The sequence below is a fragment of the Excalfactoria chinensis genome, chromosome Z, assembly GCF_039878825.1.
Source record: "Excalfactoria chinensis isolate bCotChi1 chromosome Z, bCotChi1.hap2, whole genome shotgun sequence".
In the NCBI taxonomy this organism is placed as follows: Eukaryota; Metazoa; Chordata; class Aves; order Galliformes; family Phasianidae; genus Excalfactoria; species Excalfactoria chinensis.
The window spans coordinates 45837141-45909229 of record NC_092857.1 but is presented as its reverse complement, the minus strand read 5'-3'; the positions used below and the strand labels follow the sequence as shown (position 1 = coordinate 45909229).

The window sequence follows — 72089 nt, the reverse complement described above, 5'->3', positions numbered from 1 at the left end:
AGTCTTACCTGAGGGACAGGAGAAAGCAGCTTGTTTTCACAGTAACAAGGAGCCCTAGAAACCTAGTTAAATGGATCAAGTTAAAGAATGAATGATTCCTGAGTAATAAACCTGTTCTAGACAGTGTTCTCTCCTTTACTTTTGTAGAAGTTTCTTAAAGATTTCCTGTGCTCTGCTCTATGTAAAAGTCTAGGATAATATTTATCTCTCCAGTTTGTTGTATGTAATTTAGTGTGAAAATGAGCATTCAATAAATAATAAACAAACATACAAACAAGAATAAATCTTTCCACACTAGGGATATTAGGCAGATGGTGTCTTACACAGAAATCAGTTCAGTTAAACAATGGGTAGATTAACAACAGCATTACAAAAACTTACAAAAATATTTAAAATTTAGCTTCAGTATGACACACAGGATTTTATCATCTTCCTTGATTTCTATTAATTCTTAAAATTTCAACTGTCAGAAAAAGCTGATCTTTCTTTCTTTCTTTCTTTCTTTCTTTCTTTCTTTCTTTCTTTCTTTCTTTCTTTCTTTCTTTCTTTCTTTCTTTCTTTCTTTCTTTCTTTCTTTCCTTCCTTCCTTCCTTCCTTCCTTCCTTCCTTCCTTCCTTCCTTCCTTCCTTCCTTCCTTCCTTCCTTCCTTCCTTCCTTCCTTCCTTCCTTCCTTCCTTCCTTCCTTCCTTCCTTCCTTCCTTCCTTCCTTCCTTCCTTCCTTCCTTCCTTCCTTCCTTCCTTTCTTCCTTCCTTCCTTCTTTCTTTCTTTCTTTCTTTCTCTCTCTCTCTCTATTTTTTTATTTTTTTATTTTTTTTTTTAACCTCAAGATCATCAGGGGCTCGTGAAAGGCAGATCCTGCTTGACCAATCTGATTGCTTTCTATTATTGAACTTCCTGGTGGATGAGGGAAAGCCTGTTGATGTTGCATACCTGGATTACAGCAAAGACTTTGACACTCTCTCCCATGGTATTCTCCTGAAGAAGCTGGCAGCTCATCACTTGGACAGGTACACACACTCTGTTGAGTAAAGAACTGGCTGGAGGGCTCAGCCAAGATTGCAGCAGGGAATGGAGTTTTAAATCCAGCTAGCAACTGGTCATGAATGGTGTACCCAGGGGTCAGTTTTGGGCCTGTTCTGTTCAGCTATCTTTACTTATGATCCCGGATAAGGGGTTTGAGGGCACCCTCAGTAAGACTGAAGGTGACACCAAGCTGCAAGAATGTGCTGATGTGCTGCCTAAGGTTGGGAAGGCCCTATGGCAGAAGCTGGATAAGCTGAATCACTTGACTGAGGCCAATTGTATGAAGTTCAATTAGACTATTAAGTTATTTAATGTCTTATAACACTATAAGACCTTCACCACATCTTTCTCTCTAAATTGTAGAGGTATGGATTTGAAGGATGGACTGTTTGATGTATTAGGAGTTGGCTGGCTGGATACAGTCAGAGGGTTGTGATCAATGGTTCAGTGTCACAGTGGAGGCCGGTCACAAACAATGTCCCTCAGGGGTCGGCCTTGGGACCAGTGCTCTTCAGCATCTTCACCAGTGAGACAGACAATGTTATCAAGTGCACCCTCAGCAAATTTGCAGATGACACCAAGCTGAGCGGTGCAGTCAATACACTGGAAGGAAGGGAAGCCAGCCAGAGGGACCTGGACAGGCTGGAAAAGTGGGCCCATGAGAACATAATGAGGTTCAACAAGGCCAAGTGCAGGGTGCGCTTGACTGCGGGAAGATCTTGATAGTAGCCCTGCAGAGAAGGACTTGGGGGTCCTGATGGACGAGAAGCTAGACATGAGCCAGCAGTGTGTGCTTGCAGCCAGGAAGGCCAACTGTGCTCTGGGCTGCATTAAAAAGGGGGTAGCCAGCAGGGAGAGGGAGGTGATTGTGCCCCTCTACTCAGCTCTTGTGAGACCCCATCTGGAGTATTGCATCCAGGCTGGGGGCCCAGTATAGGAAGGATGTGGAGCTCTTGGAACGGGTCCAGAGGAGGGCCACAAAGATGATCAGAGGGCTGGAGCACCCCTCCTGTGTGGAAAGGTTGAGGGAACTGGGAACTGGGCTTGTTTAGCTTGGAAAAGAGAAGGCTCCATGGAGACCTCATTGTGGCTTTCCAGTACTTGAAGGGAGCATATAAACAGGAAAGGGAACAGCTGTTTCCAAGGGTGGATAGTGATAGGACAAGGGAGAATGGCTTAAACTGAGACAGGGGAGGTTTAGGTTGGATATTAGGAGGAAGTTTCTCACACAGAGTGTGGTGACACACTGGAACAGGTTGCCCAAGGAGGTTGTAGATGCTCCATCCCTGGAGGCATTCAAGGCCAGGATGGATGTGGCACTGGGCAGCCTGGTCTGGTGGTTGGCAACCCTGCACACAGCTCTACTATTCTATGATTCTATGACTAAGGGCTGGGTCCTCCACTTGAGCCACACCAGCCCCAGACAACACTACAGGCTTGAGGCAGAGTAGCTGGAAGATGGTGCAGAGGAAACAGACCTCTGGGTGTTAGTCAACACTTGGCTGAACATGTGGCATCTGTGTGCCTAGGTGGCAAAGAAGGCCAAAGGCATCCTGCATTGTATCAGAAACAGCATTGTCAGCAGGAGCAGGGAGACGATCCTTGTACTCAGTTCTGTTGTGGCCGCATCTCAGTTACTGTGTTCAGTTTGGTGCTTCTCACTGTGAGAAAGACATTGAGGACCTGAAGCGTGTCCAGAAAAAAGCAACAAAGTTGATGAGGGGTTTGGAGTACAAGTCTGATGGGGATAGGCTGAGGGAGCTGGGATTGTTTAGTCTGGAGAAGAGAAGGCTCAGGGGAGACCTTGTTGCTGTCTACAACTGCCTGAAGGAATGTCCACCTGTTCTCTCGGGTAACTAGAAATAGGAGGAGAGGGGATGGCCTCAAGTTGTGTCAGGAGAGGTTCAGACTGGACATTAGGAAGAATTGCTGCTCCAAAAGAGTGGTCAGGCACTGAAATGGACTGTACAGGGAAACGATGGAGTCTCCATTCCTGAAGGTGTTTAAGGAAAGATGTGGCACTGAGGGACATGGTGTGGTGATGAGTGTATTATAATACTGTAATGTAAATACTGGTGATGGGTGGATGATTGGACTAAATTATTTTAGAGGTCTTCTCCAACCTTAGTTATTCTCTGATTCTGTGTACATAATAACTGCAGTGAATTCAAACTCACACTTGGATTTACTTTTCAGCTTTCATCTGTTGTTCTCTGCTATCAGCAGTTGTTATCTGCTGCTGAGGAGCAAGTAAGAATTGATAATCTTTTCAGGTATATTTTGAGTGGGCTATCTTATATCTCCTAGAGCATTTGTTTCCTTGTATTGAAATTATTCCTACCCATGCAGCTGGAAAACCTGGTACTGTCATTCTGTCTTATGGAAGACACAGCCAAGTTATCAAGTCTGTTCTTGCTCCTTTGCGTAAAAGGGTCAGCTTGTCATGAATGGCGTGTCTGTCACAGGTTTATCTAGATCAATCCATGTCCATGACAGGAGGCAGCAGAGGCAGCAATCTGAGGAGGAAAGTTAGTTTACTAAATATGATATTGAAATGCAAGGTTAAACAATATAATACAGTTGGCATTGAAGCTAATAGGCCAAATAAAGTGAGAGAGAGACAGAGACAAAGAGTCCAAAATCAAAGGCCTTAGTCTGAATTGAAGGTGAAATGGCTGGGGAGCATACCCACACACTGCCAGGCAATGAGGGAGAGAGTGAGTCCTGTGACTTGTGGGTCTTATCTTCCCCTCTGAACGCAAAGTCCTCTGGGTTATGTATTTCTTCTCCTCTGAGAGCCAGATATTCAGAAAGTAGCTCTAACCATAGGTAAACTGCAACATGAGCTCCTTTACCAATACATCAGTTTTCTTCTACCAACACATCAGTTTGTGGACAGTTTCCTAAAAAGTTGGAAATATTTTGGTAAGCTTGGGCTAAAATTTTTCTGTTTCACCCCCCCAAAAAAATCCTACTTAGACATTTTTTCTTGTAAATTTTTATGCCTGTTTGGTGCAGGAGAAGAGAAAACTTTCCTGGAAGCAGGTCCATGCACTGTGAAGTCAAACACATGTAGCATAGACAGGATGTCTTGTTGAGAGTTTCTTACTTTTTCCCCTTGACACGTGTTTATAAGGATGACACATAGACTAATTATGCAAGTAGCAATACAATTTTATTTTATTTTTTTTATTTTTGGCTCACTCTCCCTCCCTCCTGTGTTACAGCAGACACACTATTAACAACCTATAAAGTAATTGTCCTTTGCCTTGGCTTTTGAGAAGAGTTAAATAGAGTGTAACAGTTAATAAGAAAATAAGGCAATTGCATTCTTACACCCTCAACTCTGTTCACTTGCATAGGTACTCTTCAAAGTTGCAAAGACAATATGAAGCAGAGGGCTGTAAACTCATTATGGTGATGGAGGAATTAACAGTGTTTTTAAACCTTCCTATTACAAGTAACTAACAGCTAGAAACAAGCTGAGAAACACCATAATGCAATGTGAAGACTTGTTCCATGCTATTCTTGTCTTGAGAGGGACAAGAGTTTATTGTCACCATTTGTTCTCGTTTTGTTTTGGGAAAGGCTGGTACTGAGCAAAACTTCACATTTTATTCCAGCACTCACTTCCTTTTACTTTCCCCTTTTCAGTACTCAAGTGCTTGAACTCATGCTGATTTACTGGACTCTGACATATGTTTGTTAAAATGTAATTCAAGTTAAAGAGCGGTTTACCTGAATGATACACATAAATTCCTGTAAATTCACAATTTATGAAAAATCTGAGTGCTTACCCATAAAACAACTATATCCTTATCTTATTTAGCCACTGGAATTGATACATGCTTTAGGGTCAGCTTTCAGAAAAAATAGATACTAAGTTTATATTCTAACAGTAGGTATTCAAAGGAATACACAGACAAGCAATGGATTTTAGTTTTTCTTTCTTCCCTATTTCTATTCATTTTAAACTCCCTATTCCTGAGTAGTATGTTGGAAATGATATCAGATCACTGTGTTATCTATATATATATATAAAATCTGAGAAAAAATAACTGTGATAAAATATTCTGTTATTAAATTCCATGTGGGTTGGTGTAGGGGAGGAGAACGAAAAGTTGCAGAAAACTGGGATTGCCGTTTTACTGTTCTTTCCATCATGGAAAAATAAAAATAAATAAATAAAATAATAATAATAATAAAAAACACCTTGAAAATGGTGAAAAATAATAGTCTTCTTATGCACAGATGTGAACTCTAGCAAGGCAGGTCTCTTCTCACTGGTGACAGGTGACAAGATGAGGGGAAATGACCTCAAGTTGTGCCAGGGTAAGTTTAGGCTGGATATCAGGAAACACTTCTTTACAGAAAGGATTGTTAAGCTCTGGAATAGGCTCCCCAGGGAGGTGGTTGCGTCACCACCCCTGGATGTGTTTAAAAACTGTTTGGATGTGGTGCTCAGGGACATGATTGAGCAGAGGGTTGTTATTTAGGGTAGTATGGTTAGGTTGTGGTTAGACTTAGTGATCTTTATGGCCTTTTCCAACCTGAGCAATTTTTTTGATTCTATTATTCTGAAGGGATTTGAAAGGTTGTTATAGTCACCTTAAGTAATGAGTAATTTTTCTCTCTTTGGATGTGGTCTCTTTCAACATACCTTGATTTTTGCCCTTTGTTTTGTTATTCTTCTCTTAAAGAAGATAACATTTCAAACATTTGATTTCTAATTTCTCCTCAGGTGTTCCTCATTCTACCTAATTCTCCTTCTCCCCTTCTCTTCATTATTCTAATGAGTCCAGATGCTATAGTTAAAAAAAAAAAAAAAAAAAAAAAAACCTAGATGAAATACTGAACTGATGGTGTTGTGTAACAGACCTGGGTGCCACAACGCATTCTCGAAGCCTTTTCCGTTCCTCGACTCTGCACACACGAGCCCAACCTGCGGCTGACTGTTCAAGGCATTTCCCACCAGAGGGAGCCAACATCTGTATGCACGTAATTTTACCACTCAGCCCTGCTGAAGTTTTCTCTCCAGTCCTGCCTCAGTCGTCGCTACGATAAACGGGCTAATTCAGGAAAAATAAAATATGTTTCTGCAGGACAAAAGAGAAGAAATTATACTGTTATATTATATTATATTACCTTTAAAAAAAAAAAAAAAAAAAAATCTGAGAACTCCATGCACTAATTCATGCTCAGAACAGGAGTTTCTCACTTCCACTGTTTTCAGCAGCAAGTTAATTCAGAGCACAAACTAACTTTATCATGCACTACTAGTTTGTGTGCATAGAATCATAGAATCATGAATATCAGAAGAAATTGCTAAGATCATCTAGTCTAACCACAGATCACAGAATCGCAGGGGCTGGAGGGGGCCTCAAGAGATCAGTGAGTCTGCAAAGCCAGATATGACCCAGCAGTGTGCCCTTCCATCCCAGAAGGCCAACTGCATCCTAGGCTGCATCAAAAGATATGCAGACAGCAGATGAGGGAGGTGATCCTGCAGAAACTGACCTGGAGATATTAGTGAATATGAATCACAGAATCGCAGGGATTTGAAGGGACCTCAAGAGATCATAAAGTCCAATCCACTTGATAAAGCAGATACCCTACAGCAGGTCACAAAGTAGACATCCAGACAGGTCTTGAATATCTCCATAGAAGCAGATTTCACAACCTCTCTAGGCAATGTGTTCCAGTGCTCTGTCATCCTTACCATAAAGAGGTTCTTCCACATGTTTACATGGAAGTTTCTGTGTTCAAGAATTAGGCCATAACTCCTTGTCCTATGGGTCACACACTACCGAGAAGAGTCTGATCTCATCCATTTGCCTCCCTCCTCTCTTAAGATATTTATAAATATTTATCAGATCCCCTCTTGGTCTTCTTTTCTCCATGCTAAACAGACCCAGGTTACTCGGCCTTTCTTCATACATAAGACACTCACCTTATTTGGTAAGAGACTCACATTTTGCCTAGTCTTCCTTTTACTTTTGATCGTTTTTGTGTGTGTGTTTTTGCTTGTTTGTTTGTTGTTGTTTCATTCTTTTTTTTTTTTTTTTTATGACCTTTATTTTTATTCTCTACCTCTTTTGCAAGGTTTAATTCCAAAAGGACCTTAGCCTTCCTCATTGCATACCTATAAGACTTGACAACATTCCTGTATTCTTCACAGGTGGACACACCCTTTTCCCACCTTTCATGGACTATCTTCATTCCTTTTAGTTTAGCCATGAGTTACTTGCTCATCCACACAGGCTTCCTGCCACCTTTCCCCGATTTCTTACATTTAGGAATGCACCAATCTTGACCTCAGAAGTACTGTTTGATGTCAGCCAGCTCTCACTGTGGCCACGCTACAATGCTAGTGCAGCTTTTCTGAGCTGCACATTTTATTGAAACCTGAAGGCAGTATTTACCAACAGTACTTTACAAAGTTTGCTTAATAATATTCATAAGACTGGAAGTAGAGAACATAGCACTCATTCTGAGTGTAACAAGGAGAATGTTCAAATGCAATTTTAGGTTTTATAGCAGTTACCTTTTACATCATTTTTATAGCACAAAGAGATATGCGTTTTTGCATGTATGATGTTTCCATTAGTTTTGCAATACTTAGTTTGATTTCTTTGGCAAAATTTTTCACATGTAAAAATAAGGAAGTGAATTTGAGGGCTTTGGAGACTGAGGTTGTGGGACTTTCTTTCTCTTTTTTTTTTTATTTTTTTTTTTCTTTGTCATTTTCGTTAACTTTGGAATACTAAGATTTCTAAGTTAGTGAAAAATAAACACTATTGTCACCTACATAATCCTCTTCTTCTCTTTAAAGATATGTGACGTGAGAAATGTTTCATTTCTTACCCAGATTATTATGATTGGTTTCCTATTTGGTGTTGCCTGTTAGCTAAAAGGGCACCTGGAAGTAAGAAATGTTCAATTGCTCTGTCTTTAGATAACTTACCATCAGAAAAGAAAAATAAGGGACATAAGAAAAGAGGGGGAAAAAAAATATTTCTAAATTTGAGCACTGGTTGATCTTGAAAACAACATATTCTTTGTGGCTTCTAACAAGGAATGAAATTACCTTGCTGAGTTTCAGGGCATCAAGTTATAATTTAGGTGCTCCTTCCTAGTTAATTTTTTCCCAAAACCTGGTTTTCCTGCCATCCAACCACACTGTCTAGGAGAAAATAAATAAATAAATAAATAAATAAATAAGTGAAAAGAGGCAGAGAACAGGAAAAATGGGGGAAATATGCTCTTAAAGAGCAGCAAGTGTAACAAAGGTTGTTTAAGTTTAGCTGGTTAGATTTCCTTGAAACTGAAAGCAGGCTCTTATGCCAAGATTGCATGCTGCATGTGTGCTTTGAATTACAGTGACAAATCTGAAAAAGTTATTATACAATTTTCAACTGATACCAAGAAATGCTTTAAATAATTTGGATGTAAAAACACAAACTTTCTACAGAAAATTCAAGGTAGAAGCAGACCATGTTTCTTTAAAATTTTATAAAATCTTCTAATCATAGCACCAAATATATAAATAAGAAACTTTAAGAAAAATACATAATAATCACTTCAGTGTTCATCTTGCAAATCTAGCAACAACATCTCTCATAATAAGTAATTACTATTCCCGGCTTCAGTTCCTCTTCCGTAAGGTTTTGTGACAGACACGCTAGCCCTCTCACCGTAAAGTACTGCTAACTTATTTGTTTGTTTTTTCAAATTGTCTATAGTATCACTGAAACACACTCCTAAAAGCAGTGTCTCTTCCATCACTCACTCTTCTACTGCAAAAGTCTCAGTACAAACACAGGGCAGACAGAGATAATTTCAGAAGGAAGCTCTCTCAGTGGAGCATACAGAAACTGTAACTTATTTTGCATAACTGAACAGTGCTTAAATGCTCTGTGGAGTTCTAGTAAAACTCTGTATGTAAAGGAAATAGGAAGTAGCTACTAAGCAGTAAAGTAAGCTACTAAGAGTGCAGAACAGAACTGTCAGATCTTCAAGGAAGCTTTCCTTATAACTCGAGAGCTCTTCATCAACAGGAACAGCAAATCAGGAAAGGAAGGCAAGAGTCCATGAATGAACCAGAACCAGCTGGTCAAACTGAAGAGCAAGAAAAAAATGCACAGGTAGTGGAAACAGGTCATAATGAAGCTACAAAGCTGAGTAAGGATGGGATCAGGAAAGCCAAGGAACAGCTTGAACTAAATTTGGCAAAGGATGCCAAGAAGAACAAGAAAGGCCTCTACAAGTCTTAACATTTATCTCAAGGAGAAGGAGTTCAAGGATCAAATTTCTTAATACAATGAATAAATGCATAGTTCTCTTCTTTTAATATGTTCTGTCTTGACAGTATGGAATGTCAGCATATATTTTACATGATTAATCAAATTGCTCAGGGTGTCATATGAAATTAAACTGAAGGTAGTATTCATTCTGAACATTCATTTATAAGACATAATATGCCTAAATGCTATTGTGTTTGCTGTTTATAACCAAAAACAAAAGTTACCTCATTGTTCCAAAAATAATACCTCCTATTTATTTCCATGGAAACTACAACAGATACAAAGAGCACAAAAACACTGTTTAATAGAGAAAATTCTCTGCTACAAAACACTACTCTTCAACATAGTCACAACCATTGGGTATGCATTTTTGCTGGCAATGAATGTTCTGCAGACACACATAACTATCTGCATCAGGGGAGGTGACCCACTATCACTGTTACCACTGTTGAGGCAAGCTACCCACTGCCTCACTATGCTCATATCCATTGTTCATTATCCAGAAATGTTCAGCAAGTGTTGATGAATGTCTACAGGAATTCAATCCACACCTTTGCTACAAAGAGCAATGGCTTGAAGTTTGTACATAGGAAGTTCCATGCTAACATGTAGAAGAATGTCTTTACGGTAAGGGTGATGGAGCACTGGAACAGGTTGCCCAGAGAGGTTGTGGTGTGTCTCCACAACTCCATTTATGGAGATATTCAAGAACCATCTGGATGCCTACCTGTGTGATCTGCTGTAGGGTACCTGCTTTACCAGGGCAGTTGTGCTCAACGATCTCTTCCAACTCCTGTGATTCTGTGATTCATCTGCAATTCCATGTCAGATGCCATTTGATTAGCTTCTCTGCTGCCATCTGTCACACAGCAACAAAATGTAATAGGATATTGGTGGGAATGTTCAACACCTACCACCATACCACCAACATCCTCCTCTGACACTGTGGGCCAACATAATAAAGCAGGAGGCATTACTTTCAGAGCAGACATTCTAAAAGATCGTTTCCAGGACAAAATGACAAAAATGATCATTTTATTACTATCTCAGAGGGTTTTTCTCTTTTTTTAAATGAAACTTAGTGTTTCTGCTTTGCCTATTCCAAATTCAACAGTCCAATTCATTTTTTCAAGCAAACAACATATGGAAGGAAAGCAGAGCAGATTTTTCTGTGTTTGTAGTCTCTGTGTACATAAAGATATGATAGAATTTCTCATGTGTGAAAACATCTCGTATCACAGAAAAAGAAAAAAAAAAAAGACATTTAGAGCAGCCCTTTAAGTGAACAAGTAATGTGTGTCATTTAGTAAAGCTTTTATATCTGTAATAATGGTGACAAGTATCATGATACAATATACTGCAGCTAAAAATGAGGCTGATTAACTAATTCAGCACTAATGATTTAACATGAGAGAAGTGATTTTTTGAAGAAGGCAGGTAAATGGTAGAGTTCACAAATTTAATCTTATTAGTAAATTTCCTAAAACTTCAGTGAAAAAAAAAAAAATGTTACATCAGTTAGAATTAAATATTTTTGAAGTGGAATTTCTAAGATAAATATTTGCACATGCATTTCCTAACTATAAATTTGGATTAAGGATTCATATCTGGCATTTTCTAAATTTGTAATTAACAGTCTGTTTCACAGACTGCAGGCTCTTAGAGACATACTTATCCATTGAAATGACAAAATAATGCTGCTTTACCGACTATGGATAGGAATGTTTGTTATCTGCATTACTGAATGTTTTCCACTCAAAGATATGGAACAGCCAAATGCACTCCTGCCGTCAATATGAAGTTGTTTGTTTCCTCAGAAACTTTTCTTAATCATACCATATTATTGCATTTTCTTGTTTCACTGAAGTAATCTCTGAGTTATAGCAGTACTCCTACTTCCATTTTGTACCTGCAGAGCCATAATGCAGAAAAATTAGAGTTCCACAATTTTGCATGCTTAATTTGAAAAACCCAGGATCCGATCTGCATCCATCCCAGCACACAAGTTAAGTCATCTTGAATATCCTACAAAAATCAAGCAGGAGTATGACCTTACAAATACGTGTGTCAAACCTTGCTGAGTGCCCTGCTGCCTTCCCTGTTGGAAGAATGTTTTAAACTTTGAAAAGCAAGTATTATTTGGGTTTGAAACAGGCTGAACACCTTTTGTCAGCTCTCCCCAAACCTCACATGCCTAAACTAGGGACATGGAGTTATGTCAGTTGTTAAGTAATCAGCTGCTCCCAGACACCTCCTTTGGAATTACTTTCCATGCACAGGTTCACATACAGCTCCTTGATTCCTGGTTTTTGCTTCTACACAGGTTTTTACAGTTTACACATGCAAATGCAACAGCACAGCTTCCTGCTGCACTACACAGAGTTCTCATTTCTAGTTATCAAATCTCTCAAAGTCTTGCCACACCAACAGCAATTTACTAGGGCTTCCTCAGGAAATGGAAGAGCACCTCAGCAAATGCCTTTATTAGAGCCACCCAAAGAAAATTACTAAATATCTGTTGCATAACCCGTATCTTGGTGCACACATAGCACAGCCCTCCACTGGGGGCTGGTAAAATCAGCCCTGAGTAGCATCTCCCAAGCTGTGTGGGGAAAGACTACCCCAAACAAGAGCCATGATTTTCCTTGGAGGTGCAGGAGTGCAATTGTCACCTGGGTGCATATCTATGTCCTGTAAGATACCAGACAAAATTTCCCCAGAAGCTTGAGAACCTGAAGCAGGGGCACAACATGAAACAATTTTAGATTCTGGAATTCTAGTTGTTGTGTGAGATCCAGTATCTCAGTGTACTGGGTCTACACAACATAGCTCTTGCAGACACACAGTGTGAGGAGTCCAGGTCAACTTGTTCCAGGCAACTCCAGGTTCCCACAGCAGGGCACGACTGGGGCCAGCAGCAGGAGTGGCAGTGTCACACTGACACAGATTTAAGGAAGGGCAAAATGTTGCATACTAGTTTGGGAAATGAGGAGGGAGAGAATATGAATAACAGCCCTACATATAGAAAAGAGAAGAAGAGGGAAGAGGCACCAGAAATTCCCCTGCAGACTATGGAACAGGTATCCACTGTCACCCTTGGGGAGCCCACATGGGAGAAGTTTTATCTTAGAACTGGAGCACAGAAATGATCAGTTCCTGTGCTGGCCACAAAAGACTGTAACCCTCTACAGGGAGGCCCATAGCAAGGGGAATGGTATTGGCATATGCCCACTTAAGGTTGTGTTTTTTTTATTGTGAATTTATATTCCAATACTATGTGACACAACAGGTTTAACAATGACTATGTTGAAGAACTTCCTGCAGAAGTACACAATTTTCAGTTTGCTTTGTGGAGATGTGGGTAATCTTGTAACTTATTTGTGTGCCCCATAGTACATGTTTCAGGTTCCCAAGTGCAATTATTCTCCCTTGATATAAGGGCAAATATTCATCACTTAACTCCTTCTTTACAAAATGTATTGTAGGAGCTATGGCCTAGACTCAGTTGTTTTCCACATCCCACCCAAATGGAAAATAAGGGAAGTTCAGTATGTATTTGCAAAACATGACAACATGACTATGCTGTGTGGTACTCATCCTTCCGTTCAACCGGAGTGATAGCAAGCCACAGAAACGTGTAAATTCTCAGCCCTATGATCATAACTTCTGTTATCCTTTGATTAAAAATAAAATAAAATTATATATAATTATATATATATAATAGAACTTGTTACTGATAACTTCATAAGAATTTGGAACAGCCAAGCCTAAGACAATATATTATTGCAGTTGCCCTAGTGGGGAGAAAAAAAAAAAAAACAACACCAAAAAAGAAAGCATATTGTACAAAAGAGGTAAAAAATTACAAGGTTTTAGCCAATTATAGCAATTATGTTAGTGTAAAATACTGATTTGATAAAAACTGATCAATCATCTGCATTTGTAAATGTTTTTAGCGTAAATTGTGTCATGCTGGGATATTATTAGGGATGACTGAAATAACTATGGAAAAAAATGTTCCAAGAGTAAACACAGTGTTATGCACAGTGACATATACATATGTAGCAGCTTTACACCTCTTAGTTTTCAATGAATTGCAAAATCTAGGAGTACAGTGACAGGTTATAAAGAAAGGGCATTCTATGCATGAGGTCACATAACAACAGCATTTATCAAATGAGGAAAAAGTTCCCACTAATATATGGCTACAGCAGAGGGCCTGCCACACAGAAAACATCCTCTGGTGAGAGTTCATTAGCAATGCTGTATGTTAAAATCCTTCTGCTGTGGCACTCCATCTGCCACATTCATCTGGCCCATACTCTACCACGCAGGCTGGCTGTCCAGTCAACTGAAATTGGGAAGGAGATCACTAGAATTTCATGAAATACCAGCATGCAAATAGGAAAAGCAATAAAGGGACCAGGTGAAAAAAGTCCTATGTGATATGTTGTCTACTCTGAAGAAGGATATCTAACCTAGAAATAGTACAACAGTTCTCTGTAACTTGTGATAGTCTTCATGTGGAAGCTGACAGTTTGGGACTGTTCAATGAATGTTTTAAGTAATTTTAAACTTAGGTTTTCAAGTGTACTTTACAAGCAGACAGTAGGGAGAATCCTTGAAAGACTGAGTAGTTTCTTTCACACACATTACTGGCACTTCTCTTAATAGTGCTTCCTAATTTAAAAAAAGTATACAGCTGCACTGCTTCCATTCACTTTTCCATTCTTCACCTTCTTCTACAATAACTTTTAAAAATCAGCATACAATTTCAACCAAGTCTATCAAAATGTCTGAGGCTCCAAAGATTTAAAGTTCGTAGCTTTAAGGAGCCTATGGGAAACTGTTGATCGCAGTCTGAACCTCTGATTGACCACCAGAGGCAAGCAACGAGTCAGCTGTGGGAGCACAGGTGAAGGTAATTCAGCTGTGCTACCGGAAGGCGTGGAGCTTGACTCTGCCTCTCCCAGATCTCATTTAAGGGCTGACTATCACTAAGGCAGGATCTCTTTCTCTGGAGATTGCTCTTTTGTAGAGTTCACTGTGAACCCTCAACATTGGTGAGCATTTTCTCTTTATCCATCTATCACAATAATCTCTTGTAAAAAATATCTGTATAACCTATGTTTACCTATTGACTGTATAACTGTACAAGGAGAAATTGGACATAACATCCCTGATTAGGAAAAAGGCCATAATCTAAAATCTGCAAAGCTAAATCAGTCTCATTCTTTCCCACTCCCTCAGCCCACATCTCAGCACAGCGTATGTGAAAACAATCCTGAGATACTGAAGACTAAGGAGAAGCAGGGAACGTAACAGAGATTGAGACATTAATATACCAGATCCAAGTTTGCAAAAATAAAGTTCCTAGTTACCTGTTCCCAAACCACTTGTTGTTTTTTGTTTGTTTGTTTGTTTTTTGTTTGTTTGTTTTCCCTTAGTTGGAGACAGCCAGGTACAGCCTGAACCTGCAGCAAACCTAACTACTCTCATCCCATAAACAACAAAACAATAACTGTTATGGCTGGGTCTGCTCATATCATCATGTTCTCTTAAAATAATTGGCTCTATTTTTACATTCAAAGTTTATGTGCTTTTAAGACCAAAATGCTCTTTTAAAATATAATACGCATTTGCAAATCAATAGGTAGGAATCAAAATTAACTGTATCATTTCTTGGATGTTGCTATGGAGCAATGTACTTCTTCTGCATAATTGAAGCACTCAGTAAACATTGCAAGAAAGCACAACCTATGCTGAAGGAAAAATGATGTCACAAAAAAACATACTGTGAAGATGCTTCTGTTGCTCAGTGATAGCTCGCCACCCACCCATATTGGACATCTGGAGTACAGCAGTAGGTAACATAATCACAGCACTTGTGCACCTGCAGATGAGGAATTACCTGGCTGTTTACAATGCTGATTATCACATGACAATCAGAGTAGCCTCAGTAAGGGTTGGAGCTTACAGTTGTCTGAAGTTGGTCTTATCTAGGTGACTGTTGCTCCCCACTGTTTTTTCAGCTTCTCTTGATTGATTTGATCTAGATCAACAATTAGATACACTAACAGAGAATTTGTTAGTTTTTAATTTATGAGTTAATTTTACATCAAATTAGAACTAGAAAAGCAAATTCAGAACATCTTAAAAAATCAACTAATTATGAATATTATCACCTTAGAAAGTGAGACTATTTGAAAGTATATAGTATCAGGACCTCAAAGTGAGAGTTAATATACTAGAGATGTAATACTGGCTCATTTATAAAAGTTTCACTAACATTACTTATCTACCTAGTATCAAGAACCATAGTATTCAGCTTCAGTGTCAAGCAGTCTGCCAAAAAAGCATACTCATTGAAACCCAAGCTATTCCAAACACATTTCTTTACTTAGACTTGTTTATCTCAACTGGGCCACTTACAATATTTATTTTGGCTTTTAATTTCTTTTCATTATCATGTAGGTTAATTCAAAATATACATGCATGACATACAACTGTAAGTCAGAACTTGGTAGAAGTTATTGTTGGAACAGTTATTACTTTTTAGCATCAGCAACAAAGAAAGTTTTACTAGATTCCCAAATTAAAGTACCAAGAATTCTCTTTGCTGGTGTAACTAGCCTCTTGGCTTTTGTACATGAACATGCTTATACATATAAATCACTGACCTCAAATTATCAGCTTCCTAAGTTGGAACCTTGTATGGAAGTGGTCTAAGGCTACAGCTTTTACTAATTATGTTAACAGCTGTAATTTGAGATCCTAGAACACAGAGTGAGAAGAACTGACAGCTTTAAAAAAAAAAAAAAAAAAAAAAAAAAAAAAGGTTTATTCAAAAAATTTATGTTTTGTTAGCCAAATTTAGCCAATTTATTTAACTACTCATTGGGACTGTTAGGATTTCTTCCATACTGCTAGTTTCCCAGACCTGTAATTAACAAATCTGCCTCAATTTGAAATATGTACAGAATAATGACATTTGAGCATAAAAATAAATAATGACAGTAATAATTTGAAAAGTGGATCTTACTCTGATGTACATATCTGCATATGAAAACTAAACTGACTTATTGCAAGAGTAATTTAAAAGTGGTCCATAGACTTTACTGGTAAGAAATTTAGAGTAGCTTTTTTCTCCTAGAAACAAGACCTGAATTAGTTATTTGGGGTTATTTGTTGCTGGTTACTATAATTATTATTGTTCTTGTTGTTTTTCCTAACATACACATTTCTGGTAGATGGTGCTCAAGAGGGGAGGTAACTGAGAAAGTGTTTTGGGTGTGGGAAGGAGGAGGCAGGAAAGATGCAGGATTTAAGAGACAGAATGATGGTTGGTTTGTTATCAATAGTTTCTTAGTAAATATTTTAAATGTAGAAAGGAGAATACAAAATTAATTGAAATAACAGTAGGGATCCAGTACAAGCACAAAGCAGGCATACTAAGCTATGCTGGCAGCATGAAAGCTCTACCGAGAAGGAAAACATACCTTATTTATTTTATTTAGATTGTGGGTTTTGAGATTCTTAGGAAATGTTTTAAAATTATTTGAAGAATGCAATGAGAAAAATTGAAGCCCTAACTAGAGAAGGGATGTTGTTTAGAAAGCAGATAAGAAAAAGAATGGAAATCAGTATGTAACAGAGTGCCCAGTTAAATGGTAGGGATATGTCCTGTGTTTACCTTATGCCATGAATAACTGCTGGACACAGCATTTAAGGGGTCACTAGTTTGCCCAGAAGAGCTTCCCAGTGTTAAAAATGGAATAGTGAAGATAATTTTAATGTAAAGATTCCATGATAAAACTCAAACACCACTAGTAAATAAAAATACATTAAAGGGGAGAAATCTGAAAGTATAGGCATTGGTTAATTACATTAAGAGCATAGCAGTGCACCTAACTTGGATCATTTATTGATTATGTTTTGTTTATAAGCATAAATCCAACTTGAGAACAACCCCAGCTAGGGGGTAGTAAAATAGACATGATGAATATTCTCACTCACATCTGCAAAGCACACTTAAGTGCCATAAAAGACACGGTTAGTTGGGAAAAAGAAGAAAAAAAAATAAGCCCACCTTTTTTTTCCACAGTTGAGATCTTTTCTGTTGTAACAAAAACTTTCATCCAACCGTTCTTAGAATACAGTGTGTCAGATTTGTTTCTTGACACAAACTAGTAGATGTGTTTAACAGAAGTCAATATTATTTATCGTGTGAAATGCTGCTAAAATAGAAATGCCATGAATACTTTATTATGCCACCTAGACAAGGAGTTGACTAAAGGTGTAATACAAATACTGAAGTGAGAGAGAAATCCACCTTTCATGGGGGTGTAGGAAAAGACCTCCCATAGTTCTGGCATTGTCTAATCCTTCTAAATCAGTTAGTGAAAACACAGGTTGGTTGGTTTGTTAGAAACAGGAAGCAGAAAGTTCTGAGTAAATTATGGGACTACACAAGCAAGCTAAGGATTGATCCTCATTAAAAAGTAGGCAAGTTTAACACTGTTAATTAGAACGTGGAAATCACTGGTGTTGAACTCCTGGAGGGAAAATGACTGCTTATAGCAGACTCTCCAACAGCAACAGACTATAGTAAAGATGTAAATATGTTCCTAGCAAAGGGATGAAACTTTCAGTTTGAACTTCAGCCCACTGATCTTGCAGCACCCTTGTCTGTGACAATAAAAGAAAGTCCCCTAAACTGACTTGAAATGCAACAGTCCAATAGAGCCTGTTTGCGCACTCCAAAGATCTTTCTGGTCTGAGTGCTTCTTGTTGCATCTTCGAACTTCAGGGGAGATTTTGGTTTACTTTTCTACCCTGCTTGAAAGCTGGAAGAGTGAATATGCCTCACCCGGCCTCTGCTGTTCTCAGAGTGGCACACATGGCTGCAGATTCGCAGCCCCACCTGACAAGATGAACTCCAGGAGCCCCAGTCACGCAGTTAGAGCACTGGTTGCTCGCCTTCCTGCAAGTGCTGCTGTGCCTGGCTTTCTCACCCATGAATGACAACCTCAAGGTAAGCCGCAAGCCCAAGAGGTCTCCAGCTGACTGACTGAAGCTTACAGGCTGGCTTTTGGCCAACACAGCCCTTGGAGCTTGACTTGGTTTGACAGCTACCAAAACCATCGTGCACTGGTATGTCCACCTCTCTGCCTTTACATCATCACAGAATTGTAGGGGCTGGAAGGGACCTCTGGAGTGCATATAATTCAAACCTCTGCTAAAGCAGGTTCCCTACGGTAGGTTGCACAGGAAAGCATCCAGGTGAGTTCTGAATATCTTCAGAAAAGGAGACTGTGCAGCCACCCTGGGCTGCCTGTTCCAGCACTGTGAGCCCTCACAGTGCTCCTGGCTGAGTGAACCCTGTTCTCACGCTAATCCCGACTTCCTTTGCGAGGCGCAGAAGAAATGCCCAGGGCTGCTACAACGACTCCACCGTTTGTAACACTGGAGGTGTGGCGGAGCAGGAGCGCGTGGGTACGAGGAGCAGAGGGAAGGTGAGCTGCTTCCTCGTTTCTCGCGGTGTTTGGTCGCGAGCCATCGCTGCCGCGGCGGAGCCCCTCGTACGTCCTTTTGCCGCCCTGTGAGCACCTGCAGACACACCACTTCCGCCGTTTATTTATTTACTTACTTCGAAGAACACGGCACACCGTAAACACGCGGCTCACTTATTAATCACTTTGAACAGCGGAGCGGACCGGGTAAGGTTTGCTTCCTGCCAAACCTTCCTCAGGACGCCGCGGAACCGCTTGTAACTGCTCGGGAACACCGAAAAACAGGCTTCGATTTTACATGGGGAAACTGAGCGCTAACACGAAATACAGTCGGCGCACGACCGCAGCACGGCCCGCACGACTCATGGCGTCCCACCAGACCAGGCCGCGCCCAGCGTCCTCCAGCCGGCCCGGCCCCCCGCGCCGCCTGCCTGCAGGGGAGGTGCCGCCCCGGGACCGGCGCCGTAGGAAGGAGGCCCGTCCGGCCCCCACCACTCTCCGCGCGGCCCGGCCGTGGCTCCTCCTCCCTGCCTTCCTCCTCCTCCTCCTCCTCCTCCTCCTCCTCCTCCTCCCGCTCGGTCCCAGGGCGCAGGGCTGACATCACGCTCGGGGTTTCCATCCGACCGCGGGAGGGGGAGGCTGAGCGGCGTGATGGCGGCGGTCGGCAGGACTTGAGCGGCGGCGGCGGCAGCGGAGCGGCGCAGCGCCCATACTGCTTATCTCCGCGCCCCTCCCTACCCGCTTCAGGGTCCATTGTTCGGTGCCGCTGAGGGCGGCCGGAGAACGTTCCGCGTGGGATTGCAGGGAGCCGGTGGCAGTGAGCGGCGGCCCAGGCCCCGCCGCGGCCGCGGGAGCAGCTCCCGACCGCGGGCTGCGGCACGAAGCGCCCCGCGCGGCTCACGCAGGCTTGGGCTGGGGAAGGCCTGGCCCGCCGAAGCAGACTCACGCAGGTAGGAAGCAGCCCGCCATGGCTCCTCTTACCCACGCGCCGGACCAGAGTTGTGTGGCGCCCGGAGATGGATCGGGCGTGCAGGGATCTGGATAAGGGGCGCGGGGCTGTTTTCTGCGGAAGGAGGAAGGGAACGGCGAGGGCCGGGGCGGCCGGCCGGCTGGTGTCGAGCCGCTCTCGATGGCTCCTGCGGGGGGAGCCCGTGCCGAGCCGGCGGGGAGCAGAGCGCGGCCTTGGCTTTCCTCCGGCCGTGGGGGGCGCCGGGGGAGGCGAGCGTGGAGGACAGCGACGGCCTTAAAGACGCTGCCAGGGAACCTTGGCCGGGAGCAATGCCTGTGAAGGCCGCGCCGCCCGCCCAGCGGCGGCTCCGGGGCGGGAGGCAGCTCTGGACGGGCCCCCGCGGCAGCGCCTGGTGGCGGACGGAGGGAGAGCGGCGGCGAGGCTCGGCGCAGGTCGCCTTTGAGCGAGCGGCGGGGCCGCTCACCATGCTTCCTCGGGTCCGGAGCGCGGGCCCACGGGATGTTTTTCCTCGCGCAGGGCGCGGTGCGGAACGCGGCCTCCTCAGGCAACGGCCGCCGAGTCCCGGCCTCGCCTCGCGGACTCTCGCGGGTTAAAGGGCTCTTTCTAATCATTTTCTCTCCCTCATCGCCTTTGTTTGTTGGCCTGAGTGGCCCCAGTAGTTGAGAGGGGTCTGAGCAGGAGGAATTTCCCATCCCTCAGCGGCACTGCTCTCACCCTCTCCCCCAAGATAGGAGAGCAGGTCTGCTGCTCACCAGGGAGAGCACTGCAGGGCAGGAAGCCCGCCGGCAGCTCCGAGGGTTCTCACACCAGGAAATGTAGCAGGAGCTGCTTTCTCTGAGTGAGTTTGTGCTTTTTTGTGCCTAGAGAGCAAAAGTTTAGGCTTGTGATGCGTGGACTGCATCTGATACTACAGCGATCAAATCTAAGGTGCTCCTGCATGTGAAATGAGGGTCATTCCTTCTGCAGAATCTGGCTGGTTTGATTAAGTTTGGACTTTAAAAAATAATAAAAATAAATAAAATAAATAATAATAAAAAACAGTGTTCATCCTGCTTCTGCACTCAGCTGTATGTAAACAGCATGTGTGTGTGTAGAAGTGCTTCCATTGTGTTAGTTTCCGCAGATCTTTGCAGAGCATTGACATCTGTAGTCTTTTCCAATGTGTTCAGTTCTTCTTCTGAATGTATGGCTGATTTGTCCCAAAGTCAGAACTATAGCAAAAGTTAATCTGTGAGATGCAGTACACATGCACAGAAAACCATTCTTCTTTCTCTACGGCACTGAAATGAGGGTCATTTCCATAACGTTTCCTGTTCTGCATTTAGTGGTTTAGCAGAACTGTCATCTTTAGAGCAATGTCAATGAAAAGTTGCGTAAAGGAATGTAATGGGACCTGACTGCAGTTGGCCAAAAAACTGCACAGGTCTTTCCTTTTTTGTATTTTACATGTATGATTCCTCTCTGTTATTACTGTTTTGTTTAAATTCAGCAAATAAAAAGACCTGTTGGGAAGAATGGTAACCATGAATAGAAAACACAGGATGCTGTTTTTCAGTTAAAAAGAGGACATGAAATGTGTTGTGTGCCTGCTTTTGGTGTTAGTATGACAGGCCAAGTTGTTTCTGTTATATTTTTAGTTGGAAACAAATTTCAATTTTTGTCAGTGTTTTCCTTTATCATTTTAGGTATTTGGGCAAAAATCTTGGCCATCTGTAGAGAATAGCAAGTCAAACACATTACTTCAAAAACATACGGAGTACCAGAAAGGGGATTCTTGACATACACCTTGTAACCTGAGCGGACTTCCTTTTTAACTTCTTAATACTTACAATGAATGGGCACAGTGATGAAGAAAGTGCAAGAAACAGCAGTGGAGAGTCAAGGTAAGCACTCATTTCAGTTGTTCTTCGATGTGTACCCTTCTGTACTTTTGTTAAAATTGACTTACAGTTTAACTTCGTGCCAGATTAGTGAGCAAACCATAGATAGGAAAACTGGGTGTGCTTACTTATAAAGCTTCAACTGCTTGTTACATTCATATTGCTTCAGCTAAAAATTGTAATGATCATGCAGATACCTTATATAATAAACCTTAGATAGTATTAAAATTGCATCAGCATCCAACAGAACAGTGTTACTCTTTTGAAGAAATGTTTGAAAATTCAAAAGCTGAAATAGGACTGGAAAGTGCTTAGAATGTGCAAGGCTATCTCTAAAACGGGAGCAGTGAGCTGTTGATTTCAGTTTTTGACTTGTAGTACTTCATGAGGCTTCCTTTTTCACAGAGCTGTTAAAAATTTCAGTGATTACACTGCTTTAACTGTCTCTTTTGAGACGGAATTGCAGTTTACCAGCTTTTTTATATTATTTTTAATTACAAGGAAAAAAAAGGGTAATATATTGATTAAACTGCAACAACAAAAGCACAGTCCTCTAATACTGAATGCCAGTGCAGCATTCACTTAGCTGTAAAACCCTAGTTCAGACCTTCCTTCCTGCACAGAGGATGGCAGCAAACTTGTTGAGGGGGAATTGAAAGTTTTCTTTCTGAAACAGTGCAAAATTTAACAGGAATCTCCTGCACTAGAAAAACTAATAAATCTGAAAATGTGGCCTGTGCTAGAGATTTGAGAAGTCAAAGCAATCTTGCAAGTATATAATAAGTTTAGACTTTTCTTCTAAGAGGTGGTTGTGACCTTGCTGTTAATTCAGCAGTGTGGCTCTCAGCATCTCTTTCTGATTGCAGCCCATTAGTTAATTCCACATCTTGGAGAACAGAAAGAATGCTGAGTTCCACGGACTTAATGGAAATAGCTGTTTGGGTAGGGGAGAGAGATCTAAATTGTTGCATAAATGAAGAAATAAAAGAGGAATACTGTTGCCTGATCAGTTATCAATGGCTAGCTGTTATACTGATACATTTATACTGGTAATGGATTCTAGTTTGAGGATGAATTTTGGGTTTCTTCTAGTAAGTGTCAAAATATTCTTGGTTTCTTTGAAAAACACACACAAAAACAAACAAACCACAAAAACATCATTAGATGAGAAGAGAAAGATGAAAAACAAAATAATGTGAGTAAGGCTAGTTTTCTCATCTGGAAGACCTCAGAGATTAACAGGGACTACTATGAATTTGAGTGCAATTTTTTTTATTACATGAACAGGTTACCTTGCCAGAGATAAGGTAGGAAAGCTAGTTTGTATCAATTTTTACCTAAGAAGACATTACATTTATTAGAGTTATTTTAAGACTGTAGCAATTGATAAGACTAAAACAACATGAAAACTTCCCAGCAACTTTATGAAAAGTAAGTATCAGGAAGATTTATAGTACTTAAAAATTGATGACTACTTGTGAAACGTTTGTTCTTTATCTTAAAAGTGCTGATGAGTGCAAATAAAATCTTCAAAAAATGTAAAATGCTAACAGCTGTTGGTTTCTTTGCTAGGCTTGTAACAATCATTAACCCTGTAGCCCATGTTGCAGGCTGATATTGGAAAGCCTATTTTGCATGTTGGCTGCATGTTACCAGATATCTCTGTTTTTATAAAGAAAAAATGAAATCTTTCAATTTTAAGTGATGGAACACTTTTCATTCTAGCCTGCTTCCATTATTAAAATAATTATTGCAAAAGGACTGCCAACAGTTATGGACTAACTTAAGTTGACTTGCCCTTTGTTTAGTTTTGTAGATTTTTTCTGTTGATTATGAAAATCTCAACAATTCTGCAGTTTTTTTACTACAAGGGGAATTGCTTAAGCCACCTGCAGCTGACTGTAGACAAACTGCAATCGGGGATGCATTGCTGTGTTTAGCTTTTAAACCCATAACTGTGCGTTGTTACAGAATGGAAGAATGGATTGGTAATCGTACTGTGGATAGCATATTATCCTTATCTAGGCTGGGGAGAGAAGCAAAACAAGTTGAGAAAGCAGTTGAGAATTGCTACTGAGAAGAGACTGAAAAGCAGATTAAACTTTCAGCTATGGGTAGAAGAGATAATGGTAAATATGGTGAAAGTCCAAGCAGAAGCATTGGTTTAAAACAGATGTTTAAAATTATGTCAGTTCACAAGTATGGCATGACCACTTGCCCTTTTTGGTGTCTGAAAAGATCACTCACAGGCCTTGAACTTTGTACGTTGGTTAGTACTGTGGTAGGGAATTGGAGCTTTCTTTTACTCCCTGGGCCTAGCTGTGAAGAGCAAACAGTTAAGCTGGTGGAAGAAATGGCTTATGTGCTGTTCTCCTTTTCACTGATGTATCTTCTGTCTGATAGAAGACCAGAAAACTTTCCCTTGTTGCAGGTGCTGAGCATAAAACTGTGTTTTACTACAGGTAGAAAAGTGCATCTTTTGGTTTTCATGGTTGGATACCTTTTCGGCACTGCATTGACTTTCTTTGCTACTTCAGAAACTTGTGAAGCTATAAATCAGTTCTAATACCAACCATGATGGAAGTTACAGACTAAGATAAACACTGTCATCTAATCTTGTTGCTTGCTGTTCTGATTTCTGTGTGATAATTACAGTAGAATCTACTCTACAGCTTTTTATTCACTTGAAGTCACTGTGGGATATTTAAGTAGCTCAAGGTAAAATGCAGCAGACACTGTTCTCACAGATAACAGGTGAGTGTAGGCATAAAAACTTAACAGCAGTGCTGTGAGATGTTGGTCCTTATGGTCAGGCAGTGTGTTTTTGTGCAGCATTCCTGAAAGCATTCACACTGCAGACTTGACTACGAGTAAATGCATGCCAGTTAGCTAGTAATAAGAAAGCTTAATCAGCAAGGAAGGGCAGTTATACCTGAACAGCAAGACAAGCTCTAGGTAGAACAGGGACTGCAGAAGTGAGACACTGATGGTAACTGAATAGTAATCCGATTTCCCATCTCTTTGCTCTTTCTATGTTGCTTAAGAGCAAGGACTTGTGAAGGCCTTCCTATTTTATAGGTAAAAAGGGATGTGCTCAGTGCAGCTGATCTAGGAAGTAGCTGAATGGAATGAGGAGTACTTTTTCCAGTAAGCTGAAAGTAGCTGCTTGGCCAAACAATTTTACCATTCTTTATACACTTGAAAGCTGGTGTTAACCAGAAATAGCAACTTCTGTGGGTTTAATTAATTTCATGCATGAACCACAAAAGATATCTAAGACTGAGGTCTTTATCAGCAGGTTTCAGTTTGCCATAGAAATTCATAATTTCCCTGGAAGATTGAGAAGATAAGTTGAAAGCCACTGCTATAGATTCTCACTTCCAAGAAATCTAAGTTGGAGTTAAAATAGAAACTCTCCAGGTACACTTGCAGAATTATTCCCTCTAGCTAGCATCTTTTTATTAGATGTTTAACAGGTAATAGTAAGAGAAGTTTGGGATGATAGCAACAGAGTATGTGCAAAAAACTTCCACATCCCAGTCTTTGCCTAATTTCAGTTGACAAATACTTGCTTCTGCTCCACTATTCACAGTGCTTCAAAATTTTAGAGTTTTTTTTTTTGCATTCTTCACTGAAGCTTTAAGAATTTGGTTACTGTGGTACAGATAAGTTCATGTACCAGATATTGGTGGGTAGATCATCAGAAGTGTTTTTTGGATTAGGTTGTGTGTAATACTTTTTTTTTTTTTTTTTTTTTGGCTAGTGATTTGGAAGGAGTTTCTGATAAAGACATCATTGTATTGCTGCTGGAACCAGCTGCATGAAGAAGGGTGGTCTGTGTGCCCAGCAGAGTAGGCCTTTGGGGTACCACTGGTATCTCTTGTCTGTGGGGTGTTTTTTTGTTCTTGTTGTTTTATTTTAGAATAAATTTCCGGTGGTGGCACTTCCTTAAAACAAATTAGCAAACAGAAAAACACCTTAAATGTGAATATTAAGTTTTAATCATGCATCATTTTGTTTGTCTTAACCTCTGCTCATCCTGAATGGGCTTAATATCGGCGTCTGCATTCCTTCAACCTCTGAATTTTTTGAAATAAAAACAAAACAAACAAACAAAAAAAGTCTACTATCATCACATTTGTTTTTCAAAGACCTTGTGGAAATTCACCTGCTTCATTTTTTTAGTGAAATTTTAATTTGCTTAATTGATACTCTGTTTTCTAGTGTTCTTAAAACTATAAGACTCTTCAAGTAACTTTACCTGAGGGAATGCACTCTAAATCAACAGTGATAAATTGTCACTTGTGTCCTTTATTGTGTCCTGTTGCAGGAGTCCAAAAGCTTAGGTAGATCTTTCACAACATCACTTGTATAGCTTTTCATCCTTTGGCTTCTCTTTCAAGAGCCCTGTATAAATTATCAGACTTTGTTCCTCACTGTTTGTTTCAGGTGAACCTTGTTATAAGGAGTAAGCAAGTAAAGCTAACCTGAAGACTTGAAGGAACTAATGACTCTGTAACAGAATGGTTGCCTTTAGTCTCTTTCTCTGTGAATGATGTGTCTCTTCAGATGTCATCTTCCCAAAGCATTCTCAAGTTTCATCGGATATGTACTTAGTGGGAATTTGAAAAGTTAACAGTTAGAAACAAATGCAGAAGTTATATCTTCTGGTACTTTTATTAAGCTGTGTTGTCTTTTTTACAAAGTAGTTTGGACTCAGAAACTGTGTGGGTTTAGGATTTTTTTGTTTTGTTTTAGAAAGTAAAGTACTGCTGTGTCAGACTTCCATACCAGATTGGATTGTTTGGATAGTGTATTCAAATACAATCCACTGACTCAAGGATTAGGGGTGAGAGCGGCTTCTTGCCTACATATCCTGAGAAGTAGTCTTTCTAAACTTCATCCTGACTTGTCAGTATGCATAGGAATCCTATCCTAAGAGCATGCTCACTTTTAGCACATACTTCTGCATTCCTGCTGCTGCAGGTTATTGCTATCATTTAACTTTGCCATCTTTGCCTGATTTGTTTGTATGGTTGTTGTGGTTTAACCCAGCAGGTGGCTAAGCACCACACAGTTGTTTGCACTTTCCTCCTCTTCCCAGTGCCACAGAAGAGAGAGCTGGGGAAAAAAAAAAAACGACGGTAGAACTCACAAGTTGAAACAAAACTACTTACTTGAGATAATGAAAAGGTTCAAGTCATGTAATTGCTTATCACCTTGCTAGACCCCTCTGCAGTGGAGGAGAGAGAACTCCCACCCCCTTCAAAACTGCTTCTGCATAATGTCATATGGTAAAGAATATTCCTTTAGCCAGTTTAAGTCATCTGTCTTAATTTTGATTCCTCCCAGTTTCTTGAGCCCTTCACTGGGATGGCCTTTGCTTTACACAACACCGCTTAGCAGCAGCTATAAACATCGGTATGTTATCAACATCGTTTTTTTCCTAGAACAGAAAAAACGTAGCACCATACCAGACGCTCTAGAAAATAGTTCCATCTCAGCTGAAACTAGGGCAGTGCTAAAGAAGTAGTCTCACTTCTGCAGTACTGAAGAGAGTATCATCATTGTGCTGTTCTTCACGCTTGCATCCATGTTTCCATAACTGTGATACTCCAGTAAGTGCTTTGTGCAGCCCCGTGTATTTGTATCTTTGTTTAGATTTGGGGTGACTTTTGTTTGATTGTTTAGTAGAACAAGATACAGTGTATGTTATGTTTGATTTTTTTATTTAGGAATGCCTTTTATCATTTAATACTGTTTCCATTTTAGTGTTGCCCTTTCCCTGCTTCCCATCAAGTACTTAATTTACTTGGAGTATGGAGAGAACAACACTTATGAGGCATATTATCAAAAAAAGGGATTTAAAAAAGCAGAAATTCAGTTTTGAGTAATGGAGTTAAGTGCCTAGAAGAAACAGTTAATGAATATTATCTTTCTTCATAAGTTATATTAGCAGAATCTCCATTCTGCAGCTTGACTTGTCTAGTCCTATTGTTTTCCATCCTTACATTCAGTTGTAGCTTTGATGGTTTTTATAATTACTGTTAGCACTGGGTGTTGTGGAAGCTTCTTTATCAGTGAAGAAGGCAGGAAAAAAAAACTAGTTAGACTAGAGAGTAGAGTAGCTCAGAAGCCAGCAGTGCAAAACCAAAGCAAAGGGAAGACAAAATATTTTGGGTGGGGTTGTGTAAGTTGACAAACAGGGGTAAACAGTTAACTTAAGCCTTGTGCACTGCCTCTGTCTATATAATGTAAGATGTGTGATTTTTGTTCCAGAATTGATGAAAGAAGTCAGGCTTTGGTTTTGGGTTTTCCTGTAAAGATCTTTTATTTTGAAAGATAGAAAAGCCAGAAAAAGGCAGCAGTGTCCTGCTGTTTTCAAATTTCAGTCAGACACTTTTTCTGAGTCGGAGGAAATGGGGGTTCATATGGGGTTATGTTGTGTCCAGAACCTCCCTCGTGCTACTTCAGCTGTCCACAATATAGTGAGTATGGTGTTCTCCTTTACCTTTTGCTGAACTGTTTTCAGCGGAAGCACGTGAATCAAAGGCAGTGACCCTAGGCTGTAAGAAAAAAGGGTAAGAGAACAGATTGCCTTTCTTTGGAGGTATAGGGAACTCTGAGCGGAGGACCAGAATCGTTACTGTGATGTTTTTTATGTAACAATATTAGTCAGCAGGTAGCAGGTAATTATGACAGTATTCTGAGACCTTGATAGAGGAAATATTTAGTTTTAGTGTTCCTTGTGTCCTATACCTAGAGATTTGATACTAGAATCTTGGTTTAGTTGATTAATTATGTGGAGGTCAGTGGTGCTACTTTGCTGTAATGGGCATTACTTGTTTTTGGAAAGCTTAGAAAAAAATACAGACTATAGTTTGACTACATCAGATAATACTTCAAGTTCTTTAGGTAGAAAGAGTTGCTTATAGACTGTGCCTCAAGAAATGCAAGGAAAATTGAAGAAGCCCACAAAAGTGGAAAAGAAAGTGACTAGGGTATTAGGACTTCTTGCAGCCTCCCTGGATTTATATTTTAACATTGTTACATTAAAACTGAATGTAGATGAATGTAGATTCTGTTTCTTCAGAGCAAATAAACTGTCTTTCTCTTACTCAGATTTCTTTCTATCTTCTTTTTCTTTTTTTTTTTTTTTTTTTTTTTTTTTTTTTAATGGAACATCTAATTCAGAAGTCAGATTTTAGAGTGAAGAGAGTAAAATGCTTCTCACTTGTCAGGTGGCTGGCAGTGGTAACTTGCAATGACAGTATGCAGAAAGTAAATGTTCTTATGTTAGACTGTATCTCCCGTTTCCACTTCAAGAAAGATGAAACCATTTATGCTGATAAGTGTTGGAGTGAGAGGTCGCTCATCTTCAGATTCTTAAAAGCTTGTAGACTCCTCTCAGGTCAGTTGTGCTTTTTTTTTACCGTTAGGACAACTATTAGGGCAACCATTTCAGAGAATCAAGAAAATAACATCTGAGCTACTAAGAATCTGAACAAATCTCCTGTATCCAGTATATCTTTTTCTTTGAGGCTCAAGAAGTCAAGCAACTACATTTTTAAAACCTCTGGCATACAAGCTTTCAAAATTTATTGACGCTTCCTGCAGACAAAGTGCAGGAGGTATTAGACTGTACAACATTTTAGGCACTTGGAAAAGCAGCTGAAGTCACAATGCAGTGTTGAATGTGTTTGTATTGAAATAAAAAACTGCCAAAAAAAAAAAAAAAAAAAAAAAGAAAGAAACCCCTTATTTTGAAATTGGTATAGGTTTTGTACTGATTTACACTATTGTGTATTCTTGTTGCAGTGTGGTATCAATAAGAAATACTTGTTTGCTTGTTCCAGTGCTTTGTCGGTCCTTTAGGCTGATCAGGTATTTGTAAAAGCTGAATCTGTTGCTGCTTCTGACACCAGTGAGGGGGTGCTCTGCTGAGCAGCAGTAGACATGTCAGAAAAACTTACCCTACGTAACTCTCACCAATAGGTGAATGTATTGGTAAGGACTGAGGTAGGATCTTCAAGGTACATTAGCTCATACTACTGCTTGCAACATTGTTCAGATGGTCTGAGAAATGCTAAAATTCAGATCAATAGTAGGAACTTTTATAGAGAAAGTTTTATATTCCCTCCTCCTGAGTTCCCTCCTTACTTTTTTTCTTTAATGCATGAATGTACTTTAACTTGTGCACCTTTTCTTAAATTATTCCATCTTTTCATCTAACGTGCTGAGATTTAGTCTGAATTACTGATGTTGTAGTAGAGGGTCATAGGTAATCCCATGGAAGAGATTATTGACTTAAGTTCATATTTAAGGCTTGCTTTTGAAGGGTCTGTTAGGGAGAAAAGGATATCCTTCTCTGTTTTGGGGTTGTCTTCTTTTTTCCTTTTTTTAAATCTTCTAGCACTGTGGTTTCAAGCATCTTTTTACGCTGCTATCAATAAAGATTTTTGAGCAAACACAATGTATGTATTCATTTCTAAATCTGCATGGCCTGCTGGACTGTCGTGTACACTGTTAAGCACATAAAATTCAGCTGTTAAGAACAGCCATAGAATCACAGGATATCCCAAATGAGAAGGCACCCGTAAGGATTATTTTGTCCAACTCCTGGCTCTACACAGCACCACCCAAAAATCCAAAATCCAAACTGTGTGTCTGAGAGCTGTGTCCAAAAGCTTCATGAGCTCCAGCAGTTCAGGGCCATCCCCACAGCCCTGTGCAGTCCGCTCTCTGGCACAGCCCCTTTCCCTGACCCCCAGCTGCCCCTCCCTGACACAGCTCCATGCGGTTCCCTTGGGCCCTGTCTCTGTCACACAGGGCAGAGTTCAGTGTTGCCCCCACTTCTCTCATGAGGGAGCTGTAAGCAAGTTGTCTGGCCCAAGATGCCTTGTTCCAGTATTAATTTCATGTATGCTACCTTAAAATAGAGTTACTTACTTTTGGTTGCCCTTGGCTTATATGTGCTCAAAGCTTTAGTACTGTATTAGTCTGTGTGAAGTATCTTACTAATATATGACAAGCTAACATAATTGCTGTCTTTTTGGCTAAGGGTTTCCCATCTTTCTTAGATTTAGTAATGTACCTTGTTTTGTCTGTCCATATGACAACTATGAACACACTTTACACTGCACGGAGTTTTTAATTTCTTTTCTCTCCTTCAAGATTATGTAAGACCTATACATTTTTGGTGGCTTTTCATCATGCACTCATCTGTATGATATTCATTTGTGTTTCAGGGTTTCTCCTTCCTTTTTTTCTTCCATTCCTCTTTATTTGTAGTTAGAGCTTAATTCTACCATCCTTAGAGCACTTAGCTGTGCTGAGAAGTGTTGTTTTCTGATTGCTGAGTCACAGAATGGTTTGGGTTGGAAGAAACCTGAAAGCCTACCCAACCCCCTTGCAGTGAGCAGGGCTGCCCCCACCGGCTCAGCTGCCCAGGGCCCCACCTGGCCATGAGCACCTCTGGGAATGGGGTACTACAGCTTCTCTGGGCGGCTGTGGCAGGGCCTCACTGCACTCTTGAGTGAAAAATTTTATCCTAATATCTAATCTAAATCCCCTGTGTCATTATATTAGGAAAATAAGATGGTTTGCATAATACATAATTCTTTAGATAAAATATTCTTTAAAAAACAAAAGGGAGGGGAGTGGGTAAAGGTAGGGGAATGCTGATCTATAAAAATGGAAAAACGGTCATTTGTATTTTAGTTGGACTGGCCTTTGTAGACTATGCTAAGCAATAAGAGGTATATATAAGAATTTTGATAGATCTGAACAACTGTTTGGGGGCTGGGGGTGATAAGTGCTTGAGTAAGAAGTATTTCTATCATCTTAATTTCTTCTCCTTGACTCTTCATATTGATTTGAATGTTCTTATATTTGCCTTTTTTAGTCTACAGAAAACATATTTGATAAATGGAATCTCATTTCTTCTTCATTTTAAGCTTTTTTTTTCATCTTGACTTTCATAATAAACTGCATATGTAGTGTGCTGCATATGTATCTGGGCTAATTTAACAATTCATTCATAGTGACACCAAATGACTTGTTTTTCAGTACTTGAGCCATTTTGTAATCCCACTAATCTCTAATTGCAGCAAATCAGATGATGATTCTGGGTCAGCTTCAGGTTCTGGATCTGGTTCAAGCTCTGGAAGCAGTAGCGATGGAAGTAGCAGCCAGTCAGGTAGCAGTGACTCTGAATCTGGTTCAGAGTCAGGCAGTCAGTCCGAATCGGAGTCTGACACATCTAGAGAGAAGAAGCAAGTTCAAGCTAAACCTCCAAAAGCTGACGGAACTGAGGTAAAACAAAATATACAGATGAGTCCTTGGTGGAGGGAAAGAATATCACTCTGTGCTGTTTCATAGGGACTGTCATTACAAAACATAATATTTTAAAGTGTATGGGTTTTAGCCATTTGTCTAATTTTCTCATGAATAACTACTTGAACTGATGCTCTTAAATTGTCACTTTTATAAGTATTCTGAGTTACATGCTTGCTTAAATTTTTTTATGCACAAACTTGAACTTATGGAAGACAAAATCAGATAAAAGTTACTATTTCTGAATTTATTTATTTTTAAATAATGTTTCTGTACTACTCAATTTCATCGTATCAGTAAAAGATCCTATAAAAATTTCCAGGTTATATACAACTGGCTTTTTGTATAACCAAGTTTCCTGAGTTTGGGAAGAAGTAGCATTTATAAATTCCCTAAAATACAGTGGGCCAAAATTACCTGCACTCTTCTGCATTATGTGGACTTACTTGGGTGATAGACTGTACATGTATGAAAGTCAGTAATATATTATTTGCTGTAAAGCTTAAAGAGTAATGTGGATTGTATTTTTTGTTCATGTACTTTTTTATTCCTGCATAAAGCAAAAACATTATCAGGTAAGTGGCCTGAAGTGGATTATCTAGATCATATTAAAAATCTAGTTTATAGCAACAGTGCATACAAAACTATTGTGAAGCTCCCTGGAAAAACTGTCCTAGCAATTCTTACATAACAGTCTGTTTTGAGGAAACTCTACTTCTTTAAAACACCATCTGATATTATTAGGACATGTAGTAATTCAAAATGATTTTTTTTTATTATTGACATAATTGAATTGAATTTGGACTTAATAGTGGTGCTTGAAGATGTGTTTCAGTATGTTTAACTGACTCTCACATCTTAATTCCATTCAGTTTTGGAAGTCCAGTCCAAGTATACTTGCTGTACAGAGATCAGCAGTGCTCAAGAAGCAACAGCAACAGCAAAAAGCAGCATCGTCAGACAGCGGTTCGGAAGAGGTGAATAATGCACATTTAGTATTTACATTGTAAATTTGCCTGTCTTGTACTATATGCTGTAAGAATTTTTTTTAGAGCCAAGCTGTACTCTCTAAGTGTATGCTATAGTTTATCTATAAAAGTGATGTTCAAATCTTGACACTTTTAGAAGGACTGGTAAAAGCATCTCAACTGATTTCTTGGTGAGTTGTGTCAAAATTTTAGCATCCTACATTATGGGTGTAGTCAATTAGATATTCTGTGATATATGGGCAAAATTTTCAAGCCACATGGTACTTACAGTGTATTTTTAATCTTTTGAGTTTCTTAAAAGACAACTCAGATGATGTTGAAGATTAGTCAAATGTTCTTTCCATGTAGATGTAGGTACTGCAGTTTTCAAAAACACTGTAGGATACATTTTTCCAAGACTTCTTTTTCTTACTGTTACTAGAAAATAATTTTTGTATTTTAAAAACCATGCCTGAATTCTAGATATTTAAAAGCCTAGATCATTGACTAGTTAAACCTTGTATGGTACGAATATCTTCAAAAGGCAGTAATGGCTGTGAAATGGTACCTATAAAGCAATTTTTCCTTCTTAATTGCAAAAATTATTCACTGTAGTCCCACTTAATGGCTTTATTTGTTTTTGACTGGTACAGAAACTCATCATTAAAACTTAACCTAATCTCACATCAGTAGAGCATCAATTTACAGCTTTTCTTAAGTATTGCTTTCTAAACCTGTTTTTTAGGATAGATTATCTGAACTTAATCCCCATTAGATGGCTTTTTGGAAAATCTGATTTTAAAGAGGGTTCATTTTATATTTCTGGGAGTATCAAGAAGTTCAAACATGCTACTCTCAAAACTGGTATTTAAACGTTAAAGAATATGAAATGTGGGAGAGCTTTCCCTGGACAGGAGATTTAATTAGTATTTCAATAGAACCATCATTCTTATTAACTGGGAGCATCTTAAGCTGTTCTGTGTAAGTGCAACAGTTACTTTTGGAGACAGGTATTTTTTTGTTGTTGTTGTTTGGTTTGGTTTTTTTGTGGTGGTCTCTGGAGTTGTGCTACCACAATGTATTCATAGATGGATAAATGAAAAACCCACATCAGTTCTTATTTTATATTAATGACTAACTACTTTGTGGGGGATTAGGAGAGTGTAACATGAGTAATATAATGACAGTTTGAATATGGGAGCTGAAAACTAGAAATATTCCATTCTTTTCTGATAATGAATTGTGTAATTTTGCTTCATCTGCAGGACTCATCCAGTAGTGAAGATTCTGCCGATGATTCATCCAGTGAAACCAAGAAGAAAAAGCATAAAGAGTAAGATATTTTTATAAGTAATATCATGCCATTGTTTCTTACGGCAGCATATAACTCATGCCTTGGAAATAGGTTAAGTAATTTTTTTTTATTTTTTTTTGCCTCTTTAATTCTAAGATTTAGTAACCTTTCAACAATGCATATTAGGGTTTTGTTGTTGTTGTTGGTTTTTTGGTGGTTTTTTTTTTGTTTGTTTGTTTGTTTTTCATTTTCATGGAGCTATTAAGATTATATTTGCCTTTATACAGTCAGAGTTTGGGGCAAGATAACTCGTCAGCTGGTACATCTTTTCTGTTAGAAAGAAGACCACAGTTAAGCAGGAGCCAGGAGTCTGTGCTTGGTTTGCTTATCTGTAGTGTGTATGCTGCCTGGCTGTGATGCTCTGACTTACAGGGTAGGAAGCGGGATCTTTTGGGAGTCAGTTCTTCTCTCAGCTGCTGCAGTTCAGGTCTTTCAGGGTGTTTCTCTAATCTGTTTTGCATTGTTTTTTGGTCCCAGTGACAAAGTTGCTGATTCTTTACATGAGCCACACAGAACATAGGTATAGAAAATGTTGGACCTTCCAGAATGTAACATGTTGATGTTTTGTGGTTTGACTGATGTAAGCTCAGATAAACATGTATCTTTCTAGCTAGACCTGTTAAATACTTTGGTTTCTTAATATCAGTCATAACTTATTTCTTCAAAATAAAATTTATACAGAAATGTAGTTTTTGTTCTCTTTCAGATATAACCTCTACCTCTTTAATACAGGAAACTTCTTTTAACTCCCTTTGAAGTCCCTGAGCATTTTTATTTATCATTAGTGGCAACAACTTTTAGTTTGTGATGACAACTGTCTGTTAGCTTTAATAACTGTGAAAAACATTTTTGTTCACATGAATGCTTAAATTACATTAGACGCCTATGGGCGAATACCTAATTTAAAGAAGAAATAACGTGAGGGTGTTTTTTTAATTTCAATTGTGCAGTGAAGACTGGCAAATGTCAGGGTCAGGGTCAGCATCAGGAACTGGTTCTGATTCTGAATCGGAGGAAGATGGGGATAAAAGCAGTTGTGAAGAAAGTGAATCTGACTATGAGCCAAAAAACAAAGTCAAAAGCCGTAAACCTCCAAGCAGGTAAGATATATCTTGTGTTTCAGTACTCTGTTACTATTTCTAAAAAGTAGTTTAATATTGTCCTGCCACTACATAAGCAAATAAAAAGATGAATTTCATTTTAATATTAAGTAATTTTCTTGAAGCTATGAAAGATATTAATTATACTACTACTTTGTGCTGGATGCTTTTTTTTCTCTGCTGTATTTGAAAGTGATGTAACTGGACAGTTGAGATATGTGTGCTTAGAAAGCAACACATAAGAGTTGTGTTGTCCATCTTGATACATCATTGTTGTGTGTATCTTATTGTCTTCAAGAATTAAGCCAAAAAGTGGGAAGAAGAGCACAGGACAGAAGAAGAGGCAACTTGATTCATCAGAGGAGGAAGATGATGATGATGAAGATTATGATAAGAGAGGATCTCGTCGCCAGGCAACAGTGAATGTTAGTTACAAAGAAGCTGAAGAAACCAAGACAGATTCTGATGATTTGCTGGAAGTTTGCGGAGAAGATGTCCCACAGACTGAAGAAGATGAATTTGAAACTATAGAGAAGTTCATGGACAGTCGAGTGGGCCGAAAAGGAGGTAAAGTTTATCAGTGTTCCTAAGATAAAGGAACACATTAAAGTACAACTTCAGCCTTCCTAGTTGTAATAACAGTAATAATTTTAAAAATACCAGAGTTTTGTTTACACATTCAAAAGGACGTTCCTTTTTAGGTCCCCTTCCAAGCATTTCAAATTAAAATATTGAAGAATTTATATATCTACACAGAAAGAAAAAAAAAAAAAAAGTAATTCATATTGCTTAAATGCATACCATATTATTAAATGACTATGTATACAGTTAAGTGGTATTTGATTGGTATAAATTCAATGCAGTGAAGAATAGAAAACTGTAGATAAATATAATAGCTGACCAGTAACCTGAGCTCTGAAAGATTTTGTTGATAAGGCTGAACTGTGATTTCAGTCATTGCTGTACAAATTATCTCAATACAGTGCAATGTGTGGGTTGACAACAAAATGCATATAAAATGTCAGTGGTTCTCTACTGTGTGAATTTCTAGAAGTATAATTTTGAACGGTGGTTGGCATTCATATTTCCAGCAAGTGCTATGATGCATTGTCCAGCACTTCTGCTTTATGAGTTTGAGTATGAAAATTAAGAGTTCTAACTATGTATATGCATATAGTTATTACATATATGTGTACACAAGTCCTATCTCCAAGCTTGCATTCTTTCCTTTCAACTTTCTTCTCAGATGCTGTCCTAAATTCTGTCATATCTTGCCCCCGTGCAGGAGTGCATAGTGTCACTGCTGTGCTCAGAGTCTTCTAGACTAAGCTTCTTACAATCTGTGCAGATGCTGTTGCTGTTTGTGCTTTATTTTACTGTTGTCTCTCTCCTTTGTTTTATCTGGCCATTGCAGCTCAATAGGCTCATGTCCTTACTTGACTGTCCTCACAGAAATGAGCCTGCTCCGTACTGCTATGATGCTTTAGCTTTGGTACAGACTGTACTTAATATTTTCCCCAGGTAAAATTCCAAAGCCAGAAAATGGAGTAGAACATGTTGAAGAAGAAATAGTTTCATAGCATCCCTAAGTTACTAATGTTTCAGACTTGAAACCAAGTGTCTTTTATGTGCTCAGAGATAAGAGTAATGTGACAGAGAAGACAACAAGCAGTGTTAGTGGTGCATTCCTTTTCAATCAGAAGCAGGAATTCAAAGAAAATTCTCATGAGAAAAGATTAGTTATTACAGGTTAGGTACAGAAGTTTTAATTGCTTTATTGATTCTCTTTTGACTACTTTGAATGGGTTAATGTACCTACGTAATTGTTTAAATGGAAAATGAGAGCTGTGTATATTCATGATGTTTCTTGCTCATATAAAGATATCACTAAATGCTATCTACAGGTTATTTCTTACTGGTTAATTTATAACAATACCCACTTAAAGATTATGTTACGGTTTCTTCCTCAGCCACTGGTGCCTCAACCACCATCTATGCCGTTGAGGCAGATGGTGACCCAAATGCTGAGTTTGAAAAGTCGAAGGAGCCGGGAGAAATACAATATCTTATTAAATGGAAAGGCTGGTCACACATCCATAACACTTGGGAAACTGAAGAAACACTGAAGCAACAAAATGTTAAAGGAATGAAGAAACTGGACAACTACAAGAAAAAGGATCAGGAGACAAAACGATGGTGAATATTTCTAGGGGAACTTTTTCTTTTGTAACAGTGTTGATATTTCATAACAATTGTTTTGTAACAAATCTGTTTCTGAAACCTATTAACCTCTTTGTGAGTATGAGGCTTCAGTTGTTTGTACAACAGGAAGAATAAAACTTTGAAAGCTGAAGCCTCCTTGATAAGATCCCGTAAACTAATCTGAACCTGATTTTAGCATTTGTTATAAATGAAGTCAGAGTTCTGTAGGAATCTTGCTGCAGAGATTAATGTTTTGTTGATGTCTGACTCATTTCTTATTATTTTTATATGAATTTAGTTTTATTGGTGGGAGAACCCAGAACTGAAATGTAGTCTTCCTGGTCTTTGGTTTTATTAGTATGTTTGATATATTTAGTGAATGCTGGTGGCATTTTCAGCATCTTTGAGTAAGCTGAGTTCTTACAAAATAGGCCACTCTCCATAATTGTCCTTGACAATGCCCTACAAAGTATGCTACTTGCTGTTGGGAACAAGTATACTGAGTTATCTTCATTATTAACATAAGATGTATCTGATAGTAAGTCTGTATTTTTATAATAATTTTTAGTCTTTAGTAATGAGACAGTGAGCTCAGATGCAGTGTTTTTGGAGTAGGAATGTCTAAATTGTATCCCCTTTAAAAGAAGCTAAGTAGTGTTTCTGTGATGCTTACACTCAGAGTTGTTTGATTTTCCTAGCTTTGAAACGACTCAGTGTATTAAATGTAGTAAATAAATTCCCATTTCAGGCTGAAAAATGCTTCTCCAGAAGATGTGGAATATTATAACTGCCAGCAGGAGCTTACAGATGATCTGCATAAACAATATCAAATCGTGGAAAGAATAATTGGTATGTTACAAATCTAAAGCGGTGTTGAGAATATTGTTTATTCATTGCTTATACTTGTAGTTAAAAATGTAGAATACCACCAACTTCTCTTCTAATCTAAAACAAAATTTCAGCAAAGGAGTTGTTGTCATACTCTCTGTATTCTGTGACGCTTATTATGTGCTGTCTTATCACCTACATTCAGTGCTGTCTTAAAATACAGAAGTATCTATTCACTTGATATCTCTAATGCTTTTCTGCAGCTCATTCAAATCAAAAGTCAGCAGCTGGTTATCCAGACTACTATTGCAAATGGCAGGGTCTACCTTATTCAGAATGTAGCTGGGAAGATGGTGCTCTCATTGCCAAAAAGTTTCAGGCACGCATTGATGAGTATTTTAGCAGAAATCAATCTAAGACCACTCCCTTTAAGGACTGCAAGGTGAGTAATATATATATATACATATATATAATTGCTATGGATTTATAATAATTTGTCCTGTCTCTGCCTGGGCTGTATTGTTAGAATACATTTCTCTTCATCCTCAGGTTTGGCTCATTTGTGATGCTTCAGTTTTCTCTGCCATCTTGGTAGGGTGGACAGTTTAGCTGTCAGACACACTCAAGCTAAACCATCACGTTAATTGTGAAAGTAAAAAAATGTGAAAGTCTCATGCATTGAGAAATATGTATTACAAAACAGTTCTGAAGCTTGTTCAGAATAGTAATAGCTGTAGCTGTATAGTGCTGTATAGGCCAAATATCACTGTTAAGGATAACTTCTTGTAGATACTCACCCCCTACTTTTTTTTACTGGCATTCAGTTATAGGCTTTCTTACTCTTTTGGTTTGTCTAAAAAGAATGTGTATTTAGTGAGTGAAGGTCATTCCCATGTGTAATCTAAATCAGCAAACTAATTTCAATTTGCAAATTGCTTTTTGTTTTCATATTGCTCATTGTTTTTACATGCCATGGTTTTCAGTAATTCAGTTCATACCAGATGTGGTGATGCAAGAGATGCCTACTGCTACGTTTTCTGTAGGAAGCCTTTTTGGTAACTTCAATCAGTGTTAAGACTGATGTTCAGTTTGCTTTTGACAGGTTCTAAAACAGAGACCAAGATTTGTTGCACTAAAGAAGCAACCATCTTACATTGGAGGACATGAAAGTTTGGAGTTAAGAGATTATCAGTTAAATGGATTGAACTGGCTTGCTCATTCATGGTGCAAGTAAGTGTAGTCTGTTGGTAAATTTTAAGCATTTGTAAAACTTAAAAATTGTTTTTTCTGCATTTTTTTCATCTTCTTTCAGCTGTAAGTAGACATCTGAGATTATTATTTTTGCTTTAAGTAAAACTAAAGCTTGTCATTACGTGTTTGGTCAAAAAAACAGTTAAGATCTTCATCTGTTTCTTTCTGTATAGGAGTTGTTAGTATTTCTAGAAAGCAATCAAACAAAAGTACCTAAAGCTACAAAGCCAACAGAACCAGACAAAATCTTCAGAAACAATGAAATTATCACCTTACTTCTAAAATTGACTTCTTAGGAATACTTGGAAGCTTTGTTAATACTGGTAATTTGGTTTAAGGAAACAGTGTATAAGTAAACTTCTTCAGGAGGTAGAATTGTAAAATCTTGTTTGAATAATGGTGCTCAAAAGATAATAATTTATTTCTTTATGTTTATTCCTCTATCTCCTTCCCTCTTCACCTCCCCCCATTTTTTGTTATTGTTGTTTTGTTTGTTTGTTTTTCAGAGGGAATAGTTGTATTCTTGCAGATGAAATGGGCCTGGGTAAAACAATACAAACAATTTCTTTTCTGAACTACCTGTTTCATGAACATCAACTATATGGCCCTTTTCTGCTGGTCGTGCCACTTTCTACCTTGACATCTTGGCAAAGAGAGATTCAAACTTGGGCTCCTCAGATGAATGCTGTAGTTTACTTAGGGGATATAACTAGTAGAAATATGGTGAGTATCCCCCCTTCACCATTAGAAAGTTTAACTGATTCATTTTTATATTCCTGTCCTCTGCTAATTTACAGTATTTTGTGAGTGAGCAAATACAGTCTTATATTTGTAAGCGAATTGTCTTCTGCCATATGATTATTTTGGTGGATAAAATAAAAACAAATGTTTTTGTAGGCCAGCCATGATCATAATTTATTTTCTCAGGGTTTTTGGTTTGTTTTCATAATCTTTCTTCTGAATATTGATAATCTTATTTATTAAAGGAAAAAGTGTTTTGTAGAAATTTGTTTATGTTTATTCAAGAGTTTAACAATTATTTTAAAGGTCTTAGCTTGGAAGTTCAGTTTTGTGTATGTTTTTGTGTTGTGCTTTCATTTTGTGATGAAATTATATAATTTGTATTGCTGTAGTGCTTGAATTCATTTCATTCAGCCAGACCTTTTTCTTATAGCTCACTGTTCACTTTGTTCTTGTAGATAAGGACCCATGAATGGATGCATCCACAGACTAAACGATTGAAGTTTAACATACTTCTGACAACATATGAAATTTTACTGAAGGATAAGGTAATCACGTGTACTTCTTTGAGTAGGTGGAATTGTTTGTAGAACTTGTAGAATTTGGTGTAGAACTTTTGCTAGACTTGCATACAGTTGGGTTCTTAGTCATTAAATGGAAGTCAGACATGATGGATTTTACATTTTTGAAATGCAACAGTGTACCCTTTCTGTAAGCGTGTTGAGATTTTTTGCCTTTTTCTATTTCATCAAGTGGATACCAGTGCCAGTTTGCTTCACCTTCTCTTTGCTGTAATGATTTTCTGCCATCCTTAAGAGCTCTACTTCCCTTGCATCTTCAAAGAACTGAAAAAGAATCAAGACCCTAGTCTCAAACATCTGCAATACAGTACTCTGAAATCCCGTATGATTTTACTTCATTTGTGTGCACTGTCTCCATGATGGTAGTACACAGTTATCAGTAGTTTTTCTAAAAGTATATAGAAATATTTGGGGAATAGTCAATGTAAAGAACATTTTGGCTTCATTTGTTTGTATGAGCTGGGAAGAACAGGTCAACGGAGACTGTTCTGTTCCTGTCAGGAAAATTAGTGTGGATCAAACTTCAATCACTTTTTCTTTCTTCCCCCTTTAAACTTATTTTCTGCTTCCTTGAATGTTTGCACAGCCTTTCTGAGAGTGGTAAATATAGTAATGTGCATAAGTAATAATAAAAGCATATAGCTGTCTTTATTAAAAAGTTGTGGTATTTTTATTTTGGTTATGAAATGTGGGAAATTATGTCATATGCCTAGCTGTATAAATTTTAATTCAGTCTTCCATTTCTTTCAGTCATTCCTTGGTGGTCTCAATTGGGCATTCATAGGAGTTGATGAAGCTCATCGTTTGAAAAATGACGACTCTCTTCTGTACAAGACTTTAATAGACTTTAAGTCCAACCATCGACTTCTTATTACTGGAACCCCTTTGCAAAACTCCCTCAAAGAGCTGTGGTCTTTGTTGCATTTCATCATGCCAGAGAAGTAAGGAAGTTTTCTATACAATTTGCATGTATTCTCTCTTCTGCGAAGTTTTGTGTAGTAGTGTAGTGATTTGAGAAGTAAAATACTGTTGGAGAGTTTAACTATTCAGTATAAGGTAGATGCATTTATTTTTTATGCTCCTGTTGCTAACTATCTCCTGATGTAATTGTTGCTTTTTGCCATTATAGCAATTTGTAAGAATGACAGATCAATGTATATTGGTCAGAACCCAGAAGAATGCCTTAATATTAAAACTTGTCCAGCTTTCCAGTGGGGAAGTAGAGTAAGATTGAGGTTATCTTGTTTTCTGTGATGATACTACCAATAATAGCAAGTTTCTACCAAGATGCCTGATATCCTCTGTTTGATTCAGGTAGTTTGTTTTCCCTTTCCGCTTTAAATACAGCGGGCTTACTGTATTGACTTTATTCTTTATTGATCTCTGTTTGTACATAGAATAAATGAAAGCTCATGTTAAAGCTCACATTCCTACAGATATCTTATACATACCAAGCTGCATTTCATTTGACCTATAGATTGCATTGACTAATTCAAAGTCTTAGTGATCTAGTACTCATTCTTTGTCAATCTGAAGTTAGTTCTCCCAGTCTGTTAAGCACAGGATAATTATGCTTTGCTTGTCTATTCAAGGTGATTTAAAAAAAAAAAAAAAAAGAGAGAAGTTATGTCTTATTCTCTTGCACACCAGCTATTTTTTTTTCATGTTGTTCCTAATAAATGTGGTAATGGAATTTCTGCAGCTGTCCAGCTGGAGCAATTATAAGTCAGTAATTTAATCTTAAATTTCATTTTACATAAATGTGTTTGCAACGTTCCATTCTTCTATTTACATACAAATTGTTTGGAATTTCCTATGAGGTCAAAATTAAGATTTTTTTTTTTTTAACATCTTTAAATTAAAAAGAGAAGTGAGGAAGTTCATGTATATGTGCCCTTTTTATATATTTACACTTTTCATGTTAATTGTAGAATTCACAGTATGTCACTGTACTACACTTATTTTCTTTTACATTTAAGATTTTCCTCCTGGGAAGATTTTGAAGAGGAGCATGGCAAAGGAAGAGAGTATGGTTATGCAAGTCTTCACAAAGAGCTTGAACCATTTTTACTAAGAAGGGTTAAAAAAGATGTGGAAAAGTCCTTACCTGCTAAGGTTGAGCAAATTCTGAGGATGGAAATGAGTGCATTGCAGAAGCAATATTACAAGTAACACCACTTTTTAAAATTTACTGTTTTAATGAGTTGACTGTATGCAAATTACTGAACTCTAATCATTTTCATAAAGCAGTTTGAGCTGTGGGCAAGAAAAAAAAAATCTGTGAAGTAAAGTCTTTGATGGTGTAATCTCTGTCCATTTAGCTTCTATTATTTATTTATTTCATATTTGTTCAGATTACTTGGAGCGTTTTTATTAATTTGGTTATATTTTGAGAGCTTATCTTGCCCTCATGTTTCCACATGTAGTTACTTACACTGTATGTCTTAAATTATAGGTGGATTTTAACAAGGAATTATAAAGCCCTCAGTAAAGGTTCAAAAGGCAGTACCTCAGGCTTTCTGAACATTATGATGGAACTTAAGAAGTGTTGTAACCATTGCTACCTCATTAAACCACCAGATGATAATGAATTCTATAATAAACAGGAGGCCTTACAGGTAAAGTTACTTCATTTTCAATTTCTGTGAAAAACGTTTTACATCTGTAATATGCACACAGCAATTTTACAGCTTGTTTGGCAGTTTATTGCTTTTATTAAATTATGTTGGAGAAAAACAAGAACTCTATAATGTGCATCCTGGATTTTTTTTTACCAGTTAAGTGATTTTTATTTCTGTTAGAACAATCTACTAGACAGATAACTATTAAATAAAATTATTTTTAATTTCAGTTAATTTTTTTAAGATTAAAAATTAGATCTTTAATTACAGTAAAAGTGATAAAGAAATAGTTTGAAGCAGGAAGTGTATTTTCAAACAGGCTGACATTTTCAAACCCAAGTGAAATAATGCAGCTGAAATAGTGGGAGCAATATGAATGGAAATGCATGTAACTTGCACTGGTACACCTGCAATCTGTGTCACAGCATAAAGTTATCAGCAGAATCATAGAATCATAGAATCATAGAATTACCCAGGTTGGAAAAGACCTTGAAGATCATCAAGTCCAACCGCAGCCTAACCAGTACCCCATCTCTAAAAAAACCTCTGCTAAATCATATCCCTGAGTACTACATCCAAACAGCTCTTAAACACATCCAGGGATGGCGATTCAACCACCTCCCTGGGGAGCCTATTCCAGTACCTAACCACCCTTTCTGTAAAGAAGTTCTTCCTAATATCCAACCTGAACTTGCCCTGGTGCAACTTAAGGCCATTTCCCCTCGTCCTGTCACTTTTAAGCTTTTTTTTGTAATCTGATATTGTTCTTTTATATGCTTGCAAATGAGTAAGGTGAGAGGAAACAAAAGTAAAGAATATAAAAATCTATCTGATTGTTATTTTGGTTGGTATTACAGATGAAAACAATTAACAGTACCAAAGATGGACTGTGATTTTTTTTTTTTTTTTTTAAAGTAAAAGTTAACTAGAACTTGTACCAAAACTGATGGAAAGTGCAGAGCAATAGGTAAAAAGATTGTTGTAATCAGTGTAATTTATATCAATATACTTTTTTTCTAAATATCTTTTTCTTCCTGTAAGCTTTGAAATTAGTAATTTAAATAGTTTTCCCCAAAATACTAGTTTATACAGTGACAACTTACAGTTACAAGCTCTTTTATATTATGAAGTATTTCTTAAAGGCAAAAGTTGTTTTGTTTTCAAGTGGCAAACTATACTGCTAGCTTATCATTATACCCCTTAGAACCACTCAAAGATTATTTCTGTTAATTGCAGACTTTAGACAGTTACTTCTTTGGTCCACCTTATTAAATTTCATCAGCTCTTAATTATGAAGGACACATCCTCCTCTTTTCTCAACTGTAATGAAAGTAATGAAAGTAACTCACCCTGAATTTCGCCTTCTCCAGAATTATGTCCCAACCTAAAAAGGCATTAAATCAAAAACATTAAATTCCACATTTACCTTCCGCTCCCAGTATTCCCAAAGGAATTGAGAAAGCTCAGGATCGTAACACACGTAAAGTATGCTAAGCTCCACAAACAAGAGTCTTCTCACTGTCTTGCCTGAGAAACATAATTGATAGGCTTTGTTCAAAGGTACTTGGAGGTTTGAGCAGCAGTTCCCGTTTCTCTTTAAAAGATGGGAAGAAAAGAAAAAGTTATACTTCAGTATGGTTTTTTCTTAATATGGTTGTTATTTTTGTTACCAAATTTTATTTTTTAATTGGCAGGAAAGAATTTGTGCCTGAATGCTAGCTGCTCAAATTCTGAGGCCAGATTGTTTATTTAACATTTTGATAAGACATTAAGATGCCACTTAAGAGCAGAAGCTAAGAAGTGCGTTTCTCTTTATTCTGTCTTATTTCGTCTTCTTTTTTTACTGGGGTAGTGTTCCTTTGCAGCTAGAGTCAACTAAACTAAAATCAGAGAAAATTTAATGTTCAGTTAATACCGCATGACAGTAAATCTAGCTGTGTACTCTTATTGCTACCTGAAGATGGTTTTTAGTTCTGGGACACTATACATTATACACATATTAAACTGTGTGTGTTATGTGTTATATTGGATATCAGAATGTATCTTTTCTTTCTTCCCGCATCAGTAGACTGGAAAACAAATGAATGGCTAAACACTTGTAATGTGTGTTAGTGATTAGACGAACTGATTTGGTAATACTTATTTCTTTAATAGCATTTGGTACGTAGCAGCGGGAAACTGATCCTTCTTGACAAGTTACTGATTCGTCTGCGAGAACGTGGCAACAGAGTTCTGATTTTCTCTCAGATGGTGAGGATGCTGGACATCCTAGCAGAATATCTTAAATATCGCCAGTTTCCCTTCCAGGTAACAATCTTGGGTAATCAAGAGGTCTTTATCCCGAACTTAAGAAAAATCATGTTTTAACTCTGAGGGTGACACAGTTTTAACTCTGAGGGTGACACAGAGTAATGCAGTGAGTTGTTTAGATGTTGTGAAATATCCATTCTCTGTAATACTTAAAAGCCAACTGGGCATGGTCCTGGGCAGCCTGTTGTAGCAGACCTTGCTTGAGCACAGACAAGATGACCTCTAGAATTCCTTGCCAATATTTCATCCATCTGTGGTTATCTATCTTTACCATTTTGCTTATGAAAAGAAAACAACCTTGAATTGAAAAGATTATGTGAAGGAATATGTTAACATTCCTTCTTTTTGTTCCTTCACAGTACTGTATTACCAGTTGAAAAGTCTGAAAAGTCAGGTTAATGTGATAGGAATATAGCTAAAGAATTACTTGTAGACTGTAGTTTTCAATCTCTTTAGAGGCTTGATGGATCAATAAAAGGGGAACTGAGGAAGCAAGCACTGGATCATTTCAATGCAGAAGGATCAGAGGTATGGTACTAATTTTTTTCTTAATTTCCTTTATTTATTTATTTATTTGTTTATTTGAAGAAGCTGGGGGATATCTAGCTCATTTAACAGTCCTGATATGTGAGTCATTCAATGTGATCAGGTTTTGTCTTTTTTTTTTTTTGTGATGGGGAATGGTGTATTTTTCTTGGTAATAGGATTGTATTTCTCAGTTGTTGATGAGCTTCCATTTCTGCTGTGATTGAGGAGGAAGAACTTAACTCTGTGGTGTGAACTTCAGACATCTGTAAAATCCAAATTTACCTAAATCTGGATTAAAATGTTTAAATTTTTAGCATAGATATTGCCTCTCTCTGAAATCTGTGCAGCTATATTGTACAGTTTTAGAGGTGAAGAACCACCTAAATATCATGCAGTATTCAGGAAACGAGGCAAATTGTACACTTACTCAGCAGCAAAATTATGTTTTCTGTTTTATTATCAATTTCTTTCAAAAAATATATGAAACTCGATATATTTTTGGCCATTAATGAGCAGTGGTCTTCATGGAAATGTGTAGCACAGTTCCCAGGACTTGTTCCTTAGTTGTAGTTTGCTGCTGATTGTTACTTTACTTAAACTGAGATTTTTTTTCCTATTTTACCTTCTTTTGAATTTAATATCCTACTTTATTGCACGTCTCAAATTCCTTCTGTAGTCCTTCATAGTTATCTCTAAATCTGTGGTATTTACTAGCTTTGTCATCTCATTACTCATCCCATTTTCATGTTGCTCATAGATATGTTGAACAGCAGCGATCCATGAAGAACATGGGTTTTTTAAACTTCACATCTCTCCTGACTTAGCCAATTAGGTTTAGGCTCAGATATGTTTCCTATGGCTGCTTAGTTTTCTTAAGAGAGATGGAACATTGTAACTTTGTTACATACAAGGCTTCAAAAGCATGCTGTTTGGGTTTTTATAGTTGGCATTTATCTTTTAGAATGCTTCTGCTTTTAAACCACAGAGGAGTGAATATTAGTATCTATTATAAATAGTTGTCAAGGTTGGCTTTTTGGTTATCAAATCTTTCTTTTCAGAACAATTACGGAATTGACAATTTGTGAGTCTGTAGTCTGTGCCACTGAATGTATAATCAAGTGTCATTGTGTTTCTTTCAAGAATATTAAAACTATGATATATAAAGCTTTTTTTTTTTTTTTTTTTTTTTTTTTTTAAAATGATTGCAGGATTTCTGTTTTTTACTGTCTACCAGAGCTGGAGGATTAGGTATTAACTTGGCATCTGCTGACACTGTAGTTATATTTGATTCTGACTGGAATCCACAGAATGATCTGCAGGCACAGGCGAGAGCTCATAGAATTGGACAGAAGAAACAGGTACACATTCCACTTGAAGTGCCAAATTTGAAGCATGATTCCATACAGTAGCTGTCTATATGGGTCATTGCAGTATTTGTGTGTTTTGAGAGTAATTAACAGTTGAATGGATGTGTTAAAAAATGTTAATAAATGCTCAATTTTTAGTCAGTTTTTAAAGTATGGCAGTAGTGATGTATGGATGGGGAGGGAGAAAAGTTCTGGGCTTGCCTGTCTAACCCTCAGTGGCATCATCAGGCACATTCCCCTTAGTAAAGTATTTCATAGTTCTCTTCAAGTTTCTTTCTTGGAGAAGATATGCCATAATAATCAGAAATAGAATAATTTTGTGTATAGCAAAAATTGTGGCTAATCACCGAAGTTAAAGGAAGACGAGTCTTATGAGTTTGTTTCTCTGCTTTTTAAACTGTTCATGTGAAGACATGGAAATGTTATTGAAGAAGCATTTCATGTGTGAAACCAGTCAATAAAATTAAAAGATAATTGGGTGAGATTTACACTTCTCTTTGCTGTCGCTTCATGTTTTGAAATATACAGGTTAATATTTATCGGCTAGTCACGAAAGGATCAGTAGAAGAAGATATTCTTGAAAGAGCCAAGAAAAAGATGGTGCTAGACCATTTAGTAATTCAGAGAATGGACACAACAGGAAAAACTGTTCTGCATACAGGTTCTACTCCATCAAGGTACATATGTGTTACCTTATACATGAATTTACACTTAATTATATTTGACGGATATGTAAAAATGTCAGTAATTTCGCTAATTAATTAAAGGCAAAACAAGGCTAAATAATTAAAAACTGCAAAATGTATTGTCTTTGTAGATTTTAGTTTCTGTACTAAGTTTTATTTAACAGTAAAAAGAATGCTTAGCTGGTTCATGATTATAAGTAATTTTTTTAATATTCTAAAATAAAATGGTTTTACTGAAACATTTTGTATTTCAGCTCTACACCTTTTAATAAGGAAGAGTTATCAGCAATTTTGAAGTTTGGTGCAGAGGAACTTTTTAAAGAACCTGAAGGAGAAGAACAGGAGCCCCAGGTACGTAGTAGATTTTATAGACAAAACAACCAAAAAAATATAAGAATTATTTGGTTGTAAAGAAAATTCACATCTTTTTTAGGAAATGGATATAGATGAAATCTTGAAGAGAGCTGAAACTCGGGAAAATGAGCCAGGTCCAATGACTGTAGGGGATGAGTTGCTTTCACAGTTCAAGGTATAGCTCTGTCCTCTTCCTCCGCATTACTTTTAGTTATAAAACCTACATGATGCACTGCATCTGCTAGCTCTGAATCTCTTTCTAATAAAATGTCTTTTCATCTATACAGTCAGTGCAAGTATTTAAAAATATGTGATATGTTTCTAATGTAAGTAATATTTGTGAATGTGTTAATGACTACTAATTCTAGGTTGTGCTGCCTTAATGCCTTTGATGTTATATGGCTGTGGTATTTTTAAATACAGTCTTAATTGATGACTTTTAGAAAGTGCTTTCAGCCCCAAGGTATACTTGAATGCCATATATTTTGTGTTACTGCTTAATATTGTAACAAGGTGGGTACAGTTTATAACTGCATAAAATACATGTCACAGAGTTACCCCTAGATAGCAGTCTGTGACAGGGGACACAGGCCCTGGGAAAAGAAAAAAAGGAGTGATGAAGGAGTGAAGGAAAAAAAGAAGCAAGCTGAGAAGGCCAGAGGCAGAGAGCAGCTGGGGTCTGGTCCAGGGTCTTACCCTGCCTTCCTCTTCACACCAAGTCCTCCAGGGATGCTGCCCTCCCCAGTGGGAACCCAAAATGCCCCAAAAGGCGGTAACATGGAACCAGGAGATTACCTCTTTAACTGCCACTGTTCTGCATGATGTTCTGATGTGGAATAACAACAACAGAAATCACAAAATCACAACAGTACAGAACTCAGTTTCTCTAAAATGTTAGCTGCTAAGCCTTATTTAAATAAAGCCATGTATTTACTACATATGTTCTGATAAATAAGGTGGCGAATTTTTCCAATATGGATGAAGATGATATTGAGTTGGAACCAGAAAGAAATTCAAGAAACTGGGAAGAAATCATCCCAGAATCCCAGAGGAGAAGGATAGAGGAGGAGGAAAGACAAAAAGAACTTGAAGAAATATACATGCTCCCGAGGATGAGAAACTGTGCAAAACAGGTACCTCTGGGTTTTGACTGTCTTGTGTTTTTATGTTGATATTTTTGTTTTGGTTATTGCCTGTGGTTTTTTTTTTGTTTTTGTTTTTTTTTCCCCCTACTCTGAATTCATATTTTTGTCAGGCTAGATAAGACTTTACCGTGTGTGAGTTAATCATGTAGTTTTGAATTCTTATTCTGACATTGCAGATCAGCTTTAATGGAAGTGAAGGAAGACGTAGTAGGAGCAGAAGATATTCCGGATCTGATAGTGACTCCATCACAGAAAGAAAACGGCCAAAAAAGCGTGGGAGACCTCGAACTATTCCTCGAGAAAATATTAAAGGATTTAGTGATGCAGAGATCAGGAGGTAAGATATGGGGTGATGTGTGTGTTCATAAAGGGATAAGGCAGGTGTTTGTTATTTTTGATTATTCTAGTTCAAAAATATACAGAAGACAGGTGATTTTTCCCAAACTTAGCAGAAAATTTGCTTCCTAGACTCTCTTGTACATCTCTGCGTTTGTATCTTTTGTTCTTTGTTGTGCTGACATAGTGAACTATTTATGTAAAAAATGAGATGAATTTTGTGAGAATTAGCTGGGAAGATGTCACTGAACTGCTTTACATGTGATTGTCACGAGTAACTCTTAATTCCTGCATCTTTTGAGTGCAGCAACTTCAGAAAATGGTCCCTGCAACAGGTGATTTTTTAACATGTGCAAAATAATATACTTCCTATTGTTTTATTTGAAAGCTGCAGAAGGGGTATGCATGTCTTTGTGATGAGAAATACAAAAGCTTGAGTGGGTTTTGTTTTCATGATTGTTCATACTGTAATTGAATTAATTTAATAAGGTGCATTATTAAACTAAAAAAATACAAAATCCTGTTGGAGAAATGAATATTATACAGTTCCTCCCTGCAAAGCAATGCTATAATTTTTTTTGACAGGAGGAAGAATTGTTTTACTTTACCTTTAAGGCTTCATGAAATGATTCAGAACTTTAGGTTATTCACATTTCTATAAAATAACTTAAATTTTTCAAAATCTTTTGTATTAAAATAATAACCCTTAATAATCCTTTGAAGATCCTTGTTGCTCTTTTGTTTCAGTTATCAACACAGCTAGTTGCTTACTGTTTCAAAGCTATTCATGTGCTTGCAGTTGCAACTTGCATTTTCATTTCATTCCCTTTTTATCCTGGTATTTCCAATTTCATTTCTTCACTTATTTTTTCCAAGAGCAGTAATATTTTTTAATCTTTCATGTTGTAATTTCTTATTCTCAATTTACTAGAATTCTACTTTTTTTTTTTCTTTATGGCTAAAGATATCTAGTTGTTGAATTTTGTGTCAAGTGAACATACAGTAGCAAACATTCTTAGAGATAAATTGTATAAATTGTACCTTCTATTGTTTTATTCATATCAGTACTTAAACCAAATACTACACTGACTTTGAATAGATTATCTGGATATAATGAGCTGCCCTAGTCTTTCTGGTTTTAAATAAAAAAAAAAAAAAATCTGTGTACAATTCTGTATGGTCAGTTCAAACAGTTTAAAACTAATTTGTTTAGTTAAGCATACATTTAGACTGAAAAATTATTTTCTTTTACTAGATTTATCAAGAGTTATAAGAAATTCGGTGGCCCTCTGGAAAGGTAAGGTTATGTAATTACAATTATATAACAACTTGGAACCTTTTTTTCATAAAAATTAGAACATTATACTAAGAAACCTTGGACTTGAGAAAATAATGTGCGTAGTCTTTTAACTTGACTATAATGCATCTTTGGCTTAATGTCTTCTCTTTTGTTCTCATATGATATGTGTTCATATAGCTACACAGGAAACCTGTCAGTTTTGCAGAACTGCTTGCCCTTTTTCTTTGTATTTTACCTATACTTTTGTTTAAGCTTCTTGGTTTATAGGAATTCAGTTGTCGTGTTTGCTAGCCTGTTGAAAGCCTGCTGATTTATCCAGCATGACTGTCAAGAGTTACTTTTCCAACTTAGTTTTAAATTTTCTGCATTATTCCATTGTTTTGAGAAAAATCTACCATCATTATTGTTGTGGTTTAACCTAACTGGCATCTCAGCACCACACATTTACTCACTTTTCCCCTTCTCAGTGGGATGGAGGATAGAAAAAAAAAAAAAAAAGAAAAAGAAAACTCATGTGGATTGAATTAAAAAACTATTTGATAAGATAGAACAAGATAGAGAAAAGGAAAAGGGTAATCCTTACAATTACGCACACACACATATATGTATATAAAAATATGACAAGTGATGCACAGGCAGTTGCTTACCACTCCCCAGCCAATGCCCAGCTAACCCCCTGTGCAGCAGAAGAGAGGATAGCAAGTGCAGGTGGCTAATAATTTAAATTATTGTTTCTCTAGTGTCAAAAACTGAATTACTAATTACTATTACTAAAGTGTTAGAGCTATAAAAATGTTTCTTTTTTTTTATTACAGGTTAGATGCTGTAGCTAGAGATGCTGAACTAGTTGATAAATCTGAGACAGACCTTAGACGTTTAGGTGAGCTTGTACATAACGGATGCATTAAGGCTTTAAAGGACAATTCATCTGGACAAGAAAGAGCAGGTACAGTGTGCTTGGATGTGCATGTGATGCAAAATAAGAAGTGTCAAGAAGTCTAAATTATTCTTGCAGTGTGATCACGCCAAAAAAAAACAGCTGTGTTGGGGGGAAATGCAAATAGCATGGGTGATTTTAGAAAATGGTTACAGTGAGAAAATAATTCTTTTCCTTTCTGTGACCCTTGTCACCCTGGTACACAGTACATTTTTACAGTACTGTGAGATTTAGAATTAATTTGCTACTCTGACAGACTTTGAGCATCTGGAGCATAATTTGACCATTTAGTTAAGAAAAAATCATTTCTTAAATTTATAGCAGCAAACTTGCTTGTTTTCTTTGTCTTTCCATAAAATGCATGTAACAGCTAACATTTTAATACCCTTGTCATTCGTTTTTAGGAGGTAGACTTGGAAAGGTTAAAGGCCCAACATTTCGAATCTCAGGAGTGCAGGTGAATGCAAAACTAGTCATCTCTCATGAGGAAGAGCTGGCACCACTGCACAAATCCATTCCTTCAGATCCAGAAGAAAGGAAAAGGTAATTTCTTTTTGTAAAGGAAGTCATCATGTAAAAAGTGATTTAAACTTTAACTGCTTTATTCAGACAACTGTAACTCAGAGCACACTGAGATAGTGTTCTCCCTTTGTTCCCTGTAGGGATTGGCAGCAACAACCTACTCTGTATTTGTTTTTCTTTCTTTCTTCATTCTCTTCACAAGTTAGGAACAGCTTTCATTTGTGAACTGCATTCACTGAGGACTGTGTTTGGTTCTCATAGTAATCCAGAATAGAAGTCTTGTTTGCTGAGTAGCTGTTATGTCATCACTGCTTGAGGGAAAACAGTGTCTATCAAACTGCAGCAGATGGTAACAGATGGTAGTTGTTACCACTCTGAACTGCTTGTGCATTGTGCTTGATGCTTGTGCATCACTGTTCTTAGATTACCTATATATTTAGTCAGCAGTTACACTTGGATGATGTTTTACGCCTTTCTTCATTTTCTGTGGCATAACCCAGACTAATGTATTTGTTCTTCATATTGCAATCTTGATTAGCTTTAAAATGTTCTTTAGTGCTGATTTAAATAAATGTTTTGTGAAAATGTTAAGGAAATATGGTAGATACATGGAGTGATTTCCTGAATATAACAGTAGCTCAGTGGTGTAACTAGATGTATTTTCTCTGTTCTTAATGTATTTTCCTCTCACTTCCTACATTCCAGTGGTAAAAATCCCTTATTTGTCTGTCTGATTTATTACTGCTAGATACGTCATCCCATGCCATACCAAGGCTGCTCACTTTGATATAGATTGGGGTAAAGAAGATGATTCCAATCTGCTAGTAGGCATCTATGAATATGGCTATGGCAGCTGGGAAATGATAAAAATGGATCCAGATCTCAGCTTAACACAGAAGGTATGTCACCTACGACATTTCATCAAGGACTTCTTTTGTTTATGAAAAACATCAATAACAATTACCAAAAGTGTTTATTTTTTAGTAACTGAAATTGGAAAGATTTTGCATGTCTGTATTACTTCTACATTTCTGTAAGTTGCTATATTACTCGGTCTTAAGACTTCGGTATTCAACTGAAGCATTCCTTCATTATGATGAAGCATAACTGACCATTATGGTCAGTTATGCTTCCACAAGCATAACTGACCATTATGGTCAGTTATGCTTCCACATTTCTATGTGTTAGGGCCTTTTTCATTTTAATTCTTTTTTTTCTGTCTTTTGCTTTACTGTTTTACATGCCTTAGTTGTATTTGTCCTTGAGCTTTTGGGCGGGAGCTCGTATTAGAGATTTTGGTTGATTTCTTTGTCTCCACTTAATCCTGTCTTCAGTTAAAACTCTTTCAGTCGTGGCATAAAATTAGCTATTCTCAGACTGCATTATTCCAGTAGCTGTTTGTCAGTAGTGCACAGCAGATTTAAGGAAGAACTGGGGTCTTGCAAACAAGTAGTAACTGGGATTCAAGGAGCCAGGGCAGCATCCAAATTGGTTTAATAATGATTTCTACTCCTGCCTTCCATTACTTTTCTGGTTTTTTATAATGAGTTTTTTGTAGTAATGAGTTTTGCATTTAGAAGATGCATGAGGCAGAGACATGAGTTCTTTAAATGATTAGTAGAAAAGCATAGAATTTCTTAGATAAATAATGAAAGTGAAAAAAAAAAAGATCTGAGGGTAGTTTGAGTTTGTTCTTTACTCTGTGAGGCAATTTCCAAGCTTTTGTATTGGCTGCAATTAGAGAGAAATGAAAACATTTAAGAAATTCAGAAATTCTTCCATGGCTTTTCAAGCATGCTGACATACTTGCTAGGCACAGATGAAGTGGAAGGATTCACTGTCTTTTGTAAAGATTTTTTTTGTTCTGAGTGCTCTAAGCTAGCATCTTTGAAATTTGATAGTGCATATTCACAATTCACACTACCAATGTTCTCCTTAGATTTTACCTGACGATCCAGACAAGAAACCCCAGGCGAAGCAGCTACAGACCCGTGCAGACTACCTCATTAAATTACTGAATAAAGACCTTGCAAGAAAGGAAGCACAAAGGCTTGCTGGTGCAGTAAGTAAAATTTGGCAAGACAAAGAAATATACTTACAGGGTTGTCAGTAGAACTTTCTTATTTTTTAGTTCTCCTTTTTACTTTATGTAGTGTTGGTAATCATACTACAGGAGATGAACATAGGAAGTGAATTGCTACAGTCCAGAGAAAAGTGATGATCATTAGTGGCAATAAATAAGATTAAAATTGTTTGATGTAATTTTGCAGTTATGGTGAGAAGGTATTTGTCAGCTGATGTATTCACGGCACTAATTTGCATTCAGGGCAATTCCAAGAGAAGGAAGACAAGAAGTAAGAAGAATAAGATGAAGGCTACAAAAATAAAAGAAGAAGTAAAAAGTGATTCTTCACCGCAACTCTCAGAAAAATCTGATGAAGATGATGATGAAGAGGATAATAAGGTAAATACCTTTCATATTTTAAAGACGGCTGGTAGCAGTTTGTATTTTATCTTGTTTGACCTATTAAAAACAAAGCACCTGAATGGCCTCTTCTTCCTATGGCTGCTGTTGTTAATCAGTACAACCACATGGAATTTAAGAATAAACCAGTAGATAAAGAATTATGACAGGGTTTCCAAATTATACTATAAAATAATTTTGTGGTCTAATGAAAAATAATGTTGCTTAATTTCAATGTTATTTAAGTACTACAGCATTGTATCTGCTAGAAGTTTAAATCTAGGAAAACTCCAAATATAAAACTACAGTCTCTGGCTAGTGTGTTGCTACTACTATCACTGATTCTTCAGTTATATGTTTTTGTTCAGGCATGGGGAAAAAAATTCATTTAGAAGCAGATGCATCAATAAATGATGTTTCAAAACTTGCATGTGTAAGTTCCAGGTTATGTCATGACTTTCAATATCTGAAAAGGCTATTTAACCTTGTTATGTTGTGTTACTTCAGATGTATTCCATCAGGCTTCTGCTTTGTTGGATCTTTTTAATGTATTTATTACAAAACCAGAACCACTGGAGAGAGCAGCATAGGTAACATTTAAAATCATGTCATACCTATGTTTATAATTACAAAATCAATTTAAATAATAAAGTACAAATCATTAACAAAAATACTTCCTACTTAGTTTTAGTAAACTAAATGGAAGTTTCTTTCACAATCATTTTAAACCATGACTTATCTCTGTAATTATCAATTCTCTCTGCAAAGTTTAAAATACTCATGCAATTATATGTCGCAGAATGATTGTAGGGTTTGGAATGGACCATTGGAGATAATCTAGTCCAACTCCTCTGCTAAAGCAGGATCCCTGCAGTAGGTATATACTTGAAACTGGTTAGGCCAGAGAAGAGCTATGATACAGTTTATGGTAGAATTAATTAAAAGAAAAAAAAAAAAAAAAAAAAAAAAGTCATTTTTTAACTAAAGCCTTCCTGTATGTTATTTAGGTTGTTTTATGAAGAATAGGTGAAGATAGTAACAAATGTACCAATAAACAAGCCTTTCTATGCATGCTGGTTTGTTTCTATAGATATAGTAACTTGAATAGTTTATCTAGAATGTAAGGTGTAGAACTGTACATGTTGTCACCACAGTTCCTAGTCAAATTGATATTGGCAGCCAAATCATAAACTATGTAAATTATGTCTTAAAACTGCTTGAAAGAATGAGTATCAGACTCATTTTGTTGTGAGAGTCCACTCTTAACAGAAGACTTTGCTAGTCTATTGGTTGACTTGTTGTGGTTTGGGAAAATAACTAGGATGCTCTCTTCTTTCTTGCACTTAACAATGATTATGCAATACTTGTATACTTTTGGGCATAGACAAATGGTATTATTTCTGAAAAACAATGGTTTTAACTGCTATATTTTGGGAATTTAGCAGTTAAAACGATTCTTTAAGCATTCAGGAAACATTTGTAGTCACTGGATTCTTGCAAGAAAGTTTCCATGGTACCTAAATGCTTAAGTCCTGGTTGGACTCAGAACTTGATATCTAAGTCACTTTTTGGGATTCATGTGTTATGTGTCCTCTATTTTGTTTTCTGTAGCAAATTCTGTATTTGCTTGCCCGGTTCAGTTCAGTTCAAAGATGATGATGATGATTCTTGCATCTGTTCATATTACATTTAATACTTACTATTACAGTATTTTTCTGCATTTGAAAAGACATGAGCGTCCATCTCTGACCTGTTAATTAAATGTTACACCAATTATAGGGCATTTATTTCATCATCAAATTATTAACTGGGCCACATCAGACAATCAATAAGTAAGACTTCATATTTGAACTTAAAAAAAAAAAAAAAATCTTGCTGTCTTCTGTGATTGTTTATTATGGAAGCAGTAAAACATTACCAGGACAACAGTAACTAGAACTGCTTCTAATATTCCTGTTAATTGGGTGTCCTGAACAATCTGCTCAGATTTGCAAATCTATTTCCCTGCAGGTTTTAGCTCTTTAGAGCTTAATTACCTTTACAGGAGCAGAATTCTTTGGGCATACAAAAATTAAATGGACTTATTTTCTCAGCACATGTTACCATTTCCAAATCAGTACTTATTTTGTGTCACATCAAGGAAATGTAGTCCTCACTTTTCTTTACAACTGCATTCATTTCTACTTGATAGTTATTAAATCTATGTTAAAAAGTAAATGCACAGATAAAAAGTATGGTTTAATCTGATGATTATGAAATTTTTATAGCTAGGAACGCAGTTTGATGTGACATATATGCTTGCATATTGCAGGATGAGATTGTTTCAGTGAAACATCTACATAAAAAAATAAAAACAGAAAAAGAAAATGAAGAAAAGCCTGAGCCAGATATTGGTATAAAGAAGGAAGCTGAAGAAAAAAGAGAGACAAAAGAGAAGGAAAATAAAAGGGATATGAAAAGGGAGAAAAAAGAAAAAGAGGATAAGAAAGAATTAAAAGAAAAAGATAATAAAGAAAAGAGAGAAAACAAAGTTAAAGAATCCACACAGAAAGAAAAAGAAGTAAAGGAAGAGAAGGTAACTAGGTTTACTTATCTTATACAGCACTAGAAAAGGCAACTAGGTTTTTGTGAATTATTTTGAGTTGAAAAGATATTTTGGATCTGATCAATTGTCATTTCATTGAAATCTTTTACATTATTTGAAGTTTTGTTTTTACGACTTGCAACTATGAGGACAGGGTTATGAAACAGGAAATTACTTCTTTAGTTATACATAACTTAGTTGGATTGAGAATACAAGTGGGTGCAAGAAACCCTTACTCCTCTTCCATTCTCCTTTTCCATCCTACAGAGAAAGTGAAATGTGTCATAACTGAATGTCAGCATAGTTTTTATTACCAAAAATGCAGTAATACCAAATACCAAAATTACCAAAAGAATGCAGTAGATGTCATTTTCATATATTACAGGATAATTTCACACCCTGAGTACACTTAAGCATTTACTTATTTTGATTGTAGGTAAATGAAATCAAATCAGAAAATAAAGAAAAATCTAAAAAAATTCCATTGCTGGATACTCCAGTTCATATTACTGCAACCAGTGAACCAGTTCCTATCTCAGAGGAATCTGAAGAACTGGATCAGAAGACATTTAGTGTGGTAAGTCCCTGTTTGATGATACCTCAGTGCATACACTAGATATTCTAAATTGAGACAGTTTCTGTTATTATTGTAATGTTTTTACAGTGTTGTTAATCACAGTAGCACAGAGATCTCTTGTTAGCAAACTGGCAGATTGACAATGTCACTGACATTGTATTGAATTTACTTTTGTATTCAGGCCAGCAGTTTTATATTATTGCTTTTTGCATTTATGCATTACAGTAAGAAAATCTGTCTAATGGTTAGTATGCTAAAGAAATCTATCCTCAGTAAAAACTTGTTCAAGCGCAGAAATGAATAAACCTTAATGCAATCCATGGAGAATCTGGCTTCACCTCATTTTATATGCCTCTCCTCCTTTAAAGATAACAAGAGAAATTAAGTATCGGCACTTTTCTCCTGAAGTGTTACAGACATTAGTTAATTAGGTGCAGGAAGGAACAAATTCTAAAGCTTTAGAAATGCCTTGGAGTAGTCTTTCTGATGCCCAGAGAATTTCAGTTAAATTAATGCATCTTACTAAGAACAGAATCAGTATACATAGTTTTGTAGGTCAACCACAGCCTTTGGAATGATACCAGTGAGTTACTTTGAGCAGTTATTAACTCTTCTGTAGATGTTTTATCATACAGATGTCAACAGTTTTCTGTTTGTGCCAGACAGGTTTATTTGATCTATGGTAGTGTGAGACCACAGCATGCAAATTTGATTCTCATGAGCCTGCCTGTGATCAGCCTATATGAGTTTTTTTAACTAAACATGGTTTCTGTGTGCAGTTTATATTTTTCAGATCACTTCTGCACTTAAGCAGTGAACTCTGTAAGCTGTTTTGTAAAAAATGGTGTAAGCTGTGGCTAGGTCAGTGTGCTTAATTACACCTGCTTAATTATTTAGGGACATGAACTAGTATTGAAGCTCTACTCCTTGAACCCTCCCAGGGGTGGGGGTCCGCAACTTAAGATTTTGACAAAGTCATGGTGGTATTCTTCAATGCCCTTCCATCCTTTCTTATTTTAAATAAAGTCTGGTTCTACAGATGCAACATTTGTTCTTGCAGAGAACGATTCTGGTTTGTGTTTGTGCATGGAATAACATTTTTTGGCCAGGCTCCTATTTCTGAAATGTTTTGGTTTTTTTTTTCTTATGCCATGATCAGATGCAGACTAGTTAGCATGTTTAACTACACTTTCAAATATAAATTGCTGCTACAGGTTGTTGAGGATTAGTTGATTTAACTTTTAGGACAAACAGGATATGCATTTCATCTGTTTACAATGCTATTGTTATCATATGGCATTTCTAAGCAAGCATTGTTTAAATCACACTAGCTGCTTGATCAGCATTTGTTCTTAAAACAGTTAAATTAAAGGACAAAAATTCAACAAAGTTCACATAAAATGTATCTTTGCTGCCACTGGTGATGACATATCTAAGATATGTCATATCAAGATATTTGTGTGCCCTGGTGGCGCAGTGGTAGAATTGCTGCTTGCAACACCGGTGGCCCGGGTTTCGAATCCCCCCTGTGGCACAAGGGGTAGAAGTGCCGCTACGCTACACAGAGGGCTCGAAACCCGGGAGTTGGACTCGATGATCTCTAAGGTCCCTTCCAACTCGCATGATACTGTGATACTGTGATAGCTTTACTCTGAAAAGCTCAGGTTCTCTTAGTACTGTATAATTGTTAGGTTTAAAATCTTCACAGAGAAGGAGAGGTGATCCTCTGCTAAATTGCAAATAATTGCAAAAACAACATTTTGAAATGTGCTGAATGTTCTCACACTCAGTCTTGAAATTGAGATTTTAGCTGTTAGGTTGCTAAAAGTAGTCCTTGTCCTAAATACTTGTACTGAGTTTTGTAGCAAATATTATCAAACCTGGCTGTAATGAATCCTTCTCCCTTGAAAATCCTTTAGACTAGAGTATTGTTTTCTTAGATCCTGAATATCTTTAATGTAAGTGTTGTAATGGTTTTATATTGGTGGAAAATTTCCAACTGAGTTTAAAATTCAACTTTCTCCAATGGAAACTAGTAGTAAAACTAAATTTTCGGATGTCTTAGCAAAGTCTTGCATTTAATTTGGCTTTTAACAATACTGTCTTTACCTGTATAAGTATCACAGCAATGGTTGGGTCACGTTTTGGGTTTTTTTCCCCATTTTATAGTGCAAAGAAAGAATGAGGCCTGTCAAAGCAGCACTGAAACAGCTGGATAGACCAGAGAAAGGCCTTTCTGAAAGGGAGCAGCTGGAACATACTAGGCAGTGTCTAATCAAAATTGGGGATCATATTACAGAATGCCTGAAGGAGTACACAAATCCTGAGCAAATCAAACAGTGGAGGAAGTAAGTTTTTTCTGCATTGCTTTTCTTTTTTTTTAGAAGGAAAATCTCTAATGGTTTGTACTAAACAGTGAAGTTCTTAATTATTTCTCCTGTTTCCTGTTCACTATTTTTTGTATATTTCCGCTGTTCTAAATAAGGACTACAAAAAGTGATTGGTAATGGACTTTTTCATATTGCATAGCAGTGCATTTTATCCAGTAGATAGAGTCGTCACACTTCTAGAATGATAAATAACTGTTTTTTACACCCTTTTAACAGTGGGAAAGACTTCTTATCTTAAAGGATCTTTTAAAGGGTTTTTCTGTTTGTGCTAGAAATAGGCAATTTTAATTGGTATGCTGAAAAATCGACTTGATTTTGATGTGCAGAATATTTTCTTCTTTTTTAAATATACTGTAAATCACGTGACATGATTAAAAAAGCCATACTCATGTATTTCAGTATAAAGAGACTAAATATTTTTAGGCATTATGAGGTGATATTTTTCAGAAAAAGAAATAGTATATATATTTTTGTAAGCATATTGCACTGTTAAATTCTTAGTGCAGTTTGAATTCATTCTGTCTTGATGTATGTTTCAGTCTTTTATGGTTGAACGCATATCCTGCATTTCCATATGCAAACTATTTAAGTGCTATAATTTCCTTGCAGATTGTTGCTTAATCTGTTTTTACTCAGTTTATTTCAAACTGTTAAGATGATCCAAAATATATAAACAAGATCCATGTCTTACATCTTGATAAACATACATTTATTTAAATGGAAACACATAATAGAAATATTATTCACACTAATGCCACAGTACCATTTCTAGACTGTTAAAGTATGTATTTCAGCTGGTTTTGTTAAATACTGTAAAGACACATAGTCTGTATTTCAGAGTCACACAGGTATCTTTAGGCTCACCACTGACATTTTACCCTTGCAAACCTCTAGACCTAAACTGTAATGTAAAGTGACAGTGAGGAGCAGACTGTTGCTTCCTGAGCCTGCAGTTCAGATGTTTCTGAGCACCAGGACTGTGTAATCTCTTTTAAGTGTTCTACTTGTAAACTTTACTAAAAGAATGTTGGACTTCAGTTTACTCATATGTAATCAGGGATGCAAACTTTTTCTTTAGGGCTTTAGCAGCTCAACAGCAAAAGACCCTAGTTAGTTTTCTTCCTTTGTAGAACAAGTTAGGCTTGAAGTTATTCCTGTGTTGCTTCTGTTCATTCTCAGATTTCTTGTTTGATTTCAACAGCTCTGACCAGGCTCCAGAATTCTGTGGAAGAATTCTATGATATTTTCAGGAAATAAGCTGTAAACCATATGACATACACCCGGAAAAAACTTCAGTTCTGGAAGAATGTTCACTTATATATTGTGCTTACTTAAATCTTAATGACTGTGTTGTAAATACTCAAATTTTATTAGATTCCAAACAATCTTTCAGAAGCCATACATAAACTGAAATCAATATTTGTAAGCAGTTACACAAATCATTTTATTAGCACAAGTTTTATTACTACTACATTTTATGCACTTGAATTTCTGAAGTAATGATGATAAATATCACAAAATGACAAATTATTACAGGAATTCACTCATCAAATGCTTAAAATACAGCTGTGCAGCTAGGCAATACTCTCGATTTCATAGTGCTTTTTGTGCTGTTGAATTAATTTCAGTTAAATCCACAGTCTTTTGCATAATACGAGGCAACTGAATGCATAGAATTGTAAATTCTCCTTTCTTCTTCCTCAGAAATTTGTGGATTTTTGTCTCCAAGTTTACAGAATTTGATGCCAGAAAGCTGCACAAACTCTACAAACATGCAATCAAAAAGCGCCAAGAGTCTCAGGTAGTATTTTAGACCCTCTCTAAATATACAAGTGTACATTTTTTTAAGTGTTCCAGCACTCTAATTAGATTTAAAGCAAACTCAGGAGCACAGAAAAGCACATGTAACTTAAGTTAATTACTTTGTGTTTGTACTAATGTAGTCTCTTTTGTTAGGAGCTTTTTCTAAAGAATTCACTTGAACTTTGTGACTTACCAATGAGTTTATGTATTTGTGTCTTTTAGCAACACAATGACCAAAACATTAGCAGCAATGTGAATACACATGTAATCAGAAATCCAGGTAAGAAATCTTAAGTATATTCTCAGGCTAGATACCCTACTTCTTAAGTTTATTTCATTTCATGTACCATTATCTATCTCCTGGGTCCATATCCTGTACAATAATATATGATGGAGATTGGCAGATTAGTATAATTAAACTAGTACAGTGAAATTCATCTGAACATAGGCTGAGCTTGTAGTGGGTTTAGTAGTAAGTTAGCTGACTATCCTTTAAAACAATTGGAAACCTACCTTTTGTTTAGTTTTAGTTTTTTTTTTTATTTAGTTTTGGGGTGGTAGAGAAATCTGCTTAAAACCTGTAAATTTTGTAGAAACTCTTTGGCTATTTGTAGCTTTTGTAATGTCACCATAGAAGTGACAGAGCAAGAGTGCTGTGTTTTGAAGTCATAGTTTTTAATTAGTTCTATGGGGCATCTTTTATTGCTGATAGTTATGCTCATTTTTTTTCTATGTTCCCATACTTGCACATTGCAAAATATTACACAAAAAACATGTGGAATTAAAATATAGGAACGCTAGTAAAAGTCTTTCATTAACTAGTTTTGCATGTAAAATGTCTTTTTTTTTCGTTAGGCCCCTCCCTCTTTAGAGAGGAAGTTGGTACCGTTCTAAACCTACTCTACCAGAGGCACTGCACTACTCACTGATTATTTGGGCCACTCTTTGACTTCATTAGGTTTCTAAGGCCAAAAAGCTCAGTTCCTAAGCCCTACACATCTACATTTGGTTTGCATTCGCCTTTCTCTAGGGTTTCTTTCTGTTCATTCCCTGTAAAGCGTTTGTCTTTCATCCACTTAGGTCCTATTTCTGTCAAATTATAATTTCATTTTTACATTGCTTTAAATCTAACAGGTAGAAGTGCTATTTAAATTGAGTGAAGAAAAGAATTTATAATGTGTGAGACTTCTTTGTAACCTCTGCTTTATTAAACAGATGTGGAAAGACTGAAGGAGACTACAAACCATGATGACAGTAGCAGGGATAGTTATTCTTCTGATAGACATTTATCACAATACCACGATCATCACAAAGACAGGCATCAGGGAGATGCTTACAAGAAAAGTGACTCTAGGAAAAGGCCATATTCAGCCTTCAGTAATGGAAAAGATCACAGAGACTGGGATCACTACAAACAGGACAGCAGGTGAGTTTTTGCAGCAGCTGTAAAATCTGTTCAGAATTCTCTTCCTGTTTTTGGGGTATGCAGCAAGCACCAGTGCATGAGTATCCAAAGCTTTTTGAGTAATGTGAAGTTGCGAAGACAATATATCCCTAATGTAGATCAGTTGAAGTGATATAACTGTAGTTTTTAATGTGTGTTCAGTAGCACTTTTCTAATATAAAATCCTTTGGTTTTTTAGATACTACAGTGATAGTAAACATAGAAAGTTAGATGACCACAGGAGCAGAGACCACAGATCAAACCTGGAAGGAAACTTAAAGGACGGCCGGGGTCATTCAGATCACCGCTCCCATTCAGACCACAGGATACACTCAGATCACCGTTCCACTTCAGAATACAGCCATCATAAATCTTCCAGAGATTATAGATACCACTCAGACTGGCAAATGGACCACAGAGCTTCTGGTAGTGGCCCAAGGTCACCACTAGATCAGAGGTCTCCTTATGGTTCAAGATCTCCCCTAGGACACAGATCTCCATTTGAACACTCATTGGATCACAAAAGTACACCTGAACATACATGGAGCAGCCGGAAGACATAACAAAGACTGACATTTTCTGGACCTTCTTTTAGCCATATACAGTAAACTAACACAGTAATTGCCTTACATGACTTGAAAGATATGGACTGGATATTCTATCAGTAGCAGTATTGTTACTTCTTTCCAGGATGCAAGGTCTATTATCCCAACAGAAGAAAAATATTTTTGTATTTAAAGTTTATGCTGCACTGTGCTGCAAATGTTGTGGCACTTTTTTTTAAGAAATGGAAGATGTTTACTTTTACAGGGACCTCAACACTGCCCCTTTCAGACTGGATCTTACTACAAAACTCTTCACGTCAAAGTGGTTTTAGGCTGAACACAGATTAAATTATGTTTGTAAATGAACATTTAAACACTGACCTGTGCTTATGTTTCAGGAAAGAATGGGGGATTTATTTTGTTTTATTTCTTAGTAGTGAACTCTCAAGGACTTGTTTCACTTTCCAAAGCTACTTGTTTACATTGTACACTGCGACCACCTTGCCACTTTTCATCACAAGCTTGAATATTTAAATTCTGTACCTACAGTTGTAAAATAGCCAGGATTTCTCCTGTTTGTGATCAGTTATAATGCCTTTTCATGAAACAAACAAACAACAACAAAAAAAAACAACCTACAACAACAAAAAAACTAAAAAGCAAAAAAACAACAACAAAAAAAAAAACACAACAAAACCAACAAATGGCTGTAAATTAATGTAAATTAATTAAATGAGCTTTTTTCCCCTCTCAGGCTTTTTTTGGCTGTTGCTTTTCCCACCAACTCAGGCCTTCTTTTCACAAAGTCAGTATACTTACATGTTTTAATAAGATATCTTGATGAAGTCAGAATGTAAAAATGGGGAAAGGGGATATTCCATTTAGTGCTCCTTTTTTATTGAATACTTTAGATACCTGTTTTTGGTTGTTTTATTTTTTTCTATTAAACTGTCAGTGTTGTGATTGTTGTAATGAAACAGTGAGAAATATCCAGCTCTAAACTATGCTCTGGAAAGCTTTTCAGGTGCATTGGTTTAAAGAAGAAAGTGTTCTATACCTGAACGCTCCAAAACCCAGATCAGCCAAGATCTATTGTGAATCCATTTGTTTTCCCTCTTTAACATGGGCAATAATATCAAATGTGCTATGCAGCCAGTTAATATTTTAGAAGATTTGAATGACTTTATTAACAGAATTGTTACAATGCACACTGATTGTACATAGATAACTTCTATCTGACAAATTAAATTTAACTAAAAGGATGTGTGGGCTCTTGTAGTTTCTGCTGCGTTTTGCTGTACAGGGTACCTTTTCCTCGGTTTAAACTCATGAAGTACTAAATGTTAATACACACCATCCTATATTAGAGAAGGTATCTAACCAGACATTTTGTGGTTGATGTTAAGCACTTTTTCCAGTCAGCCACGTTTGTATGAACACATTGATAGAGAACTAAAATCTGTCCATGGAGTGTCAGGATCTCATTGTAGGCACAAGTTAGGTCGACTAGGTTAACAGTATGTAAGCTAATTTACTGTGGGCTGTAATTTGGTAACTTAATAGCTCTTTGTATCTTAGCTTTTACCTTCTCAGATTTAATGAGGTTTTGCTGAAGCAGTGTTTACTGGTGGTGCCTACTAAGGATGTACGTTTGTGCCATAGCTATTGCTGAAAATCTAGAATATGCTGCATCTCAAACCACGGTGTGAATCTTGCTGCTTGGGAGGTGAACAAGAATTGTAAGTCTATCCATAGAGAGCATACAGAGAACAGTCCCATCAGATCTGATTTGCTATCAGGGAAGCTGCATTATATCACCATGATCTTTCGTGTCTAATGAGACAGCCAGTCTGTACCTGTTTTTCTTAAAGGTATCCCAGGCCTCTGAGAAAGAACATTAACTGGTGGCTTTGATGGTCAAGATCTTTGCCTCTTTTGGTTTGATCATATTTGCAGATTTACAAGCGACATTCACAGCAATTTTAAGTCTTCCTGTGTTTGTTTTGACAAAGTTATGAGGCTTGACGATGGAGATAGCCTCGGTTACTTACACCACTACTAATGGTGTAAAGCTTACCACTTAGGAGAATGCCATCTCCTCTGCTAATAAGCCATTTACAATTCATTCTCTGTGTGCTCAGTTCTGTTCTTTGTTTTGTAATGAAAGCCTGTGGTCATTGGTACTGAAAAGTCTGTTTTTTCTCTACTAAAAGTCCGAGGAGTGTTTAAGTTTTCAAGTATGCATTTCACAACAGCCTGTTGGCTCAGATCTTTAGGTTGCTTATCTGTATGATGTGTTAGGAAATGAGAATTCTCTTGGCTGCAAGAGGACACATCTGGTGTGGCTCTTGATAAAAATTCAGCTCTCCCATGGTGCATGTTAAAATTCTGTCTTAATTGTGTTACATATTTTAAATCCACCCTTCTCATTACACCAAATCTGTGTATATTTATATATACTCTTCCCAAGAGACATACAGTACATCAAAAAAGCATTGCTGCTGTTAAGTTTTAAAGATGGAACTGCATTTCTGTGACTGATTTCCATTCATTTACCTGCTCTTTTGTTGGCATCACAATTTACTAGTGAACAGCACTCATGTTTTGCACATTTTGGTCCTTGCAGGTTCCATAGTGTCTGAGCAAATGCTTCTGGTTTCTGAGAAGGACTTCCACTGCTGTCAGCTAGATGACTCCCACAGGTTTCAAGCACAGCCACAAAAGGGTGGCAGGAACATGACACTTCCCGATGGGTGCATGTCCCCGACTGCTGCTTTGAGACAAGGACAGCGCAGCAACCTAGAGGGCAGCTTCCTAGGCTGAGTAAATGTGATGATGGCTGCATGCCTTATTTTTAGAACTTGCTCAGCTTGTCTCGTCTTGGCCCTGTACAGTGTTCTGACATCAACAAATGAACCTTACCATTTGGCTCTTAAGATATATTTCAAGTGGGAATTGCACTGATATAAAAATGTATGAGCCTAATATATAGATATATATTTTTTATGTCTTAGTTCACTTTCAGCACAGTATGTATGGTAGGTGTTTGGTTTTTTTTACAGAAAAGTCATCAGGGCTCCAGTATCTGTTTTTCAGTTTAGTTCAGAATTTCATTATTAATGGAAACTGATAAAGAAATCTGCGTGTGTATACTGTGGTTGTTTATTGGGCTCTTCGCACTGCTGCCCAGCAACAGGACAAAGGGCAATGGGCAAATCTGGAAACTCTTCTTCATTGTGAGGGTTCAGAGCACTGGAACAGGCTGTGGAGTCTCCTTTTCTAGAGATATTCAAGACACCTGGATGCTTTCCAGTGCAACCTTTTGTATCATGTCTACAGAAGGAGGTGTCAGTAGGCATTCAGTGGATGTCTGTTTTACCCAGTGATCCTAAAGCATTTTCCAACAGCGAAACATGTTTTCTGCATGATTGAATATAAAGAGGGGATGGGTCAGTTTGCCCACCACATGGTTACAGGAGGCTCTACAGTGCTTTGGGAAATGGACAGCAGGACACACACAGTCTGACACAGAAATTCATACATCACGCAATCCCAGACCACGTTTGAAGAACGTCCAGTAAAGGGATGTACAGTGAAAGGGCTTCAGACCAGTCCTGGCTGGCAAACTGAAGAGTGACATATTCCCACCAAGAAAAGCAACCCTGTGCTACCATTTCTGTTCTGGAATTGGTTTGTAAACAATTCATGCAGCACAGTGCCTTTTCATATGAAGTTTGCAAATGAAAGCCAATGAAAATACGCTCTATTGACTAAGGCCATGCAAAATATTTTTTGTGTTTAGGATTTCCTGCCAAAAGCAGTACTCCTAAATCTGAGCAAATTGGTAGTAACTATCTGTAAAAGCTGTGAGTCGCGGCAGCTGATTCCTCATGGCTAGAGGTACCACCAACAGAAGGGAGGGCATTGCTGGGAAGGACAGTGGTCCTGCAGCTGTGTGCAGGGTGCCAGGGGCAGAGGAGTCAGTAAGCACCAATCCTTGAGCCCAGAGGCACTGGGGAGATGGTGTCTGACCCTGCCACCCAAACCTGAGGTAACAGAGCCCAGCCCCATTTTCCCAGATTCCCACCCCCACACTGCTTCATCCTCAGAGTTCCTCCTTTTGTTAATTCCTGGCAGAGACAGAGGGAGAGCCTTCCTCATGGCTACTACCCCCCACCCTTACTCCAGTTTAGTACCCATACCATTAACTGCAAACTGACCAGCTTCCCCCAAGGCCTCCATCCCGCTGCACTTGCATGCGCAGCCTCTCCACACAGTTCCCCTTTTTGAATGCGCTGCTGTCTCTGCTGCAAGCCAGCACCTGCCCTTGCTCCTGGTTGGCTGCAAAATCTGTATGCAGCCATGAAATGAAAGCATTAGTTCTCATCTTGGTGAGGATTCCAGAAACTCAGAGCTCTTCTCGCAAAGGCATGGAGGATGTACTCAAAGTGGAAGGAAGGCTTAACAAGGTTGAGCAACACACTGTGTTGTGGAGGAGTTTGGACCTGAGTTCACAGAGGTAATCTGAGGGCTCACTGTAATAACTGCCAGACTCAAAATCACCCAAAATGAAGGTGAGCAGGAGCAGCTGAGGTAGGATGCAAGTCTGCTCCTGAGCTGTCAGCAAGGAGCTGGCAGAACTGCTAGAACTGGTTAAGCCAGAGTGCTCGGGCACAAGAAGAGGTTTTATGTGTGTTACAATGGCCCCAGTTCTGGCAGTTTGGCAGATTGTCAGAGCAGCTTAATCATGGGTGAAATGCTGAAGAATGCTGTCATCCTCAGAGCAGCTGTTGTCAAAGCGTGTTTCTTAAGCTCCACTAAAAGTGGTTTGTAAAACACACATAATTAATTATTAATGACTTACTTAAGGAAATCTCTTAAGTAAGGCTCCGAGAGATTTTAAAAGGTAAAACTCTTGGTCCTGCTAGAAGATTGTGTGCACATCTAGTCTGACTTCATAAGTGTGGAGCTTAGATTATTAATTTGATAAAGGTAAACGTTCCTTTTGTCATGGGTTTTTCAGTAAGCTCAGCTTTTGGTTCTCCCTTGTCTGAGAACAAACAGCCTGAGGTGACATAAGGAAACCACATGTGATCACATGTAAGAAATGAAGAGGCTTTAGTATTGCTGTACTCTAAGACCTCAACTGAGCTTTCACTGCAGTAATTTTAGTATTTGCTGAAGTAACCAGAGCATTTGGAAGAGAATATTCTCTCTCACGACTTCAAATCGGTCTCTGGTTTTGACTGCCTTGGTGCAGAGTATCCACAATAAGATTGCCAAGAGTCCAAGGCCTTTCAGGTCTAGAAACACTCGAACTTGTAACTGCTCCTTTTGTCACTATGGGCGAAGAAGATGTTAATGCAATATAATGTAATAGACATCTGTCTTGATTTTTTAAAGTAAATATTAGATGTTAGGGTTATGGATGTTTTTCCTGTAATGAAATCTGCAGATTGAATCTCTTTCCTGAGTGGAACAGGCAAGAGATCCGTTTGGAAAGGTTGCCAACAGGAAATTGTAATTCTCACTGAAGTCAATCAAATCTAGAAGGATGATTTATATTTCACTCTCTCTTTTTTTTTTTTTTTTTTTTTTTTTTTTTTTTTTTTTTTTTCTGAGTATGAAAGTAAACAGGGCTAAAAAATTACCCTCATCTGCCAGGGTTCACTTTCTCATGTCAATTCCAGAAGCACTTGTCTCTAAATAAATGAAATGGATAGGTGATGCAGCACTGGAACAGGCTGCCCAGAGAGGTTGTGGAGGCTCCTGCTATGGAGATATTCAATGCCTTGTTTGGAGGCTTACATGTGCGACCTACTGAGGGGTGCTAGCTTTAGCAGCGAGTTTGGACTCGATGATCTCTTGAGGTCCTTTCCAATACCTGTAATTCTGTGAATCATCTCTGTGATGAGTTGGGACCTGGTCATTCATTAATCTTAATGGAAGGAAACATGGAGGGAAAGAGATATACTTCAGTGTGAGTGTTAATGTCAAAGCTAAGGCTGTTTAAAATTTCTAGAGAAACTCCGTAATCTTGACTGCAAGAAAAGAAAAGAAATAAACATAGAAATAAAAAAATATTGAGTATTCTGTTACGGATTAGGAGATGCAAAGGGAGAAGGTGTGAAAAGTGGCTCATTTCAAATTACAGAATGTGTGATGTAACTTAAAGTTTTAATTTACCTGTAGGTTATCCGATTTGCTTTTAAATTTTGAATATCCCATTAATTCTTAGTGATCACTCTTGTAATTTTGTAGAAAGATATTATTGATAGAGAGAACATTCTGTTATTTAATTACAAATCTCAAAACAGACCTTATTATTAGAAACAAAACCAGTATTTCCATCATTACAAAAATACATTGGAATTTTTAGATTGAAATCTGCTTACATTAGCTAAAAGCCAAGTTATTTTTCCATTCATAAACTGAAGACTTAATATATGTGTTTGTGGTATAGTATCCTGAAGAATAAACAAATGGACACAGAGCCTACCGTGTACTAAAGAAATGCTTCCAATAAGAGTAAGCATTCAAAACTGAAGTAAGAATATATTTAATGAGAGTGTTTTCAATGGTTTCCATCCCTTACATGGGTAAGACTTGTGGGATGGTGCTTCCCAGCAGGTGGAGGGATGGTGTGTGTCCTCCCTCTGCTGAGCCTGTGGTTACTCTGTCTCCTATGCAGTGGCACATAAAGGTTGGCTGTGCCACCGGCTGTGTTAGGGGCTGTTAGGTTTTAGCTTACTGAGAAGGAATTTTAGTGAGACAGTGGGGGTGCTCTCCATTTGTCCCAAATGTTCTGAATTGTATTAAACTAATTTCTTTGTCAGTCCAGTCACAGTAAGTACAAGTTGCTGTATTTACTGAGGGCACCTGTTGAACCTTAGGTCTCTTCCATCAAGCTTCATGTTTGGAAACATGTTTGGAAAGGACATGGATTGTCCTCATTTTTTCATGGTCTTTTCCACCCCTCACAGATGTGACCACAAATCAGCCCCGTTGCAAATCCTGTAAATTTTTGCTTGCATGTTTCAAATTTCTCAGATGTTCCATTTACTAAGCTTCATTTCATTTTACTGTATTAACTTATTAATACTAATAATATAATAATATTATAGCGA

General features: G+C 37.5%; 1 protein-coding gene across 2 annotated transcripts; it reads left to right on the top strand.

Moving 5' to 3' along the window:
• Positions 1-21502: 21502 nt before the first annotated feature.
• CHD1 (chromodomain helicase DNA binding protein 1) lies at positions 21503-65566 on the top strand. 2 transcript variants are annotated; one of them, XM_072359610.1, is made up of 36 exons: positions 21503-21692; positions 31799-32003; positions 32897-33001; positions 34258-34325; positions 35297-35446; positions 35745-36013; positions 37417-37642; positions 38397-38497; positions 38740-38918; positions 39579-39706; positions 40234-40450; positions 40927-41016; positions 41800-41990; positions 43029-43217; positions 43505-43667; positions 45825-45977; positions 46437-46508; positions 47717-47866; positions 48404-48552; positions 48816-48912; positions 48995-49090; positions 49872-50048; positions 50237-50397; positions 51652-51693; positions 52512-52642; positions 53038-53176; positions 53904-54054; positions 55095-55217; positions 55482-55619; positions 57931-58194; positions 58640-58780; positions 60950-61128; positions 62875-62971; positions 63196-63253; positions 64189-64399; positions 64617-65566. In XM_072359610.1, the coding sequence occupies exons 1-36, from the start codon at positions 21640-21642 to the stop codon at positions 64978-64980; spliced, it is 5427 nt and encodes a 1808-aa protein (XP_072215711.1). In that variant the 5' UTR covers positions 21503-21639; the 3' UTR covers positions 64981-65566. The 2 variants fall into 2 exon arrangements, with proteins under 2 accessions (XP_072215711.1, XP_072215712.1); XM_072359611.1 differs by lacking the exon at positions 57931-58194.
• The last annotated feature ends 6523 nt before the right edge of the window (positions 65567-72089 follow it).

Excerpts from the sequence above, each read along its gene's own strand:
- CHD1 (XM_072359610.1), top strand. The coding sequence starts at position 21,640 with ATGAATGGGCACAGTGATGAAGAAAGTGCAAGAAACAGCAGTGGAGAG. Across the intron at positions 49,091-49,871 it reads AGTTGCTTTCACAGTTCAAG|GTGGCGAATTTTTCCAATAT; the intron begins GTATAGCTCTGT and ends CTGATAAATAAG. Across the intron at positions 61,129-62,874 it reads CAAATCAAACAGTGGAGGAA|AAATTTGTGGATTTTTGTCT; the intron begins GTAAGTTTTTTC and ends CTTCTTCCTCAG.